At 40.4% G+C, this 50,632-nt stretch overlaps 5 protein-coding genes across 9 annotated transcripts; 4 read left to right on the top strand and 1 right to left on the bottom strand.

Annotated features, from left to right (window-relative positions):
- Positions 1-971: 971 nt before the first annotated feature.
- Positions 972-10,162, top strand: golm2 (golgi membrane protein 2). Of its 2 annotated transcripts, XM_049717918.2 has the most exons (10): positions 972-2,028; positions 4,316-4,370; positions 4,838-4,940; positions 5,276-5,366; positions 5,511-5,628; positions 6,167-6,250; positions 6,434-6,706; positions 6,825-6,956; positions 8,638-8,805; positions 9,509-10,162. In XM_049717918.2, the coding sequence occupies exons 1-10, from the start codon at positions 1,702-1,704 to the stop codon at positions 9,583-9,585; spliced, it is 1,428 nt and encodes a 475-aa protein (XP_049573875.1). In that variant the 5' UTR covers positions 972-1,701; the 3' UTR covers positions 9,586-10,162. The 2 variants fall into 2 exon arrangements, with proteins under 2 accessions (XP_049573875.1, XP_049573877.1); XM_049717920.2 differs by lacking the exon at positions 8,638-8,805 and having other exon boundaries at positions 974-2,028.
- A 952-nt stretch (positions 10,163-11,114) lies between these two features.
- On the top strand, positions 11,115-20,735 carry ctdspl2b (CTD (carboxy-terminal domain, RNA polymerase II, polypeptide A) small phosphatase like 2b). 4 transcript variants are annotated; one of them, XM_049717924.2, is made up of 13 exons: positions 11,115-11,295; positions 14,138-14,328; positions 15,063-15,186; positions 15,282-15,428; positions 15,548-15,787; positions 15,902-15,998; positions 16,275-16,386; positions 16,464-16,550; positions 16,920-16,982; positions 17,058-17,137; positions 17,254-17,380; positions 17,819-17,914; positions 18,040-20,735. In XM_049717924.2, exons 2-13 carry the CDS (start codon positions 14,164-14,166, stop codon positions 18,103-18,105), a joined length of 1,404 nt encoding a protein of 467 aa, XP_049573881.1. In that variant the 5' UTR covers positions 11,115-11,295; positions 14,138-14,163; the 3' UTR covers positions 18,106-20,735. The 4 variants fall into 4 exon arrangements, with proteins under 4 accessions (XP_049573881.1, XP_049573879.1, XP_049573878.1 ...); XM_049717922.2 differs by having other exon boundaries at positions 11,116-11,295; positions 14,141-14,328; positions 15,279-15,428; XM_049717921.2 differs by having other exon boundaries at positions 11,116-11,295; positions 15,279-15,428.
- A 1,518-nt stretch (positions 20,736-22,253) lies between these two features.
- Positions 22,254-37,166, top strand: strc1 (stereocilin 1). The gene is made up of 28 exons (XM_049717933.2): positions 22,254-22,695; positions 22,779-22,803; positions 23,069-24,377; positions 24,464-25,264; positions 25,639-25,704; positions 25,794-25,904; positions 26,015-26,169; positions 26,638-26,824; positions 27,352-27,467; positions 27,662-27,791; positions 27,893-28,075; positions 28,432-28,470; positions 28,571-28,741; positions 28,913-29,053; positions 29,335-29,393; positions 29,560-29,695; positions 29,790-29,878; positions 30,519-30,654; positions 30,731-30,927; positions 31,033-31,126; positions 31,382-31,553; positions 31,987-32,162; positions 32,275-32,430; positions 32,987-33,129; positions 33,198-33,346; positions 34,108-34,205; positions 34,340-34,490; positions 34,767-37,166. The coding sequence occupies exons 1-28, from the start codon at positions 22,254-22,256 to the stop codon at positions 34,868-34,870; spliced, it is 5,736 nt and encodes a 1,911-aa protein (XP_049573890.2). The 3' UTR covers positions 34,871-37,166.
- A 192-nt stretch (positions 37,167-37,358) lies between these two features.
- On the top strand, positions 37,359-41,073 carry eif3jb (eukaryotic translation initiation factor 3, subunit Jb). The gene is made up of 8 exons (XM_049717935.2): positions 37,359-37,517; positions 37,668-37,744; positions 38,938-38,989; positions 39,070-39,170; positions 39,255-39,348; positions 39,527-39,691; positions 39,793-39,866; positions 40,417-41,073. The coding sequence occupies exons 1-8, from the start codon at positions 37,505-37,507 to the stop codon at positions 40,543-40,545; spliced, it is 705 nt and encodes a 234-aa protein (XP_049573892.1). The 5' UTR covers positions 37,359-37,504; the 3' UTR covers positions 40,546-41,073.
- A 550-nt stretch (positions 41,074-41,623) lies between these two features.
- cilp (cartilage intermediate layer protein, nucleotide pyrophosphohydrolase) lies at positions 41,624-47,611 on the bottom strand. Its single transcript, XM_049717904.1, has 9 exons — positions 47,468-47,611; positions 46,757-46,926; positions 46,094-46,141; positions 45,736-46,005; positions 45,426-45,602; positions 44,776-45,081; positions 44,583-44,691; positions 44,335-44,483; positions 41,624-44,221 (listed from the first exon to the last, which is right to left on the bottom strand). The coding sequence occupies exons 2-9, from the start codon at positions 46,818-46,820 to the stop codon at positions 41,862-41,864; spliced, it is 3,483 nt and encodes a 1,160-aa protein (XP_049573861.1). The 5' UTR covers positions 46,821-46,926; positions 47,468-47,611; the 3' UTR covers positions 41,624-41,861.
- Positions 47,612-50,632: the final 3,021 nt, after the last annotated feature.

Genomic DNA, 50,632 nt, shown 5'->3' with positions numbered 1-50,632 from the left:
GTTTTCCTGGCAAAAGTCAGTGATGACAAGCATTGCATATAAGATGTCACCACTAATGCCCGTTTTCACTATTGGCACTTTACTGCACCCTACATGGCTTTTGCCAATCGAAGTGTCAAATTGACATCATGGTGAATTGTTTTATTGAGATCTGTAACCATGAATGTGTCCTGCGGAGCTGGATATGGGCCCAGAAGCAGACATGACACAAAAGTTGAAAAATAAAAGTCTTGATCAAGTATCAACAGAAAGCAGGGCTGGGCATTCAAGAAAGCTTGATATTCTTCTGCAAAGAAAGCTCAAAGCCCTGACAACTTGTCACAGAGTAACCCGAGCTTATATAAATACTATAAAACAGAATAAAGGTTGACATAACAACAGGACAAAGGATATAAGGGAAACGGCAACTGCACAGCAACCGATACATTATGGAATCAGGCTTATGACAGAATGAACTTATAATAATAGGACAAAGCATAAAGGATCAGCAACTTTTTTAACAACTGATACATTGAGAAACGAGGAGTCGCCAACCAGTCACAACAGAAAGATGTTAAATTGTACTGGGCTTGCTTTCAAAAATTTTGTCACTGGATCATGAGCTGAAACTGTTTTTCTCTCTTCATCATTCTGATGCCAATGGATCTGGATTTCAGCTGTCTAGAGACAGTACTTTGCTAAACAAAGGAGGCTTTTAATTCTTTTTTTTTTTTTTTTTTAGAATTCAGTTTTATTGTTTTTGGAAAAATACAGAGTATTGGTGGTTCGAACAAGCTTTACAGCTTTATTTACATCCACTAAAGTATGTGATAAAAGTATGTGATGCAATAAAAATGGTAGTGTAATATTAAATCATGCACATCTCTGTAATGTCTGGTTCAACGGAAATGACGCAGACTCCGTGCCACGTAACACACAAATCACAATTAGAGCTTTTATTTTGAAAGTATTTCCCGCGAGCGCGCGGTGTTCTGTTTATTCCATCTAACTCGACACTGGACCGTAATCAGACGTCGGAAGACAGCGCAGTGATCTATCTCTGCGCTTATTCTGAAGGTTTGCGTGGGTTTGACCGGTTGTATTAACTTGGGTCTAAATCAATTTCGCGCGAAACTTTGCAAGGAATAGCCGCCGATTTTGTTCGCTTTTCCACGCATTGTTTTGATGCTAATGAAGGAGCTGTCTCGAGAGTCGGACTGCAGTGTAATGGTTTCGGGGCTAACGTGGATTGGCAATCGAAAAAAATCAACACTCGTATTGAATTTTTGCATCAAAGCCCTGAAATATAACTGGGATGATTTCTTTTTTAATCTGGGTGATAAGATCTAAGCGTCCGCTAATGCTATATAGCTCCAGTTAGCTGTATCATTTGCGCGTCCTCGCGCTTCTGCCACGGAGCAGTGCAGAGATCCACTTCCACGTCTCGTCTACTGTTCAGTGTTACCCTGCCAGCTGGGTTAGGCCACGTCTTTCTTGGTCTGACATTGGGCGGACTTGAAGGAAGATGTCCAGTATGCGGAAGGAAGACGAAGAAGGAAGCATGAGAGATGTGAGAAGTCTTGGCCATTAATGATTTGCGTGCGAGGTTTGTGTTTCTGAGCGGTTGCCGCATACACACGGCATGTCACGTACGCCGGGGAAATACTCTCTTTGAGGCACACGGTCAAAAGCTGAAGTGACAGTTATAATTTTTATTCGGACATGATCGGCTTCGGCGCAAACCGACGAGGAGGCCGCCTCCCGTCCTTCATCCTCATCTTCCTCATGGCGATCATCGCCATACTAGCGTTCAACTACTGGACCGTATCCAGCAAGCACGGCCGCTTACTGGATGAGTTGGTGGAGGTGCAGTCGCGGGTGAAGCGCACGGACGCGGCGAGGAGCCGATTGGAGAAGCGCAACTCTGAGCTCATGGCGCAGGTGGACACGCACAGAAAGCAGCTGGACAAGAAGGATGGAGACTACAGCGTCATGGAGGGCAAGCTGCAGGCCCGAGACGCGCTCGCCAAAAAGTGTACCGACGAAAAGGTAGTGTCCCGGAGCCCCCATGTGCAATTCGGTTTTATTCAGCACTAAAGTACACGTAGTTGTACCAAAGTTTTTATTTAGCCATGCTATATTTCCCTTGACCACATTTTCTATCTGTACAGAAGGCCTGTTATGTCTAGTTTATTTCCCAAGAAAATCTTCTCACAGGCTGAGTAAAGAATCAATCCCATCAATATCATGTAATGTTGGCTTTTGCAGGATTATTTCCAACGTTTTCTCTGACATTTAAAACTCCATTCAGGCTGGACAGTGTATAAAATAGGAGTACAATAGCATGCATCAAAGGTACTCCTGTATGCGTGACCCTTTGGATTTATATAGCTTTTGCCCAAATGACTTTATTTTTTTTTTAACTCTGGATTACTTACAAACTGTTGGCATCTTAATGCCAAACGATTAGCCTTATTGAGTAAATTATTCCTCCAAATAACAAATTAAATCTTCTGAGGTATAGCGACACTAAACCCATCCAAAGATTTTCTACCAACACGCCTTACACTGCCAACAGGTGGATGAGCAAACAGAGACATGGACTTCCTTGTTGATGTTGTATCAGTACGTTTGTTAAAGGTTGGGGCACCTATCACTGAGCCTTAAGTTTAGTAAGTCTCATGACTTATTTGTCATATTTGGTCACATTTCACACTTATCGTATTTTCCGCACCATAAGGCGCATTTAAAAAGCCTTTAATTTTCTCCAAAAACGAAGGTGCGCCTTGTGTGTGGACCGAATTCCAAAATCTGTAAAGTTGTTTTGTGTGACTTCCGTAATATATGTGTATGTAATATGTAGGCCCAATGAACCAATCAGAGGACATTAAGTTTTACGTAGATCGGGGCGGTAAAACAATCAGATGACTTTACAAAACATCTAAAGTACGTACCTCCGCCGCCATTGCTAAATAAATACTATCGTTTGTGCAAAGCATTAGGACCCTCTAAAACGGCATCGACAAAGAGATGCTTACCAGGCAACGGAACTGACTGCCTTGCTCCTGTGATGTTTATTTCTTTATTTTTAACATAAGTCATGGCATGCATGTGCCCTATAATGCACTATGTTTGGATTAAGTACAGAAAATCTCCCGGAAATGGAGTCTGCGCCTTTTTAACCCAAAGCGCCTTATGGTGCGGAAAATACGGTACTCTGAAAAACTTTATTCGCACTTGCTCTGCTCAAACATTTAGTCATTTTGCTTTCATGTGGTGTGGGGTGCTTTGTTTAGAAAAAGACACTATGCATCATTTCCAAAAATTTTCCCATGTGTCTTAAAATATCTAAGAAGATCTCATTTTCAAAAAGGACCCCAAGTATTACAGTACAAACTTGCAGCCTTAAATTAGTTTGTTCTGCTTGAAAACTAATGATAGTAGAATAATTTTGGGGTGGGCGTCACGGTGGTTGACTGGTTAGCACGTCTGCCTCCCTGTGCAGAGGTTGAAGGTTCAATTTCGATTCCGGCCTTACTGCGTGGAGGTTGCATCTTGAGGAAAAGCGGTAATACCATTGTATAAATATGTACTGTTATATACTATCGTGTAATATTTTATGACACCATGCCCATGTAAGCATTTTCCACAATAGTAGAAGCCAGAATTGCTTGGGTAGTAACAGTCATTCTGTGCTGAATTTCTTGCACTGGTAAAAACAACAAGCATAATTAATGAATGGACAATTCAGTGCTGTAGTAGGCTATGAAATAAATGCATAAATAGCTCGCCATACCTTCCAATTGGCATTTTGCATAATAGAAATGAACTGAATGACAGCAATTATTCCACTGTAAAGTAAACGGCACACTCAATTGAGCACTGGCCTATGCACACAAAATGTAGACGTGTCACACACAACTATATTAGTTGGATTATTCCTTGCAACATTGACACCAACAATATTAATTAACTTGGTCACACATAGGCTAGACGTTCCTTCTGCCAGAAAGAACTACCTGTAGTCCCGAATCCTATACAGTCGTGGCATAGATGGATGAATATATATTTGTAATTAATAAATAATAATTTTTCTGACAAATAAAGCTAAATTTGTACCTACTGCATCCCATTTCTCAGAGTACACCAGTGTGCCACGGCACCTTGATTGTCTATGGTGATTCTTAAACGATAGAAAAAAACTCAGGACTTTTGAGCTGTCCTGTGTAAAGCACAACAAATGTAAGATTAAAATAAGTCAATAATGAAAGAATTTAATAAAACCAGTGTCGTACACAAGGCCCTTTCTTTACATTTTGTTATTTGTGTTCTCAAGGTTAAGATGCAGGGTGACCTCTCAGCCCAAATGACCGAAATCCAAAGGCTGAAAGGTAAGTCAGGCAAAATGGCACAATCAAACATGACCTGACTTGCTTATTCCAGGTACTATATACAGTTCTATGAATTAACCAGAGATGGGCAGGACTTAAGGTGTGGTTGCTATGTTGTCCATTGTTGTTTTGGAAGTGAACAAAGTGGTACTTACCCCCCTTATTTAAACAATCTCTTGTCTGGTATATGTGGTGGGAGTGACACCCTCACAAGCAAGTGAACATGCAATCAAACTCGCACGCCACACCACAGTTCACTTTGCATTCCCCGATGAACGTTAGCATTACAAATTGAGAAGTTAATCAGCACTTGACCTGGTTAGTGAAGATTACACAGACCAACAAAAAAAACCAAACTTTTTTTTAATAACTTCCTCGTCCCTCCATCGGTGACATTCAACAACTGGGATGGAATGCCCACTTCTAGAATTAACCACTGAAAACCATTATTTGTTTCTGTGTGACAGAGCAACTGAATGATTTGAAGCAAGAATTTATGAAACAGGAAGATCAGCTAAGAGAAGTTAAAAAGAATAGAACCACCTTGGAGAGAAAGCTGGAATATGAAAGGTATGGCAATGATTTCTGCTTTCTTTCTTCTGAACTTTCTTTCAGTTTTCTGCACGATTTAAGAAATTTAACATCGTCCGAGATTAACTCAGTAGTGAATGTACTAATATGAATGTCCTCAAACCATTTGCGTACATTTTAAGAGTGGAAAAAAAAAATCATGCTGCAGTGTTCAATCAGATTGGTCCACTGTCACTGATCATTTATTAAGTCATTTATTTTATTATTTCAGTTTAGGATGCAGCTTTCTCATTAAAAACCCACTCTAATCAGATTTAGATGTTATTTATCGTCATGCATAATCTTTGATTGACCCTTGCATGTGTACTGCATAGTTTACAGTGTGGACGTCAGATTGCACAGTTAAAAAGTGAGTATGAAGAATCAAAGAAGACTCTAGAAGAGGAAGCTGTAAAGCTGAGGCGGGTTCGTATTTTCTCACATGATCTATCTTTATTTCATAGTGAATTAAACAACGTGTCACCAGCTTTTACTATATATTGCAGAATGTGATTTTATTGTATTTTTGCTGTTTAGTGTTTCTATTGGTTTTTTCTGCTAACTTTTTAGAATGCAATTGACGGTCAAAAAGGCGTAGTGGCGGGAAGACATACTGAGGGAGCTCTGGGTCTGGCTGAAGAGCGCCACACAGTGGCGAATCGCCGGCGTGACACTCCAGATTTAAAAGGTACTGATGATAACGGTTACATTTAGCATAGCGTCAATGCATAGAGTCAATGCGAACTGTTGGTAAAATAGTAAGTAAGCTAACAAAAATCTCAGAAACTGGAAAAACAATAAAAACATAATGCATACTAAACTCAGATGCACCACAGTCAACAAGCTATCAAGACAAGAATATTTAGTTACTTGCTGTGTTTTGTGTGAGGAATGATGATGTGAAAATTGTGTTATTAGTGCTTTTAATGGGGGGAAAATGAATAATAATTAAAAAAAAACTGCTTCAGTGCCATCAATACCATTTCATTTGGGTGGGTGTATTCCATTGGGAGTCAATTGTAGGCAATAGTCAGTAGTCTGATGTTTAATTCCCAACATCAATATAGACTCCCAACCAGGTGGTGATCATGAACCGTAAAAAGAATAGCTCAGCACCAGTCTGCACTGTGTTGTGTTCATTATAACGGGATTGATTAGGTTGTCCCAAATATCCACTTATTTTTTTATATTCACATAAACTGACATTATTCCATATTCTTTGACAGATGTCATGGGTAAGCCAGGCAGTGATGCTGGCATGCCTGGTATTGAAGACAGTGAGGTGGGAAAACTTGATGAAGTACAATTTGGTAAGTAATTCACGAGTGTCCGAATAAATGCTTATCAAAATAAAACAAAAAAATAAATTTACAGGCGACTTGACTGACTAGATGGGAATACAAAGAGGCTGTCAGGATCATTGTGTCTCTTGTTTGGACAGTGCGGTACCATTTTCTTAGATGTTCTCGGGGTTCCTTGTCATTTGTTGACAGAATTGAAGAAGCCAGCCATCACTCTGAAGCGTCTCGAAGCTCCCGATACGGTTGTGGGTGTCGACGCTGGACCTGGTATTGGGGCAGCTGATGGCCCAGGGGTACCTGGCTTATCGCTCGACCAACCCCGACTCCAGCAGGACAGAGGGGAAGGCCAAGCAGCTGTGATTGCCGCCCCAGGTGTCATCAACCTAGCAGATAAACCAATCGTTTTTGAAGACAAGTCAGATATCAAAGCAGATGAGCTGGGTGAACAGCAAAGACAACTTCGAGGTGAAATCTGCACTCCGTTCCATTAATGATGATTACAATCATTTGAAGAGAGGGAAATAAAATCCATAATATGCACGTGTTGGGAAATCTGAGGAAAATCAATTTATTTTCTTGTCAGCCCCAGATGTCAAAGCAGCAGGTGAACGGTTGAAGGGGATTCCCTTGCCTGCCAACCCTGCCCAGGTACCCAAACCCATCCAACCACATCACAAAGACCAAGTTCCAGCAGGGGCACTCCACCATCACCAAAGTGAGTATGACCTAAGACACACTTTTATTAAATACTTGCTTTTGAATGGATGCGGTAGCAAGTGCAACACTATAATTGGATGGTGGCACAGCTATTATTGTTGGTTTTGCACTCTGCTACTGTCATGTCTGTCGGGTGTGCAAATAGAAAACTGCTCATTGCAGTCTATTTTGTACTCCACCAAGTACTAGTGCTCTACACTAGTACAGTACATGACTTGTGTGTACAAGACTATGTTGACATAGTATTTAGCTGGACAGTTTAGTGGTAATCGAATGAGTCTTCAGTCCTTTTTCTGTTGGTCACTAAATAACATGTTTAGTTATGACTTCAAGCAACTTCTAGTACCCTTTATCTTGGAACCTGTGGGTTATTTCCAAATCGGTTACATATTATGTCATGGGACATAAATCTAAGAAAGAAAACGTTTTCATGAGCTATCATTATGATGGATTCAAAGTCCCAAAGTGAAGATTCTCAGCGATGATGCTTCAGCCATACGGATCAGACTGGGGTGACAGGTTTTGAAGAAGGGGACACGTGGCACCACCCAGAAGATCCTTTCCTAGTTCCTGGCTTCTGCTCTGCAACCAGTTTCCTCCTCTTTCCTGTTTTATAAAGTATTTTCTTCTGCCTTCCTTACATGTCAGTATCCTGCTTAAAACCCTGTACTGTATTCACCTCCCATCATCATTTTTTCCCCCCACTGTTCTTAGTTCATGGCTTGGGTGTACTTGTTGGAAACATGTTACTGCTGACATGTTTATATCCCCAAAATCCTGAACAACATGCCGGATATGATCACATTTTATACTATCACATATAGGTAATATTTATCAACTATAATAGTGGTATTTTTTTCACCCCAACACTAAGGGGAAAGCCCCGTTTAGTCCTCTGGCCCTGCATTACTTTTCAGTCTCCAGAATGTATTGCAAGACGAAGTAGATACAGTTCTACTTGGTACATGTATACCAGTATATACTTAAATAAAAGCCAGAGTTCAGTCATCACCTTCTAGACCAGTGGTTCTTAACCTTGTTGGAGGTACCGAATCCCACCAGTTTTATATGCACATTCACCGAACCCCTCTTTAGCGAAAAAAAAAAGAAATCAAATTCAAGACATAGATGTTTTTCACTGGTGCACAAAATGAGCCGTGCATGATCATCACTAAAATCAACACAATGCATGAACTCACAACAAATTACATACTTGCAAATCAGTGTGCCTTTGCGAGAACAGTTCAGATGTGTTATCACGGATTTACACGATAAATCAGATGTGTTCGGACCTTCGCAGTGGACCCAGGTTAAGAACCACTGTTCTAGACTCTTATAATACACTTTCAGTAAATGTATCAGTCTGTTGTCAGAATTGCACGCAATTATTCCAGAGCAGCATGCTGTTCTAAAGACAAAAGTCAAGTCAACAAACAGTATTTGATTCCATAAAATGCAAACGTAGGGCTGCGTTAAGCAAAAGCAGATCTCATGTAAGACAAAAAAAAAGTCACTGTAATGCTCAGTAGCACTTCTTTCATCAGCCACTGTATATCCATTCACATCCCCTTTCCGCTTCACCACCTGAACCCTTCTGCACTATTTCAACCACTCCTATCCCTTTGTTTGCCTTCATTTCTCTCCCTTCCTGATGAGGCCCCCTTCTCTGCCTCCTGCAGGCCGGTTCTTTGACGAGATCGAGTCCCCAGTAGATCCGCAACATGGCTCTAAGCTAGCGGACTACAATGGGGACGATGGCAATGTGGGTGAGTATGAAGCCGACAAGCAGGCTGAGCTGGCCTACAATGAGGAAGAGGATGGTGATGGTGGGGAGGAAGACGTTCAAGGTGAGCCAGGCAGGGGGACTGGACTGCTTGTCCAGATGTGTATTCACCATTCCTCACTCCACTCCTCTTCTGCTGCCAACCCTCCCTCCTCCCCCGTAGCATTTTTTTCCAAGCAGTTTGTGCTTAGAGTAGCTCACATTGCCATGAGTTTGGTCCTTGAATCCATCATCATATTTCTGGGCTCGAAGAAGATGCGCAATGCGGAATAAGTACAAAAAAAATGTACAATAATGATCGTAAGACAACTGAGGAAACCAGACCAAGGAAGGAACTTTGGTCAATGTGATTCACTCACCATCTACTGCCTGTGCTTCATTTTTAGCAATCACACCTGTCTGAGCTGAGCCACATCTACTAGCTAAAAGTAGTTCACTCGTTTGGTGCGCGCATGTCTGTTCTCCTTGAATTTGAAACATTGAAATTCACAGCCATTATCATTTTTTTGTTTCACATTTAGTTTTAATTTGTCTTTCCTTCATAGTTTATCTGTTTTGTTCGGACACAACTAAATGTGAACTATTGCCAGTGTTTATGATTGATTTACATGATTTGTGTATTGTTCATATGCAACATAACTGATTTGACAATGATTGATTCCCCCCCCCCCAATATGAAATCCTATTTAATTACAGCATCAGAGTATTTTGGTGTGCAGTTATGCCTCCTTCAAACATTTCTAATTTCTTTTGCCCTTTTGTTCCAGATGATGACGATCGGGATATGCAAGGAGATCGGGCTGTGGATTATGGAAAGCGACATCAAGCCATCGACATTCTCTGAATGTGAATTTTGTACAGTAAAATTTCATCCAAATATCAGGACTTTCTTATTTGGACATGAGAATGATTCCGAATATACAGCTTGCATCATTAGTGCCATGGCCCACCCCTACAAACAGATTAGTACTACTGGTGAATTTGAATAATGTTACTTAACAGGATAAGACAAAAGAATATACAGTATAATCAGTTGGTGTGAATTGGTAATGGAGTTAGGCTAGGACACTAGTCTATCTAGGCTAGTGGTCTATACCTGGACGACTATTTTGCTGTAGGACCGAATTCCTCCGTTCATAGCTGAGTAATCTAAAATAGCATAGTTTACACCAACAGTGGATTTTTTTTTTTTTTTTTTGCCGTGCTGAGATGTTTCAAAGAGTCTAACATTTGGACTCTACCACAATTTCTGGACACTTACAAGAATGATTATTCAGTTTACAGTGGTGGGATAGCATTTGAAATGCCAAGGACTTTGCTTACAGTCTATTAAATCATTTTTTTGTGAACACACAAGTGGCCCTCTAAATGATTACTGTTCATGCTTGTTAGACTCTCCATGATGGTGATGATGATGATGATGATGAAAAAAACCATGTTACTGAGGATTAACTCTTTAGATGACAAGCGCTTTTTTTCAATAAAATTTTCAGTTTTCATATCACTGTTTTGAAAAATTGTAGCTTGAAAATGGTTCAGCATAGAAGCATACTGTAAATGTTGCTTAGTTAATTTTGCAACTGTGGCAATACTTGAAGCAATACTTTGAGCTATGCTGTTTGTGTAACTAATTTTGTGGTGTCCAAACTACAGCCTGGGGACCTTTTTTGTAGCTGTTCTAAAAGCAGGGGGATCTATAACTTTTCTAGCTGTCAATAGACAAACATTTATAACTAAATAGTATCATAATTTCTCTTCATAACAATGCGGAGAATGAGGAAAATTCATATTCAGAAACAAAAATGTTTTCCTCCACATTCTGCTTTGTGTCAACTTGTGATTGTCCGTAAGTCTGGTTGTCTTAATACAGATTGCACATATTTTGGTTCATAATGTGGAAAGGGGATCTACTGAAATGGATTACAGCGCCACAGGCCACCCCAAAAACATAATGATGGGAAATAAAATCCTCAGCTATTTACCTTATCACCTTTAACAGAAATGATGTAACAGTTTTTCTAGAAATAACTACATCAAACACATTGTATAATTTACTTTACATTTTTATAAGTTGAAAAATCAAAGAGGCCCTTTCATCTTTCTATTTTTTTTGTATGCAGCACTCTGAGGAAAATGTTTGGACAAGGCTCTGACATCATGTGCACCTCTATTATTTTTTTCTTTTGCATCTATTTGCAATTTAACTGATCCCATTTGTACTTTGCAGGAACACTATTTTATATCATTTGGAGCAATATTTTCGTCAAATCGTGCTTAAGTCGGCAACCTTGATGATGCAAGCGCTCCAGGCACCACTGCAGACTGACTGGCTTGTGTTTGAGAGGTAAGGGGGCGTGTCTGTGTTCATACGGGTATTTACCTCGCAGAGCCTGAGCAGAGGCGGGAAATGGCGCCTGGTAACAACGGTGTGTCATTTCAGAAACGGCCATTGAGTAGATAAGAAATCCAGCCACACTACCCGAAAACAAGTCAGTCGCTATGATGGCATTCGGGTCGTGAGCGCTTATTTCGAAAAATCAAGCAACGCCACAAAGTAAGTAGCCATCTGCCTTTTTGCCGCATGTTTTATGTAATGTTGGCTGACGACAGGCAAAATATTTGCCTTTCCTGCCTGTGCACATCTGCTAGCCTGAAGCAGTTTTTCCCCCCCAAGGAAGCTAAGGTGGCTCTATGCTAATTGTGCTAAGCTAAGCAACAGCTTCGGGAAGCTAACTTCGGCCTTCCATGGATACAACTCATTTTGAGCTACCGTGACTAAATCCCAACGTCACTGGCTTCACCCACGAGAGCATAAAATAACATTTACATAACGTGAAGGCGCATAGTTGTCGCGACCCGCAGATGTGTCTTGTAACTTGCTGTAGGGAAAGCGAGCAGATGCATTCCACGACTGAACTTGGCTGTTTGTTAGCCAGCTAGAAGGCATATTTACCATTTATGTTTGTAGCTCACTAAAACAACACAAGTATACCTGCCTGGATTGCCGAATAAAACAACCATCCGGTCTTTTTTTGTGTGTGTGTGTGAATGAGATGCTATGATAATTTACCCGATGTTACCGGGAGCAACGACTTCCATGTTTGACAGCCTCAACCACAATTGTCACACTAATCAAACGACATGGCAATTGACAAAAGGATATAAACCGCTAGTTGTCACTGACAAGTGCCAAGTTAGTCTTATTTCGTAGAACTCGCAATGACGCATTGTCTTAGTCGTGCTTTTAGCTGGTTAACATTAGCTTGTTTTGCTTCAGGGCTTCGTTTGAAGTTATTCCCTCGTCCTGTTCGTAAACGCTTCCAAGTTGGTCTCAACTTGACCGCAGAGTTAGTTACATGTTGCGCCGAAGAATGTAAACCCACCCGCGTTCAGCTTTTGAATGTTATATGTTCCTTAATAGACCGACTGTGGTGATTTGCTGGACAATCGGAATAAGAGTGGAAAGGGATTATGGGTGGGGATTTGGTGGTTTGTCGATGCATACATTTTAGAGACACGTCGGATTCCTAGAGGCACGCGACCGCCGTAGCTAACGTCTATTGGAAGCGTGCATTTTTCTATTTCCCGCTCACTTGCTTCCCCCTAGCAACAGTGCGAATGTGCAGGACCCTTGCGAGATGCATGATCCGAAATTGATAGCTGCAGTTTTATTGGTGTTTATGTAGGGACCTCGAACAAATCGGAAGTTAATTTAGCAAAAGCAGCAAATACAACAGGGTTTTTGCACATAAAGACCAAGTACAGTATTGAAGAGTGGCTATGGTTGGTCAAAGTGTCAGTTCATGTCTAATTTATGCAGTTTATGCATTTAAAAGATAGATAGATAGATAGATAGATGGCTGGCATTTGCTATTTATATAACTTATTATTATTATGACTATTATTATTATTACAGTATTTGATAGGTTTTGTTATGAATTGCTAAGTTTACTTATTCTGGATATGTCCAGACACATTTCCAGTCTGCTGCTGTTACGCAAGCACAAGAGGTTGGGCTTCCCTTACAATTTGTCTTCCCAGTCTTAAGGTTTCCATGTGCACAGGCCTAAAAAAAAAAAAAAAAAAAGAGGTTACTATTGTAGTCTGCCGTGTCTTAGTCAGGTATGGCTGAAATCACAAATTCAATGTACAGTATGTGTACTGTTTAAATTAAAACAACTTTCCAATCCATATGAAATCATCAATGTATATGGTGTAAGATCTATTGTGGTCTGTTTTTAGTGTACCACTGAAAGTCAAGCCAGCTGCGGCTGCCGTGATGTAAGTGAAATGGGATGTTGAATACATCCAGATGTTTGCAGCAAGGCAAACCAGTCCCACAAAAGTATACACAGATACGCCCTCTCGTTGTGGTTATTTTAAATGTCGAAGAAGCATTTGTCTAACTTAAGCAGTTTTTTTTTTTTTTTTTTTATGTACGTACATAATAGAATGTCAGAAACATTGAAAGCAGTTTGGTAGCTTTCTGTTTCGCGGCATATTAAAACAAAGTACACTTAGAGGAGAAGTCAACCCAAGATGTCAAAATTTCCAGTTTAATCTAAAATTGGCATATTTACTTAAGTGTTTTGGGTTTTTTTAAACTTTAGTCTACCAAATATTTATTCTAAAAAATACATTTAAGGCTATAATACAGGTTCTTATTCCACTTGCTGTATACTATGACCACCAAGCATCCTTTATTGGTGCCATTTCAAGAGTCCTCTTTTCAAATACCACACTGAGTATTCAATTTCATTTGCAAAATGAAGCGACCGCTACATAAACAGTGATCATTAACGTCATAATCTGTGACAACTACCAGACTTAATGTTTCCCCATACGTCCCCCACCCCCCTTCAGTATTGTGTTGGTGGTGCCTGATTTTAGTAGGTGCAATCTCAGTCCAATGTAGTATTTTAATAAAATATAATACCATTTTATATTACAACATGCATTTACCATGTATGGGGCATTTTTTTACACACATCTGGGCATCTTTTCGCCCTGTATTTTCATCTGGCTGATGCAGATGAGTATTGTGTACAACAGTTCTAATAGTAAGGGTGTAAGGAGATGGTCACAGTGAATCGTGAGTGGCGTTGTGACTTAAATTTATTGAGACTTTATTGGGATTCTGGCTCTATTTATTTGTATATTGGTAAAGGAGACATGAGTGATCATATTGGTAAAGGACATCAAAGAGATAAAGGTAAGATAAGATAGTGAGGATGGACAAATTGTGTGTGGACAGTATTACATGCATCATGAAATATACTATCCTCGACAGCTAAAACAGTAAAACGTAATTCCGTTTTATCATTCAATTGTGTTCATTCCTTCTGTAAATTGTTCTCATTTCTTGTTCGACTCAGAAAGTGGTTTTCTTTCTGAAGCAGCTTTACATGTGACTCTGACAACGATGAGGCTGAGAATGCGTAAGGCGTCTCAGCAGCCGATCCCCAGTCTGGCTCCTCGCCCGTCTCGGAGCAAGCGAAAGCATTCAGAGGTGGAAGAGGATACGCCTACCAGTGGTGGCAGGGGCTTGTTCTCAACTATCAAAAAGTTCATCAGAGGAAATGTTAAGGTAATAAGGACGATTTTAGACAAGTGTCAGCTTAATCGACGACTAATCTGTGATCTCATTGATCGACAACAGTCAAGTGGTTGTTTACAGCCCATTTAAATTGTCTACATCCCCGTCTGTAGTCCTGCGTGAAAATATACTAGATATTTGGGGGGTTGAATCATAATAAGACCTTTGCTTCTGCTTTTACTTTGACTGACCCTGTTAGTGAATCACTTCCAAAACTTTCAAGAAGGTTGGTGATTATATCAATCCATCTAGTGTGATATTGCTTAATTGTTGTTTTTAAATAAACAACCTAATTTTATAATAAATAGTAATCAGGGGGAATTTTTTTTCAATATATATATACGTATATATATTTTTAAACATTTTTTAATATACTTTAATGGAAAAAAATCATTCATTATTTGAATAGTCTAAATATATTTAATGGTCACAGACCAACTTATGTAATAAGATGACACCACAATGATTTTTTTTCCCCACAATTATTATTGTCTCTGATTTAAAATTCTTGAGCTCTGCCTGAGGATGGTCCCATACTGGTTCACTGTGTACAATAAGTTTACCAATTTCTTTCTAACACGCAAAAGCTAATAATTGTGATAAAAAATACCACATAGAAGAATAATTTGATTTAGAATATTTGTTTTCTATAATAATGCATTTTCTCTTGACTCTTTTCTTTTAATACAAACAAAAAAGAAATCTGACTTTGTTGGTGTGTTAAGGTGCAGCAGGAGAGCCCAGCCAAGAAGGCCCGCCTCCACTGTGATGGGGACAACAACCTGATCACCTCAACTCCAGACACAAACACTTCCCTTAGGATTGACAGAAAAGGTTCTGTCAACGGATGTGAGTGGCACAGAGAAAAGTTGTACTATTTATTTTTTTTACTGAAATTAATAGTCATGTGTTTAATGTTGTTTGAATCAATTGCTTTGCAGCAGTGACCAATCATGACAGGAGTAAGGAGAAGCCCAATGGCAGTCTGGAGGAGACAACTGCTGCTGAAGTGCCCACAAGCCCTCCCAGGACAACTCTTCTTGGGACCATCTTCTCTCCTGTTTTTAACTTCTTCTCAGCAGCTAAAAATGGTAGTCTTTGTTTTTTTTTTTTAAATAGCATTTCCTATGATAATACCATTGTGCCATCCGAAGTGTAGCATTATTTCTTGTTGTCCGGTTATTAAAATGCTTACCCACCCTCCCTGCAGTCCCAACGGGATCTGACTCTCCAGACCAGGCATTGGAAGCTGAGGAAATAGTCAAGCAGCTGGAAATGGAACAAAGTGTAGAAACGCCCACCAGAACAGCGGCATCAACACCGGAACAATGCACCACCACTAACATCTACTCAAGTGTATCCCAGCTGCCAATTCTGCGACCTCCTCACATCCCTGCTGGATACCACACAGCAGAGCAGGGAGAGACTGATGACCTTCCACCCCTCACTGGTAGGTCACATAGCAATGTAAAATGTGTTTAGAGAGAGATGCAGAGTTATTCAGTGTTTTGTTTTTGTATGTTGATCGCTCATTTAATATAAACAACTTTTGCTGTGGTCCCAGCTCCAGGCTCCAGTCCAGATCTGACATACATGAACCCTCCTGCTACTGCAGTACCACCAGAAGCATCCTATGATGAAGACTGGGAAGTCTTTGACCCGTGAGTGCAAGTTATAGTCATCAACATTTAAGGACCTCCAAACACTTCTCATGCGAATCATCTGGACAAAACGGGTGTTTCGCTGTGGCGACCCCTTCGGGGAAAAGCCGAAAGGAGCCACGCCATTATTTATCTCTGCTATTGCGTATTCCAATACCTCATAGGCAATCTAGTTCTGTGGTTTATATTTTGTTATTGGTTGGAATTGCCTTAACTGTACTGTGGTCGAAGTACTTTGTATGGTCAACTGAACCACGTTTTTGTGTCTTTTTATAGCTATTTCTTCATCAAGCATGTCCCTCCATTAACAGAAGAGCAGCTCACTCGGAAACCAGCCCTTCCATTAAAGACCCGTAGCACACCGGAATTCTCTCTGGTCCTTGATCTGGTCAGTTCCAGGATGCAAGATTTAATGACTCTATGGATTTATGTAGGCTATTTAATCATTCATTCAATGTCTTCAAGGATGAAACGCTGGTCCATTGCAGTTTAAATGAGCTGGAGGATGCCGCCCTCACCTTCCCTGTAGTCTTTCAAGATGTCATTTACCAGGTAACTGATGCCCTATTTAGGCCTGTAGGAGAGGTGGCTGAATCCACATTTAGAAACAGCTTTAGATAGCCTGCTTACATGTCACTCGTGTTGAGATATCCCCACCTTCTTTAAAAAAAAAAGCCTTAAACATCTCCTGATGCTGGCCTTCTATGCTAAAATTGCTACAGTAAAATCAGTTACATTCTTAGTAAAACAGATCAAGGTTTTTTTTTGTCCCCCTCGGAAAAAAAACAAATCCGGAGGTCTTAGGAAGATGCTGATATGTCAGTCTCCACGGTACTCTCAAAACCAAAGCAAGAATATGATCATGTTGACCAATAAGATTTAAGGTATATGTTGCACATGTGACTGTTTTCTCCTTTACAGGTGTATGTGCGCTTGAGACCTTTTTTTAGAGAATTTTTGGAACGCATGTCACAAATCTATGAGGTAACTATAGCGCGACTATTACTTATTTCATCTTACCTCATTGGATTTGAAACAATGGTATTTTTTTTTTTTTAGATCATCCTTTTTACGGCATCTAAAAAGGTTTACGCGGACAAACTGCTCAACATCTTAGACCCCAAGAAGCAATTAGTGAGGTATGGTCTTTCTTCGTTATAATGATTGTAAGTCGGCATGTGGTTGTGTTTTCTGAATTATTCTCTGACCTTGTCAATTTATCCTTCTTTCCTGTCATTCCTGACGGGAACTGTAGACACAGGTTATTTCGGGAGCATTGTGTCTGTGTCCAGGGAAACTACATCAAGGATCTCAACATTCTTGGCAGAGATCTATCAAAGACCATCATCATTGATAATTCACCACAAGCCTTTGCATATCAGGTGACCAGAAAGATATTATGTGATATGAATCCTAGTTTTAAAAAAAGCTGATCTGAGAATGTCCCTTGGTGTCGTGACAGTAGCTCCTTTTAGTCAACAGTTGGCTGTTTGGTCATTTAAGGCAATTATTAACTTGGTCTTAATACATCATTCCCCAATTAATGGTTTGACCATCAAATAGGATGACATTGTCAAAAAAAGCAGGTCAAATTGCCTTTTGTTTTGCACAGATTTGAACTATAGACCATATACGTATGTGTTCTTTAAACATTGGTGATTTTTATGCCATCATGCAGAAATCAGACACATTGTGACGGCTTTTAACTAGTTTATCCATTTTTCGCAAAATGTGAAACTATTCTACTTCCCATTTATTTTTTCACAGCATTAAACATGACACAAACACAGTGACGTTTTTAATTTGTAACTCCCATACAGTTGTCCAATGGAATTCCTATTGAGAGCTGGTTCATGGACAAGAATGACAACGAGCTGCTGAAGTTGGTGCCCTTCCTTGAGAAGCTGGTTGAGATGGTAGGATGTCTTTTTTTTTTTTTTTTTTTTTTTTTTTTTTTTTTATTGACTCTACCAGCGAGCTTGAACTTAAGTTTTTATGCAAATCTGTTCTGCCTTGACCCGTGTTGCTACTTCTTCAACAGGACGAGGATGTGCGGCCACATGTACGGGAGAGATTTCGTCTTCATGACATGTTGCCACCTGATTGAACTGCACTGTCTCATCTCAGATGGGGCTTAACAAGAAAGGACTGAAATCCATGTGTGTAAAAAGCCGCTTAAAACAAAATTATCGTCGCTTCATTTTATTTTTTATTTTTTTTAAAACCTACTGTTGCTTCAAAAAACACTATCTGTTCAGAAGAAAAATTGTTTTTAAAAGAACTGGATGAAATTTTCTTAACGTACACATGCAACAAGACATTTAGAAGTCTGAGTCGGTCCACTTTTTGACGGACTCTTCAGCTGTGGAGTGGGCTATCATCTCCACACTTTTTCAAGGTTTTGGTGCTTTCTCTGTGGCTCTGAAATACCGCCTGTTAAGAGAAACTCAAACCTGAGGCGTTGAACCCAAACCATCCATCCCCTGGTGCTGAAGCTATCAACACTCCAGTCTACACAGGAAAGACTGGCCTGTAAATCAATCTGCATTTGTGTTTACTCTTTGCCACACTCACACCAAGTCTGTTATCTAGTGGTTGGCAAATTTAGTAGCCTGTTCAATCTGATGCATTCCGCTGTAGGTGTTTTGGTAAACCAATGTCTTTAGTTTGTAATTAGTGCTTCACCTTTGAAGTGTTTTGAAAGGAGGCACGAAAATGTTAACGATAAATGTAAAAAAGTTTTTTTTTTTTTTTTAAAGAATGTCAGCACATTTTTCTTCTCTGAGGCTTAAAGGTTTTATCTTCTTCATCGTAGACACAGCAGAGCGCTTTTAGGAAATTTGGTAGAACCCATTGCGTTGCATAAGGCTTGAGGGCATTCATGTTGGAAGTGATGTGTCAAGTTAATGTTGCAGTATTTGATTTGTCAATCAGTGTTGTCCTTTACTTGTAATCTAGTATTCTGTCTTAATCACAGACTGTGTCTTTCAGTTGTGAAGTGAAATTTGATGGCTATCAATAGCATACTGACAATGTAGCGCGGCCAGCGTCTCTCGACATCTGGTCAAAACCTCGAACCAGCCAATATGGCACCAGCAACATATTTTCTCTCGGACAGTCTCGGTGAGCACCTTTTATGTATGCTTGTACACGGAAATGATTTTTGCTGAACGTTTTTTTATTATTATTTTTGCTCATGAGACAGGACAAATGTGCATCATCGCGGTGATTTGCTTAATCCAACTTCTTGTCAATGTATCGTGATAACTGGGCAATGTTTTGTTTAAGGTTTGTATCAAAGTGCTTTTATATTTTTACTGGCACAAATTGACAGCTTTGGTCTGAGTTGCTATATCGTGCCATACGATTCATTTCTCAGCTTGTAGCATTTTTCAGTGTTCATGCTCTTAATGGTTAGACAAAAAAAAAAAAAAAAAGACAATCAGACCACAGAGTCCTGCAGAGCACCAGGCATTCCTGCACATTTGTGCACTTGCATTCATTTGTGTCCAGTGTGTTAGATGAGCCAGATGAATCTTGCTCTTCTCTGGCCAAGCAAATCCCGCTGTTGCAGGCAGGCAGATATCAGAGGCAGTTGCCATCTGTTCAGCACCTGGCCCTTATTGCCTTTTGCGTCGTATGTTTTTTGCGCTCCAGGAATTCGATTGAGCTTGTGTTTCTTGTACAACTTAGGCGAGCTAGGCAACTGCCTCGGGTGGCAAAATCTAGGGGGTGGCAAAATCATCGAAAAATTCCGCCCCAGCATTTTTTTTCCCCGCCCATTCCAGCGCTCTCACTCCCCCGCCCAAAGGCGGAAAAATTTAGGGGGCGGCAAAAAGATAACTTGGAAATTGCTGGGGGCGGGGGCACTTTTTTAGGGAATTGCTTAGGCCGACAAATAACCTGACAAATGGTGCAGGGCAAAATGAGGTATACTTGTACTGATGAGTGGACATCTAGACACTGAATGTAAATTGTGCAAGGGCGGAAGTTGCAGGTGTCTTTACAAATCCCCAAGTTTTAGAACAACTAGATGGAATCATTGGAGAGTGAAGTGAAGGTTTGAACAATGCGAAAAAGAACACGCACTTTGAGCTGCCGCCCCAGTGCCCCCATCTCCCACCAACGTTTTGTATGCAAGCCTCACTGAGAGATTGTGTGACGGTTGTGAGTTTGAATGGTTCTCACGGCTGTTTCTGAAGGAACTCGGAGAGGCATTTAATGCGCGGCATCCAGCTCCTTTTAATGTGCATTACAAGTTTATTGTACACTTGGTGTGGTATAATACATCCAGCCTGGTGTTTTTTATCCTTAAAGTAAGGAAACATATTTTGTATCTTGGATTTTAAAAAGGCATGTTTATTATATCAGCTTTTAAACTGTATTGATTAACTTCAGATGGAGTGTTTTATTTTCTCTTGAAAATATTTGTTTAGTTTAGCCCAATGTCACTAAACTGTTAAGCTTAGCATGTAGAGGATACAGTTTGGTTTGTGGCAGAAGTCCTGAGTTAAATTTTAGTCAAGGCACTTTCCTGCTAAAAGTAAAGTCTTTCTGAAAAGTAATAATCCCCCCCACCCTTCAATCTCATGTTATGCTACTTTACTTGTAAGAATTATTTGTGCAGAAGATGTATTTAAATGTTTAAGACATCTTTGTTAGCCGCTAGGCTATGTACTATTGTAAAGTGTATATACAGTTACATTGAATTTCTGAAACAAAGTTTTAAAGTTAAAAGCCTCATTGTTCTTGTTTTTTTTTCCTGGAGACCATGTGAGAAAGTTCTGGAGGGCGGTCTACATATTGGGCTTTTTAGTTTTTCAGGATGAACCAAAAATGCACTTTAGCTTTTAATTGTGAACTTAAAGGTATAATGTCTAGAATTTAGTGTCATCTAGCGGTGAACTAATAAAATAACCAAATTTTACAGCGGGTGCATTTTGAAGCCTGCGTAATTGGCCGTTTCCAAGGCAAGCCTACCACAATATCTTCAGCATAATTAAGTGCAAGCGAAATGTCATCACAAAACTTTGAGTATTCCTTCAAGAAAGTGCATGCTACTCATTGATCCTGCAAATTGCGGTTTGTCCCCTTTCTTCTCTGCCGAGGACCTGAACTATCATCCTGTCATTTCGGTCAAATGCCCTTAAATATGAGTACGAGTTCTATGACAATGCACACGCGAGGAAGAACGTGCCTCATCAACCACCACAACTCGTCCTCCTCCTCATGGATAGACTCCCTTGAGGCACATGTCACATCAGTCCCTGCAGCCAGTCTGGTGTTTCCTGACTCGGGTTTCCCACGACACAACTTGAATCGTTAATATTTCATAATGTCTTACTGCCCAAATCCGGCCTGTGTTTCACAGCCCTTATTTCGCACCCGCCCCTTTTCAACCAGTTTCCATTTTCCGAGAGCAGGTGTAGATTTGTAGGACAGTCGGGATCATATAGAGGAGAGTAACTTCCGAATCATGGAAGTCACACATCTTAACCATGACGGAATAGTTACTGTATAAACATTCATTATTCTGCAGCGGGAATTGAGTACGTTCTTTTCAGTGTCTTTTGTGGAGTCGAGGGTCGCTGGTTAATCCCAAACAATGTGGGCTACTTTCCCGGTGTACATCCTATTAGGTAAGTACAAACATTATTGCCGTGTACGATTGATGGGAAAAAATGGCTTCACAATTCAGTGTCAGTCGTATGGGTTCAAGTCTCGCATATTAATATGTGTGGTTCTGAAACTGCATATGACTTAAACTTTATTGCATTTGTAGGTTACTAAATGGGTAATTTTTACTACTTGATTAGAACTGAACTGCATCATGAAAACTATTTCAATTATTGTGACTCACATGTATAAGGTAACTAAAATATTGGGAACAGTACACAGTGTGATTCCGTGCTAGGTGCCTCACACATTTCCATTCTATATAACTTTGACTTCAATTTTTGTGGAGTCATCTGAAATAAAAGCAAAAATCAGTCATCAATTTAGTTGACACGAGTGTTTCCTTATCTTTTCGCAGGGATCATAAGTGATGCCAATCGAGTGAGTCCACAACCCCAACTAGTACAACGAAAAATGAGCCAGACCACTAGTTCAGAAACAGACATCCAAAGACTTATCAATCAGATTCGTTACTTTTCTGGAAAAAACTCAAATACAGAGACTTCCTCCACGGATTTCAATCCACATGTTTTGATGGATGTCTATTCTATCTTCCAACCACTGCTAAGAGAAGGGCTCATGGATGACCTTCCAAAAACTTTAGTTTGCATTTTATCCGAAAGACAAGATTGTGGAGTGAAAGCAGAGCTCACAAAGTCAGTTTCTTTGGAGTTGGGTAAACCGTTGCTGATACTCTTATCATCTCTGAGATCGCAGACATGTTCTTCCCCGAATGATGCAGAAGATGCAGATCATAGTATGGTGAGCGGCTATCTCAGGACGGGAGAATCAGCTGCTACAACATGGAGCAGCTTCCAGCAGACATTTTTAAGCATTTTTAAAAGTTTGCCACTGTCTGCGAATTTGATGAGTGCATTAAGTGGTGTTTTGGATGCTGCTGTTACTTACACCTCTAATATCATGGCGATGTTAATCCAAGTACCGATGGACTATGTGAAAATAGCATTGCAGTTGGGAGTAAGAATTCCATCTGTAAATGAAAGAGAAAGCTGCGAACAAGGTAACATGTCAGTCTGAATTCAGCAATGTTTTCTCTGATGAAATGTATCGCTAATCCCTTTTCATTGTTTTCCATGACTTCAGGAGATCTCAAACAACTCATAATGTGGTAAGTGATGAGTGCATTTCCCTAAAATCTACATACAGCTGACACAAACACACACAATCAAAATATAGATGTAAAATGGAGAGAACATTTGACAAAACACTTTTTAGTTTGTGTGCATTGAAATTTTCTTCAGTATTTTAAGATTTTTTTTTTTCTTTTTTCATATATTAGTAGTCCAAGAGTCAAACACGTATTTCCCAGAATAGAGCTCATACCAATGGTATGCAGTTTTATCGAATGAATTTGTTGAATCTGTCTCTTTTAGGGGAATGACCCACAACGTGAGCTGGTACTTCACCAACTCATTTATTGATATCCTTCTGGAGAACCTCCTGATTCCAGAACAGACCGTGTGCACATATCCTGGTCCAGAATGTCAGAATTCTTCCTCTTTCGAACGCAGTCTCCCAGAGGCAGCCATTGATAATAGTCATGACATACTGCTTCGATGTGATCGGCAAACGTTTTCTGAGCTCAACAATACACTTTGTGGTGAAATTCTCTATGGATCTAGAGAACAAACGCCTACATTGGTGCTCTCCTTGTGCCAGGCGCTCAGTTCGCTCAACGCCCGGCAGATCGAACTGCTATGGAGCAATACGTGCTATGTCATTCAAGCACTGGTGTCCCCGTTCCTCGGCAGGTCATCAGAGTGCAGCCCACTCGCCTCGCTCACACCTCCCCGACAAGCCAGAAATGCCCCCAACCTCCAGCAGCTTGTGTGTAACTATACCAGCTGGTTAGAAAACCAGGTGGTGGATGGCGTCCTTGTATCTCTGTGCAGCGACAACAAACAGGAGGAGTTTGTGAAGCATGTGTGCAATGATGCCTTACTCTTGAGGAAGTTGCTCTCAGACCAGATGAACAGTTGGTTGTATGGCTACTGTGCAAATTCCACAGCAGACCACGGCTACCTGGTGGATCAGTTTTGTGTCTACCAGCAGTGGATTGATCAACCTACGGTTTCGGTACAGCCAAATTTGCTGGAGTTCTGTATTAGCCTAGACAGTCCAAGACTTACAAAACTCATATGTGAGCATACTGGCTTCTTCATGTTGTTATTCTCCAATCCAGAAAACGCAAGGTTCATGCCAATCTGCACAACTGTGTCACTTCCACCACCATTTCCCGGCCCAGATCCGCTATCATGTCAATACTCCGAGTGGGAAGATGTCATGCAAATTACAACAGATGTCTTGGCACAGTGCATACGCAATGAGCCCACGGATTTTGCAGAGAAGGTTTGCGCCAATAGAACCTTCCTAAATCGCCTTTTAAGTAATCAGGACAATGCCTGGCTTGAGGATCATTGCAGCACCGCTTTGATTTTTCCACCCACGATGGCTCCTCAATCTATTCGTATTTCGGACTGGTGCGACTACCAATCGTGGAAGGATCGACAAGTGGATGATTCAGTGGTCGGACTGTGTTGGCAGTATGACCAGCTTGCTTTTCAGAAGAAAGTCTGCTGTGAAGTGACTTTGTTTGAAAAGCTCTTACAGGACCCCAACAATAAATGGCTGAATACTGTGTGCGCAGACAAGGAAACAGAGGATATAGAGTGTGTACCACAGGTGGGTATTTTATTTGTCTCAATCCGTTCATTCAGTATGACTACAATGAGCGTTGTCGTATTTGTTTTTTCTTTTGTATTCTTCAGGTGTGCAAGTATTCCGAATGGACTCACCCGGTCATTGTTGACATGACTGAGTTGGCTCTCTGCGCTGAAAGGGACCCAAGAAACTTTACCTCCAAAGTCTGCTCCGATGAGACAGTCCTTCAGAACCTGATGACAAACCAAGACAACACTTGGTTGATTAAGTATTGTGCCAACCATTCAAATCAAGGTGAAGATGGGGAGGAAGACAGTGATGGGACAGGATTCGACCCTGCGGAGGAGTGCCAGTATACCACCTGGAGCGTAGCCCTCCCAGATGCTGTGCTTTTGACCCTCTGCTGGGAGCATGATCAGTTCCACTTTGTCTCTTCTATCTGCTCTAATCATGCCCTTCTCTTCCTGCTGGAACATGAGCCCTCGAGCATGTGGGTGAGCGCCATGTGCACCACATACAGCAACCACACGACCATAAGTAACAAAACCTCCGAGGAACTTTGTCTGGCCAAAGAATTATTGAAGCATTTCAATTGGACCTGTCCTGTTAATGTCACCGCAGTCTGCCAGCCAGGGGCAAGCCAGGACACGGTCATGCGATTGATTATACGCTGCTTGGCCGACAGTCTGAGATCCAGGATGGGGCATCTACTGACTCCATCTGTAGCTGCGGTGTTGGAACAAGCTGTTAGCACTTCTGTTGTGGTCTTGCTAGCAATAGAAGAGATTCAGAACACTTCTCGCCATGTCATCGAGAACATCCGAATTAGCGTCTTGGACTCTGTCGTTCATTTTCTTGAAGGGGAGAACAACTTTGAAAAAAAGAGGGTCTTGCTGCAGTGTTTTGGGGTAAGACGGATACACTTTCATATTTGAGGTATATTATAAGATTATCCATTCCCTTAACAGGTTAATTTCAAGGATGTAACAACTCACTCAAGCCCCGATTTGATTCGAGTTGCTTTTCCCAATTTCATTTTGATTTTCTTTCTTTCTCTTTCTTTCTTTCTTTCTTTCTTCTTTCTTTCTTTCTTTCTTTCTTTCTTTACAAAATGAATGTCATTTTACAACTTAATTTTTGTCTTTGTCACAAACAATAACTTTTTGTAACAAAAACACAGCATTCACACAGTAAGCCAATGTGAATTGAAGCACATTGACCTTTTAGGTTTACAGTATATGTGAGATCACCCCAAAAAAATTCTTGCTGTGATTATTTACAGACAATACTGACTAACTTGATGCAGACGGCCCGGGATGGAACCAGTCATGAATATCTCATTATTAAGGTACCTACTAGCTACATCTTGAATGATTTGTTCCTTTTTTTTTTTTTATTTCTTTTTTTTTATATATTTCTTCCTTTTTGTGTTTGTAGGAATACTTCAACATACCATTGGCCAGCTTAAAGTCAGTGCTTAGTGATTTGCACTTCACAACCATCAGGCTGATCCTCCAATACTATACAAGAAATAAGCATACACTGAAGGTGATTATATTGTTCCCCTTCTTCCTTGTTTTTTTCAGTGCAAATGATGTCCCAGTGCAAAGTGTCCCACTTCTGTCGACTTACAACTGGCGTTACTTGTGTTACCCCAGCTGACAGATAACTACCTGTCCACCCTGGCATCTGTGCTATTCAAAAGCCATCTGGCAAAGGATGGAAATCTGTTTTCGGAGCTGGCTCCCCTTTTGAAAGCAGCCAGTCCTACTGACATCTACAGTTTGCCTTCTCTGCAAAACAACCCTAATGTGTAAGAGATGCAATGTTTACTTATTGTATTTAGTAAACATAGTCACGTTCGTCACCAATCATCAGTAAGCGGTGCACAGGCACGTTCAGATGAGATCCTATACATGGGGCATATGTAGGCTATAATGTATTTGCGTTTTGCAATGATGATAATCCTCAAATCTCTTTTGGTAATGTCAGTTAATATCTTTTTTTATTGTGGTTGTAGTTGCCCCATGTAGCTAAATAAACAAAATATCAATATTAAAATATTACATGAATCTGTACTATTCTACATTACTGTAAATCACAACATTGTTATTTATACTTGTCTAACAATGTCAGTCAAAGATAAAAAAATATATATATCAGTTTACACCTATTTGTTGATGCTCAGAATTTCAGATTTTTACCTGAATGCACCCCAAAAAATAATTTAACTACTTCTGTCTCATAGTTGTACACATTGATATGTATTTTCTTTTCACAGGAGGGAAACAATAAACAACAACTTGGGCCACATGTCTGCGGATCAGCAGCGAGCTTTTGGATTGTGGTACAGTAAAATTTTGCCGCCCTCCAACATCACCGCAGCTCATCAGTCACTCATCAGGGACACTGGAAATGTGATAACTTACCTGCCCTTCCAAAACTTCCAACACCTCTCACCTGCTCAGGTAACAGTCCTCTGATCTGCGACACCACACTGGGAAACCTGATGCTGTCACTTGGATTTGTCTCAGGCTAGACTTACCTGTCACAGACTACACAACCCTTGTGTTTCCCTTGATTGAGCTTGCAGTTTATTTCTAAATGTATCATCACATTAGAATACTGTATACTTCAAAATATAAGTTGCATTTGTATGTTCTTGTTCGCCCTCTGCTTGTGTGGGTTATAGCCTAGTACTCCAGCTTCTTCTCCAATCCCCTAAAAATGTTGGGTGTAAGAAAAATGTAAGACTCTAAATTGTCCGTAGTTCCTTTGTTTACATTCCAGAAATTATCCTCAAGTTTATCATAAATAATGCTTCAAGCCTATGACAAAATGCATACCCTTGTGGTGGGACATGGGTATGTACGTAACCATTAAAACAAAACAAAAGATGTCATTAATTTTCTTGTGAATTTATCTTGGTGAAGGATTGTCCTCTGTTAAGCACAACTGTGGTTTCTAATTTTTATTTCATTATGTTTGTCCGTAGTTATTAGATGGACTGGATGTATTGCAAAGAAACAGCCTGACTTCCTTGAAGCAGGAATTTGTGTCACAGAGCATCATTGGCACCTACAAAGACTTGACTGCTCACGACTTCATCAGGTCAGACAATCCTGCAGAGTCCACTGCAACATTTTGCGTATCAACCCATGACTTCTACACCTTGCTTTTGTGTTGGGTTTTATATTAAATGTTTCGTGTGGTGTACTGTAAACTCACCAAACACTTAAAGAGGTACTTTATTTGCATCTAATTATCCAGCACAATTGGGCTGTTGACTGTGTCTGTGATTTTAGGCTGGGCAGTCTCTCATGCCTCGCAGAGCCAAGTGACCTCCTGGCATACCAAGGCAGTCAGGCTTTCAGAGTAATCTGGGATGTCATCATGAACTGCACACATGACGGACGCACCCTACCGAGTCACTTCGTAAGGAACAGCCGCATGGATTTGGGCCGTCTTCATTATTTTGTTTCATTAACATGATTTCATTCTTGAAATGAAATGACCTTCAGATGTCCTCCTTGCAGACCTCCAGTCTGTTACTGAACAGCTCTGAGTTAAAGAGCCCAGCCTCACTCAGTTCAAAAAGACTGGCAGACATTGCACACTTTCTGCCCTCCCTGGGAGCGACTTTCCTGCAGGGCCTCTCCCCGTCGCAGCTACTTGAAGCACTTCCTGCCCTCAAAGCAGTGTCTTTCACTCCTGCACAGGTGAAGAGGTGCACACAACGTCGAGATTTTACAGGATGAGGCACATGTCAGTTCTTGGACCTCAAGAGGCTTGGTTCTCTTGTCTCAGCCTCACAGATGCTGTTTTGGCCTGATATGCAGAATATGTAATTATTCTACACCCACAACCTTTGCGCACTTAAACACTACTGATAAGATAAACCAATTGGTTTTCTTGTTTTCCTGTGTGTAATAGAAATATATATGTATTTTTTTTTAAATGTTGCCGTTGTAAGTTTGGGAAACAAACTCGAGTCACTTCAGTATTTTGTTGTAGCATTTTTTGAGACCTCTAGAGGTTCACTTTTTATTGATGTTTCATTTTGTATGTATTGCAGGCTTCCATAATTGTTGACAAGCTGTCAACTATTGACACAGTAAGTTTTTTTTTTTTTGTCTTCTTAAAATGAAACTTCTTAGCAAAATTTGCGCTGCAGTGCTTTTGTCCTGACCTCCATGCTCTCTTACCCTGTCAAGCTGAGCGCTCCAGGCCGCCTCCAGGATCTCGGCTCTATGGCCGTGGGAGTAAAGACGGAGACGTTATTGATGCTGACATCTGACAGGCTGCTGTCATCACTACCTGATATGGCGCAACACTCGGCAGGCCTCACTCCACCACAAGCAAATGCCATTGCCACCAAACTATGGGTACAACTCATCAAAAATGCGACATATCCGTGAGCTTCTGGTTCCAAAGTCTTTACGACGGGCTACTGCTGCAATTTTCTTTTCTTTTCTTTTGCTATGCCAGACCTTGCCAACTTTGCAGCACAGGTTACCAGGATCCATCATTTTATGCTTTACCTTTATTCTAACCAGGGCTTTCCAGAGGTGATCGACTGGTTGGACGATGTCGAGCCACTGCTTTGTTGCACTCCACTTCTTAGTGTACTGCCCAGAGCTCGCCCACTAATGAACAACATCTCCAGTGCATCCACTAAACCATGGAACACACAGCAGGTTTCACAAAGCTCAACTCCTTTCAGCATTGCTTGACCTAGTAAATGTGGCCATATTAATAACGCCCCTAGTAGATTTGTCAAAATCGGCTATTGTGTGTCCAATAGTTACTAAATTAATAAATTGCAAAGTAATGTCACTGTTGCTGTAAATCGACTTGCTCTGAAACAACAAAGTCCAATTTTCATTGTTTTTCATCACAGTGAGTGATGATGGAAAGTCATTGCAAGTTGCCAGAATTACCTAACACACCATAAAAAGTTTTCATATTTTTTCCCTAGGCTAAAGCGATACTGAAATCGGAGCTGAATTCAAAGTCAAATCTTCACAGTGATTTTTTGTAAGTATATTTTAAAAAATAGAATTACATTTGAACACCATCTAATACTGTCTGTGTATAACACTGTATTGTATAATAGTTCATTGCTGTGTTATGTTGACCAGTGTGTTGGGATTTTTCAGACTCACAGATCATATTTGTGTGTTTGTGACATTTACATGATCAGGAGTCTTGGGATGCTTGGACAGGGCGTGAGCTGCCAAGCCTTGAAGGGGCACATCAGGGCAGATACATCTCCTGCAGCGGTGAGGGAAATCTTGGCCCTCCTCAGACAGCAACCCGGTCCTCTGCACACCTCACTGGTAAAATGTTGCAAAAAAAGATATTTGGCTCACCTGTTTTCCGATCTCATGCAAGAGAGAACACACTTTAATATCTGTTTTCTACCTTATGCAGAAAAGGTGTGTGATTGAGGAGCTCTATCAATTTGAGTTCTTTTCCGAGCTGCTTGAAGATTTAGGAGTGGAGATTGCCCTGGCCATGCCGTAAGTGAGAACTCAAAATTGTTGTTGACTTAATGTTAAAGTGGGTTTCAGTTTAATATTAGGTCTACCTGCATAATGGTGTAATAATCTAAACAAACACAAATAAATAAACACAAATAAATATAACACAATTAAGGTTGTTGTGGTTGCAGTGGTGTAGAACTGCAGTGCACCATACATATGACCGTTTTTATATTTTGATTGCTTCAACAAGCAACATGTTACTATATACACTCAAAACCATGAGCAATATTTTTACTCGAAAAGAAGGTACCCACGTGTATTGAATTGGATTTTCATGTGTAAATATACCTAAAATATCTTTTAAATCAAAATTGCAGAGCTATTTAAATTTACATTCCAAAAATATTACTGCTAGATTGAAGAGTCTTGATGTCCATAGGTGTGAATATACTATGATTAGCTTTGTCTATGTGCCCTGTGATTGGCTGTCGACCAGTCCAGCGTGTAGCCAGCCTCTTTGCCAAAGTCAGATGGGATACGCTCCATTTAGTCGTGACCCTGGCGAAAACGGAATGGATAGATTCACTGATGTATCATGACAAGGGGGGAAAAAAAAAAAAACATCATTCAAGTCATTCAACAACTAAAGATATTAAGTTGTGTTGTTTCTCTGCAGGGTTAGCACCATTAAAAAGTTTTCTTCAAATATGATGGACACTTTGCGGAAAATGATTATTGAAGACCCTGTTCCATTTTTCACAATGTCAAAAACAGCACAGTTGCTTCTTGTGGATAGGATGCTGCAGAAGCTGGTTAGTACATTCCCAGGTAGATTCTTTCAAATTACAAAGTCAGGTCACTTATGTGTTTATTTCATTGTGTTTACAGGGCATGTACACAGGAATGTACACAGAGGAGGAGTTTCGCTCTCTAGACATTATGGCCACGTTTGTTTCTGATGAGATTTTTGTCCAGCTGGATCGCACATTCTTTGTGGACAATCTAAATTTTCTCCAGACCTTGTGCTACAGAAGCAGCAAGATGGACATCATGGCACGCATGCTGCTGGAAGATGCTGTTTTTGGGTATAAACAAGATTGAATTACAAGTCAATCAAGGAGTTTTTAATGTTATTTACAGGACGATGGGCTGTTTACAGAGCAGTGTGATATGTCTATTTTTCCCCACAGCCCTGCGATGGAGACCTGGAATCAGACTACACTCAGTCAGATAGACCGGTTTCTATTTTTCCTTCCTCAAGACCAACTGCAGAAGATTTCTTTGGTGAGTTTAATGCTGTAAATAATTGACAGTTAAAGAAAATTATAAAAAATAGTAGAGCTCTTTGGTCTTCAATGAAATTGCATGAGACACAATTCTTGTATCAGGTCAAAAATACACAGTGAGGTGTTTAGATTGTTACTTGATAGTACCCATCAAACAAAGAGAGCCTGTAATTTTAGACCAGGAGGTGTCAGGATCAGGTGGTATTCTTTAAACCATCCGTGCGTCACCATGTTGATCTTTGTCTTGCAACAGGGTTTGATGACTGTTGGCCGTATTGAGAAGCTGTTCATGAGCCAGCGTCAGTGGGAACGTGGGGTCGTGGGTCGTCACTGTTTAGATGAGAGTGAGAAGTGGCGGTTTGCTGAAAAGCAGCAATTTGTTCTTCAGTTCTTTCTAGGTTTCCTAAAGATAAATCCACTGTCACGTAAGCATCAGTTTGGTTCTCTAACCTGTCGTATTTTAAAACAATGTACTTACTGTAATTGAATGCACCTAGTTAAAGGGGCAATATGTCGATTTTAGTGTCATCCAATGGTGAACTAATAGATTGCAACCACTTACATTCAAACCGCATTAATTTTTAAGCACAAGCACCACAGTGCCCCAAAGAGTCTATATTATACAAACTTACAAGCAATTTCTTCAGCAAAAAAGCTGTGACTTATGTGAGCCGTGACTTATGTGATATAATTGGCGATTAATAGACATGCAATAAAATATGAAAAATGTACATTTCTTTTTCATGTGTTTTTTTTTCAAATGAATGAACATTGAAAAATAAAATCATTCTACACATTGTTCTATAGATTATGCATTACATCCATCCATCACATCTGGCATTTTTATTTTCTGTACAGCGGCTCCTATGGTTCCCACCTGTGAGATATTGCGGACAACGGCTCCTTTTGCTTGGACCACTAGCAGCCTGACAAGCATGTCGCCGTCAGCCTTCACAAATTGTCTGGAGCTGATTGGCCATGATGCCCTCCTTGCATCTTATCAACGCAGCCAACTCTTTGAAAAAGTCAAACAAGTAAGAATCCCATGTCGTTTCGTTTTTGTTTTATCTCGTACACGGCAAAGGGCAGTAAAACTGTTGTTTGGCATTCTGTCTGTTTTTGCTGTCCAAATGAAATGGAATGAAGATGTTTGGCCCAGTTTCTAACTTCTCCCAGTCCATCATCAGTCAGATGGGCCGACTGACCCTGGAAATGTCACCAGAGGAGATCCGTATGCTCCGACTGACTGAAAAGAGCAGCATCGCTGCTTTGGGTGGCATCAGTGAGTGGAGCAAGAAACAGGTAATTGCTTGAATGCATTTACTTCAGTAGATGGATGGATAATTGGTGTCACTGTCATAACGGCCTTCCAAGGGAAGCCGCAACTGCAAAGTGGCGCTTGATAAAAATTCATCCAGCTAGACTGAGTCTGGATGGACTTATTCACCCCCCCCCCCAACACTTAGAGACAAGGCACAATAATAAATAGTATTCTACAGTGTTTATAAAGTAAGAAAATACATGTATTTCAAATGGAGTAGTAGGAAGTAACAAAATATAAATAATTTTATTCAAGAATGATTTGTTGCAATTGTGTGGTCCTGTGTTGGCCTAAAAATCACCAGTTTCAGGTGTTCAAAGATTCTCAGTCTAAACTGAATAACGCGTACAAGTCGTGTATTTTTCAGTTGTCATTCCAAGCCAATTTAGCATCCTTTACAGCAATAGGAAAACGATTCGGTTTGCCACAATGTCTCTTCACCTTTATCATCGCAACTGTGTTGGTTGGCTTTACGCAAATCCCTTACATTTGTATTTTAAATGGTTAGAAGAGTGATGACGCTTTCTTCCTTCCTAGCTGATTGCATTGTTCACAACAACATTGAACTCCACCAAGCTGAACCCCAGCCAACTTGACTCCAGCACACTGGTGGCAATTGGTTACATGGTGTGTGGAGCTAAAGTAACAGAAATTAGCTCTTTCAATGCTGTTGAGTTTAGGTAAGCAAATAAACATTATATTATTTTCAAGATCACTTATTGACTGTGTCTCCCCCTGGTGGTTTCAGCAAGGCGGTGCTCTGGCTGGGTCAGCTCAAACTGTCCTGCTCAGAAGAACAGCTGTCAGCACTGGTGGGCCTGCTGACCCACAGTCTGGCTTTTGGACCCATCAGTTCATGGGATATGGAGGTCTTCATCGAGATTGGAGTTTTGGCGGGTATAGAGCATTCACCTCCTGTGTCTCAAACAATTTTCCTCTTAATTCCAAATGTTAACCTCATATTTTTTTCATTACTCTATAGCAAACTGTGTGTTTGCTCTACTTTAGTAACTTACTAAAACGGATTATCATTATATTTCTGGTTTGTAATTATGTTTATAAATAACGACCATTGTCATCATTAGGGTCATAGGTTGTCAGTTTTTCTTAAAATGCATTTGATCAAAAATAATACATTATCATCATTTAAAAAAAAATACATCAAAACCACAGATGGACCCAATTGCTGTGTTATAAAGAAATTTGTCACTTTAGAGACATCATTCTTCATTTCCTATTTTCTACGAGGACGGGTGAGTGAGCATCTGATACTGCTCCACAATCCATGTATCATCTGTCCCGTTTGTCCCCACGGGAGCCGTGGGTGTGCGGGCAGCAGGCAGGGGACACACAACTGGTTGCCAGCCAATCGCAAGGCACCGAGACGAACAACCATTATGAATTTCTCCATTTTGGATCTGACATCAGGACTGTTTGTGAGTCCACTGGGACAAACAGTATCAAACAGTATACCTAGAAGAAAGAACAGAAAAAGACTAATTTTTTTTCTGAGGGAGAGAAGAGGGAGTCTATTGTTTCATTTGGTGTGTATGAAATCAAGACACAACACAGTATCCTCTGCTCTTGAAAATGTATAAATGCTCTAAAATAGCTGACAGTGAATAAGTTAAATCTTTGTCTCCACTTACTTTTCACAGCTGGTCTCGAAGATATAGCCATGTCGGCCTTGGTGAAAGAGCAGATAGAAGGAATCACACCGATGGCTATCTCAATGATACCACCTGATAAGTTTGCTGTAAATTGACTTATTTTTTAATTAAAATGTATCCTTTGACCTCAAGGTCTTTATCTGTTCTGTCTTCACCAAGTTTTTTTTTTCTTTTTCCCCCCATCTTCTGTTTTGTTGTCCTCACGGTGTACCACGTGCAGGTTGTGTTCCATCAGCGGCAGATCAGTATGTTCTCTCATGAGCAAGCTGCGGCAGTAACAGAGGAGCAAATCATGGCTCTGTCAGATGTTCAGAGGACTGCTCTCTTTATGGTGCTGACGCCTTGGGAGGACAGGCATGTGGACTTTAGAGGTGAAGACACTCTCACATCTGTATTAGTTCTACTTTTTCGTACGTTTCTGTGTGTCATCATGCTCCATTACCCATAATAATTCAGAGTTTCATGAGTTTCAGTGCATGAATTCAATGTTTCTGTTTGCTTTAAAAGATGTGCAATACTGGAATATCGCTGGACAATTAATGGAACACATTGATCAAGTTTAGGCACTCTATTAAAGTAGATGTTCAGTAATATGCAAAGATATTTAACAGGTGAATATTTGCAATGATTTGAATGTACTCCTTTAGGAAGGTCACAGGGACTGACGCTGAGTCCCAGCTCTCTGTACCTGATCCTGGGCCTGCTGATGGCACTGATGGTCCAGCCTGAGTCGACATTCTCCGCTTCGTGACATTGCTATTCCCTGCTGGATAAGGAGGCACCCACACAACCAAAGTCAAGTCAAATGTATTTATATAAACCTTAACCATAGAAACGTCTCAAAGGGCTTCACATACCCACGAGCGACAAAAATTAACGACATGGCCTGATGTTAACACCCAGGAGGGCAAGGAAATTTTTTTAAAAAGAAAGAAAAAAAAACAGTAACAAGCCTTTTATTTTGATATTCTAAAATATATCCATAAATTATTTCTTTAGCCCCCCTTTAAGCCCAGTAGAGACTGAATGTTGTTAGAAATGTCTTCCAATATCTCCCATGGCGGTAAGATTTTCTAATACTGATCCATCAGGTCTTTGTGTAGAATGCAAATTATTCAAAACCTTGTATCTTTAAATTTCTAAAAGTATAACTGCTAGATGCACAAGTATGTTTAGTCCATCAACGTGAATAGGTTTGTTACAGGTATTCAAGTGTTCAAGAACAAATCATTAGAACTGTAGTAATTTACCAAATGATAGCGTAATGTGTTTTATATCTGACATTGAATTGCATTCTTTAGAAAGACCAATTTTGTTCATTTGTGTCTTACTACATATCAGTAAGGTTTGAGTAGCACTAATAATTCATTTTAAATCATTCCAGGTGTATGCCATGCAGTCGTTTGTAAATGTATTTATTCGTAAATCATTATCAATCTACAAAACATTCTGATTTTCTTTCAAATAATAAGACTGTCATGTTTTGCACTGTGTCTACTCAGGGAAACGACACTCTTAAAAGCAACTAATAAAGGCATTCAAGAACTTGTAGATTTTATGAAGAATTACAGACAAAAAAAGCAACGAATAAAGACATTCAAGAACTTGTAGATTTTATGTAGCATTACAGACAAAAATTTTATTTTGGGGAACTATATGCAATACCATGTTTATGTTACGTGAAAGTTTAAAACAATATCTATACACTCCTACAATGTGCTGAAACTGAATTAAATACAAAAATTCAATTGAACTCAATACATTGTTTTATTTTTGGTGGCAGGTTAGTGTCCAAATTCATTACAACCTTGTTGCCCCTGTTTGCAATTGAAAGGAAGTGTGACTGGGGCAAACACCATTTGTTTCATAACAGACTTATAGTAAGTAAAATAAGATGGGATAAATGAATATACTACATTATAAACTAGTTGCACGTTTGCCAGTTCTACTAGATGTGCCCGAGTAATATCGGTTCGAACAGAGCAGGTTTATTAAACTCTTTTAGCATAGATGGATTGATTATTCAGGGGCACTTAAGCATAGAAAACAAAGGCGAGTTCTAAACTAAACTTCACATTTATTTATTTTTATCTCTATCATCTCTTTTATCCACTGTGTCTTACTCCCACCAGTCCCTTAAAGATATGTCTCTTGTGAATATATATGGCTTGTGCATCACCACTAATTATTGAGAAATTGTCAGCATGTTCAGTAACCTAAATCAACATCAGAACCTTCATCCAATACCAGAAAACCTCAGGCTCACCTTTAACCTCCCACATGAAAAAAAAAAAAAAAAAGTCCAAGACATACAAACACGTACTAGCGTTTTAATTAAGAATAATAACCTATTAGCTATATATCATGTAATTTGACTAAATTTGTTCTTTTAGAAGTGTGTTTAGGACTGTCAGGCCCTAACAATAATCAGAAAAGCTGGTACAGGGGCGGCGCTACACTGGGTTTAGTGTAGTCCAGGTGTGTCAAGCTCATTTTTGTCACGGGCCGCATTGTAGTCACAGTTTCCTTCGGAGGGCCATTATGATGACAAATACATGTATGAACGCCTCATATTATGTATAGTATAAGCTACAAAACAAACCGACAAAAATATTCGTTTTCAAATTAGACTAGTGGAAACTTTGCAAATATTTTAAAAAGATTATTTTTTTAAAAGTGAAGACAATTAGCAATTTTAGTAATGATTTAGATACACAACTTGTCTTTGCGGGCCACCGACAATGATGTGGCGGGCCGTATCTGGCCGCCAGCCCTTGAGTTTAACACCTGTGGTGTAGCCTGTCGACCCAGCGAAGCCCCTTTTTTATTTGAAAAATATATTTGTACATTAATTTCTCAGCCATTCCCTATCTATTGGTCAAAATTGGGAGAGAAAAATCACCTGGGTTGGTGACATCTGCTTTCGGTATAAAGAAAAGGTTATTCTGTTCGCCAATAATATTCCTGTTGTCCTCAAGTATTAATGTTGGATGTTGTAAATTATGAGGGCAATAACCACTTTAAAGGTTTAGTAGTGTTGAACAAAAACCGTCTTCTCTTTGACAGATTAAACAAACACTTGTGAAAAAAGTACGACCAACGTGTGACGTTATTCTGACGTCCTCTAGTCTGTCTCGTCTGTTTTGGGGTAACACGAAACTGTGATCTATTTTCATTATCGTTTGGACAGGACAGAAAACAAGCGACGGTGATGAATAGGATTGGAATTTTGGCTCTCGCTTGGAAAGTGGCGACTGGCGACATTACCAAGTGAGCTCATTTCGGTGACGTTTTAGAAAGTGGGAGCGGAGTGAACGTAACCAGCGGGCTGCAGCAGTGAGCAGCCGGCCTGCCTGCCTGTCAAACATTTAGCATCACAGCCAACATGGCGGACTGGGGTAAGGAACTAACTCGGAGCGGATAGCAACCTCCCCATTTTTCACTCGTCATTCACTTTGATACACGAGCCCATCGATCGCTTCTTTGTTACCCAACTCCCGAATCGTATGTGGCTGGCGCTTACACATTTTCTACTGTCATTTTTTCAGACGCTGAAACCTTCGAGCCGAATCAAAAGGCGCCACTGGACAAATGGGAAGGCGAAGACGAAGAGGACGATGTCAAAGTGGGTGAACTTGACAGCGGTCGCCCCAAAGCGTTGTGTTGAGCTTCAAACACTTTGTGTAACGTGCCATCGGACTATCGCTCCGGCCATTCTGGCTCCTTTCACCGCAGGTTCAGTGTGACAGTCAATCGCTACCCACGCAGTTAAGCTAAAGTTAGCCGACTGCTACCACATGTGGGACTTGCTGTTTTAAGCCAAGTGCAGCTAACTATGCGCTTATGTGCTTGGCTACTCGTCGCAATTAGAAATATTGTCAACCTCTCTAGGTGTTCTGAATGGCAAAATGCAGATCTTTATAGTTAGTCAAAGTTATCCTGGTCTTTCGGCCTGATCAAACATAATTCAAAGTAGCTAATCTCTTGTTGGGCCATCCGGTTGGCTAGCAGACCTGCTATCATACTGGCTAGCCTCGCTTCAGTTTATCTCTTGAAATCATACGTTGTAACTTCAACGCTATCCGGGCGTAAACGAATGCGTTGTCTTAAGGAGGGACATATCTATGTCTAAAGTTGGTTGTCATGAACTATAATGTTGGGCATGTGCTTTTTGTATAGACTGCTGAAAGAAAGGATCGTGCGGTGCTAGTTCGGTAACGCGAGCAGCAGCAGTTAAGATACATGAAATCATCAGTTCTGATGACTCATCCAACATCTTACGTTAGCTCCAGAACTTTCCCGTTTATTTTTAGGAAGTGGCGCTTGAGTTGCTGCGACTGTGCAGGTGGCTTTTACCTGAATGTTGCCATGGTGTCAGGGAAATTGCTCGTTGTGGGGCTCCTCAATTGTTCATCTTTCTGTGCCATATGTGTGCCTGAAGAAAGAAACTGATGATTTCACGTCCAACTCCCATTACTAGAATCATTCCCCTAGTGGAGTAAAATTAGTAAGGCCGAAACAACAAGCATTTTCTAATATGTTTGAAAGAGTGAAAATTTACTTTGAGACCTTGTTCATTTTGTAATGTTTTGGTACTGGTCAAATAAACTCTCACCAATCATGGCAATCATACTTTTTAGTTCAAATAATTAGATTGTCAAAGTTTTCCTAATGTAGTTGTGCGTGATTTTGGAATTAAAGACTTAAACAATCTCGCTGGTAGTTGATACTGACTCCAACTGCTTTTAATATGCTCGATGCCATAGTTTGAAGCCTGCTAATTCTTAGGATGGTAATTGACTTTCTTTCTCTTTGCAGGACAACTGGGATGATGAAGAAGAGGAGGAGAAAAAAGAACTGAACACGACTGGTATACATATATATATATAAATTCCTCAGCAGTTCTGACACCCGCCATTTTACATCACTCTTTTGAATATTTGTTTTCAGAGGTAAAAGTTTCCGAAAAGAAAAAATTGAGTGAGAAGATCAAAGAAAGGGAAAACCGTTTAAAGAAAAAACAGCAGGAGTTAAAAGAAAAAGAATTGGAAGTGAGTTCTTTCCCTCTCTGTTTGCTTTTGTGTATGACTGTTAGACACAACACTGAAGTTATCTTGTGCCCTCTGTTTTTCTAGCAAGAACTTACCCCCGAAGAACAACTGGCACAGAAGTTAAAAGTGCAGAAGCTTCAGGAAGATGCAGACTTGGAGTTAGCAAAGGATGCTTTCGGTAAGCCTGAAGTATTTACCGTTCCGAGCTCCCATTTTTATGTTATCTCTGACACGATTTTTGATACTTTGCTCTGACATTACCTGCCAGAAGATACATTCAACAACAAAATTACAAATATGGCCTAAATATAAATCATTTTTTTCAACTGTATCTGTGGGTCTGCTTCTGTTTTCAGGAGTTGGCGGCTCTTCCGTTGCTGGAATTGATGCAATGTGTCCATCTTCCAAAGAGGAATTCACAGAGTTTGAAAAACTGCTGAAAGAAAAGATATCCCAGTTTGAGAAATCCGTGCATTATTCGAATTTCTTGGATTCGTTGTTTCGGGAGCTCTGTATTTCATGTAAGCCCTTGTTTCAAGTGGAAATATGTTGAAAATCTTGTCCATCAACATATTTTCCAACCTATTTAACTTGGAACACATTTTTTTTTGTTTTTTTGCAGTGGAAGTGGAGGATTTGAAAAAAGTTAATAATTCCCTTTCAGTTCTACTTAGTGAAAAACAGAAACAAGAAAAGGTAAGAAAAAATTGCGACTGCTCTTTAATTTTTTTTTTTTAATACAGATCTGTGACTGCTAGGGGGCACTGTTAAACCATTTGCGCCCCCTCAAGCGAGCTCCACAACACGAGTCACTTTACTATGTTCCAATTTCTTAAACAAGTAACAATTAAATTTACTGGCCTGAATAACTATTTTATGTTTTCAATAAATCATTGTGGTGTAGGTCTCAACAGTCGAACCGCAACCTCTGTTCATTCACTTATATTTGTTAAACATGGACACGCTTCCGTTGGGAATGATCTCACTGTCAAATTTTCATGCCTATAGGACTGCTAAATTTGCACAAGCTAAAACTAAGATTTCGTCTTCTTGCATGATGGCAGTTCCAAATGTTTTCATGTTTGGTTAAAGTAAAAAATTTCAAGACTTCCATGATTGCCTGTTTTGGAGGTTCCATGTTACATTATGAGAAAGGCCCGTGATATGTGCCACTGATAGATACGTCTGAGGTACTCAAATCTTCCAACGAGAGACAATATTTGACTTCAACTTGTTTTTGTTGCAGCAAAACAAAGGGAAAAAAAAGAAGAAAGGCGTCGTACCTGGTGGTGGTTTGAAAGCACAGATGCGAGATGACCTGGACTATGGCGGCTTTGACGGCGGCTATGCTCAAGACTACGAGGACTTCATGTGACACAGGCTCCGATTCAATAGTCCTGTTCCCCTTCCAATCCCGGGTTTTGCAGCTCTACCTTATGCTGTCCAGTGCCATCCTGGAAGATCAGAACTGTGTGTTGCCCCCTTCATCTTGCTTCAGTGACTTCAGGGACTGTACTGGAAGCATTCGGTCTCACCTTTTCTTTATGTTCTCACATATGGAAATGCCTTTTCTTTCTCTTCATACAGCCTGGACTCACACAAACACACACAATTAATTTAGTTTTATCTGTTGGGTGACCCTGCTTCAAGGGAGAGGATACTATGTAACTGCTGTTGTCTGTTTTCAGAGCTCATTTTCAATGGAATGTTGCTACTGTCCAATAGCAGACTCAGTATTACAGTTATACATGTAGTGACATAGAAACAGGAGGTTCTATGCAAATTCTAAAACCGGAATGTCATGTAATGTATATATTTTAGATCTCACTTGAGGATGGTTCTCTTCCAGATGAGTATATAGTATCTATAACTGGCTGCCAAATACAAATTATTCAACCCATTATTCATGCTTTGAACTAAAGAGGTTATTCTGGGGGCCTGAAACTGACATACAAGTGGAGAATGTAAATTTACAGAAAGCACACTATCTTTGCTGAAAGAATGAAGGGAAGGTTAATGAAATATACTGGTAAATTTGGGCTTAAAAACCTGATAGCCATTGTCTTGCCACGTCTCTGGATATCCTCAAACAATTGCAGGTAAGAGTATTTATTACTTGTTGGTACAGTGCAAATGAAATTTGCTCTCCCAAGTTGATCTATACTAGTCCTTGAAAACGTTGGTTCAGCCAAAATGGCATAACATGTAATTACGACTTCTGCAGGCTTGTATCAAGTGTGATGAGGAACATGGTGTGGGGTTTAGGGGTCCTCCCCCACAGTATCTTGTCATGATCTGGGCTATTTCTCCTTTTTCTAGCTCTTGACCAGTTTCAATGTTACATGGGTAATTGGCTACTGTGTTGACAGACTGCTGCAGTGTTTTTTAATCATCTAATTTAATAAATCGCTGGTCAAAACAAATGTCTTGCTGGAATCACCAAAATAACCAAACCTTTTGCAATATGATTTAATAGTAATAAATATTATATTTACAGTTTCAAGTAAATACAGTAACCACATATAATAATGACATTGAATAAACTTGAATGGCATTAAGAAAGTCACTTAAGCATTTGTAGCTACATACTTAGCTAATTTATAAAACATTACTGTCGAATATTTGCACTAAATCAAGATTGTTGGACACTTGCATTTGTGACTCCTGAGTGGTAATGACCCTCTGTGACGTTCAGCTTCTGGTCTTTGTGCCTCTTCGTTTGGGATCTCTGGTGCTTCGTCTTTGACTGTTTCGCAAAGCATTGGCTCTCTGCCGACGGCGGTTTTGTCTCCCTTCATTTCTCCCAGAACTAGCGACTGTCTGACCTTGCGAGTTCTGTAGGACCTGGAAGACACTTTGATGGGTCACCTCCCGATCTCCACAAGTGAACGTCAACGCGATGCCCTCATTGCTCTTCATTACACGAGAAGTGCCATCAGAGGTACCGTCAAAACAGCGTCCGAGAGCAATTTCTTTAGCTGTGCGTGGATCCTGATCTGTTACTGTATAAATTCCGTAGTTATGACCGAGAGGGTCGAGAGGTGCAAGCATGATGAACTCATTTGTGTCATTGTTAACAGCTAGTGGTAGATGGTTCACCAGGTACTCCTGCAGGAGTGGATTGACATGATCTTTTTTACAGCTACCCTGCGGAATCACCTTCACCAATGTGCGATCGACGCGTTCCTGATCGTACAACATTCCACTGCATTTGAATTCGAGGCAAACGGCTGACACCGCCGTTTGGTCCATGTCACGGATACTTCGGATATCTCGGAGACCGTACAGCTGGCCCACTGTCTTTGGGTGAGTACCCCCCATATTGTGGGACCGTACGTTGATCTCATGTGGACTGTTGATTTTAACTTTGATGTAGCACGCACGGTATTCCATTGGCTTAGGCCACCAACTGAGGTAGTCCTCTGTCCAGCTCATTGGGTCATCCTCATTGAATGGCACCGTATTGTAGTCGTAACGATCTCCTTCGACTCGTGAGAAGCGGAAATGTGCAGCGCTGAATGGTGCCTCCTCACATTCTTTCAATTTCTCAAATGCATACACAGGTCCGTTGGCCTCTTCAGCTGTGTTCGGACTTGGTTTTGCTAAGTTAATGCTGAATGCCGTCTTCTTGAGTCTCGGGTTGTCATGATCAGTGCGCCTGTAGTTCAGCCTGTTTAGGTAAGGCTGAGGCACTCCGATGAGATTTGGATTGAGTTTGGGACTAGAATGGACAGCTTCGAGTTCTTCACCTCCGAGGTTGGCCATGACATAAGCAAAGTAGGCATCTGCCTTTTGCTCATCGCAGAAAGCAGGAAGGCATGCACCGTTAGGGCCTGTAATGACGCTGTCAAAACGTCCCCAAGCACGAGGGTTAGTGGAGTAGCCAGCCGTGGGCTCCATGTTTATGAGACTCACTACAACTCCCTCAACCTGTTCACTGGGCATGAAACGCTCGCTGCGGAAAGCCCTCACTTTCACATAACACCTCCGGTTCTCTGGGACGTCCAGGTTAAAAAGTCGCCGCTCTCTGATCTCCATGTTGCCGATCAGAAAAGTTCTCTCTTCCCTTTTTCCTCTTGATTTTTTTTCAACCTCCAAACTTCCCTCCTCCTCCCACAGGCCCGTATCAGGGTTGAGCGACCACAGCTTCATGTTTCCAAGGTGTTCAAGCATCGTAACCTGGGAAGAATCCAGGAACACCTTCACCTCACCTGCATTCAACGGCTCGTTGGTTTCCCCACCTCTGAAGTCAACTGAAAACATCCCATAGGTTCTCAGTGGCAATGTATCTCCTTCACTCCCTACAAAGTTGAGATCACTTTGCGCTGCAGCCGCTGTCGAAACATCTCTGGGGTCAAGAAATGTGATGCTGGCATTCACGTCACCCACAAAGACTTCACCATTCTCCTTATAGAAGGAGTTGGGAGGAATCTGAATGTGAGCCATTGGTTCCTGTCCCTCTTTTCCCCCAAGTTCAAGTGTGTTGGTTTCTAATGAGCTAATAGTCACAGGAACCTTCTTACGTGTCAGCTTAATTTCATGGTAAACAGCACCTCCTTTGGTATTGAATGGGAGTACCTTTGTGGTGTTAATGAATTTATTCATGTTGTCCACAAAAGTCAGGACTAATCTCTCCGTGTCAGCAGGAACGTGGATGGTGAATGTACCTTTGTAGCCTGTACGGCTGATTCTTATGCCATTCATAAAGATGTGGCCAAATCTCATTGGCTCGCCGTTGTCGGCGGCTACAGCTCTCCCGTGCACAATAGCCTTGGTGTCAACACATTTCTGACAGCCGCATTGAGTAACAACCATGGTGGGTAGTTGGTAGCCCTGGCACGTTAGGTGCCTTTCCTCCATCTTTTCCACACCGCAGCAGTACGCCACTTTGTCTTTACATCTGATTCCATTGTCCAACTGCCCGACACAGTTGCTGGTGGGGCATTTGCCTACATCATGGTAGAATGAGTTTGTGCTGTTTTGGTAGCAGTCATGTGGAAGACGTATGAGATGAGATTCAGGCTTGGGATTGCATGATTGGCTATTTTTGCCTGAGGGAGAAAGGAAATTCCAATTTAATTAGATTTGTTTTATTTTTTATAACCTCAACAAATTGCGGCCTTTCATTATAAATGATTTATTCTAAAAGTAAACTGTAACATACCAATGACTTTGAGCAGGGCTGGTTTGGTCTTGATGGTCCCCGATTCACCACTTGCCCGGCAGTAGTACTCTCCAGCTTGTTCGGGGTGCAAGTTTTTAAGAACCAAAGTGCTCTCAGAGTTCCCTGCTAAATGGCTATTGTTGTGGAACCTTTGTAGATGAAACAGACAGATTAGAAAATATAAACAACCTGAAAAGACAGTGATAGTTATGGTACACGTACATTTGAATTAAAATATCAAGTCCTACCATTGGTACTTGTCTGGCTGTGGTGTTCCAGCCACATTACAGCAGAAGGCAGCAGTTTGTCCTTCTCTCCTGGCCTTGCTCTCAGGGTTGCTCAACACGTGAAGCTTTTCTGACATGTGTCAAAAAATAACATCCCTATCAACTTTCACCCACTTCACTTTTGAGTTACTTAAATTATTATTTTTTACTGTACCGGTTCTTTTGAGCTGTACGCTGAGGACTGTGGTACGCTCAGAGCTTTTTGGAACAATAACGCTCAGGGTGGCGTGGCCTTGCAGTCTGATTGTCAATGTGGTGTTGCCATCTGGGCAGACCCCGGGAATCCGGAAATGTCCATTGTGGTCTGTGAGGGTGAGGAGTTTTTTCAAGCCAAGTATTGCAGCCCCCTTAGCAATAAGACCTCCAGAACCACGAACGGAGCCCAACAAGATGTGCTCTTCACACATGCATGCATCACACTCTGCATTCACTTTTCCCATTACACAATGTAGGGAGCAATCTGAAAGAAATGAAGTATTGCCACAGTCAGTTAGTCAGTTATAATTTTCTATTTGCCATCATACTCAAATTCTGACAATCCAGGCTGTATTACAAAACTATTATTGAAAACGGCAATGCTTTCACGATGGTACATAATGTACATCTGCAAGATGCAGAGTGTTATAGTGACTGGTCAAGAGATAACCAAAGTGAATTGTAGGATTAATCTTGTGGGAACCGTAAAAAAGAATGTTGTTGAACACTTTACAGACCAATGTTGAAGATTACCCAACAGGCAGAATTATTCACTTTCTGGGTATAGTTAAATAAACAACTTATTTTAACCGAACAGTGCCATCTTACCTTCCAGACACTGTGGTCCATTGCATTCTTTGCTTTCTACCTTTGGGCCATTGCAAAGCATTGAGTGAGAACTACAGCTTCTGGAGCGAATTTGGACTCCCACTTGACCACAGAGGGCAGAACATAGATCCCAATCTGACCACGGACTCCAAATATCCTGAAGGTTTATGCTGTTGCCTGATAAGAAATAGAGGTTTAGCTGTACTACACTACAAAGTAACTATTACACCAAGTACTCAACAATCACACATTCATCCAGTCAAAGTGAAAGATTGGTTTAATATCAAGATCTGTAGCATTGAGAACAAACCTTTAGGACAAAGGAATCGGACTGCATAGTTGGAACAGTTCCGTCCTGAACCTTGCTCCTCATTGAGGCACCAGAAGCCCACAGTTGGGTCTGCATGCACCTTCTCTCCAGTTTCACGAGCTGGGACCCAATCGGTAGTTCTGGCCTCCAGCGCCCTGGGAGTCTCACATACACGGGCCCGATAGTAATAGCGAATGGCATCCAGTTGCTCGTAGTCCCCACGGCCTCCAGGATGGTCCACGTTGAACCATGTGGTCCATTCGTAGTTGTCTATAGATTGTTGAACAAGCACGGAAATCACATTGATGGGAATGATAGAGTTCACCATAAAGACACTTGTAGGGTGTAAAAACCTTACCGTGAGAGTGGGTCATAGATGTGCTAGAATCTTTCCTTCCCCATAGCGCTGCAAGACACCGTCAATGTGATGTGGTTTATTATGCTAATCTGTATCCCGACCACAGTTTTGTACTATTTTTGTTACCGTATTTTCCACACTATAAGGCGCACCTAAAGACCTCCAATTTTCTCAAAAGCCGACAGTGCGCCTTATAATCAGGTGCGCCTTATATATGGACCAATATTGAGCCACTACAGCAAGCGTGTCCAAAGTCCGGCCCGCGGGCCAAATGTATATATCTTATATATGGACAAAGTTTTAAAATGGGCCATTCATTGAAGTTGCGCCTTATAATTCGGTGCGCCTTATAGTGCGGAAAATACGGTAATATTAGTCATCTAATAAGAAATTGTATAAAATGTCAAAAATGTTCATGTCAAAGAGGAAAAGTAAGCAGATTCCCAATGTTGACACAGATTAGCATTAGCTAACGATGTTATCAATGGTATCTTTTGATAACCTGCATATCGTCAAATGTTTGGCAAAGTTGTCGGCGTGAACGAAAGTATTTATTTTGCAAACACAAGTCTAATCTGGCAGTTTGGTGATGAAGTGCTGCTCCCACAAGTGAACGTGATGCCTTCACTTTGTAATTTCAAGTGAGTTATGTGAATGACTCACCTTTTGCTGAAAAAACTGTGGCTTGGCTGATTCCCACCATGAAAAAGAGTAGTCTCAGTAGCATTGTCACCCTCTGCCTTTGTATATGACCATCAAACTTTCAACCTCTGGTAGTGAATGTTTTATACCAGGAACCCCTAAAATGACAGAGCCCAGCAGCAGAATGTCACCTGCGGTGGTGGGAAAAAAAACGACATTAGAAGCAGTTCCATTCATCGTACAAACGTTCCGACATTTAGAACATGTCTCGAGCATGGATTCAGATCTGTACGGGGAGGGCAGGGACAAAAAAAAAAAAAATTAAGAAAAAAAACAAGACGTTGCTGAAGCCCCCACTCAAATTTCACATCTGTGTTAGCCATCACCATTTGTCAGGGGGACCCACAAACATTTCCGCATCCACTTATGAAGCACTTAACATACAAAAGTTTGTGTTTAAGCATCATAAATACATAAACTCTGTCCATTTCATCACATCTGTACTCATTTCAGACATTTAATGAATTAGTTGCAGATCTGCCACCAACAAAAAGCATATATTGATTTTTAAATACAATTTAATGCAGGTGAGACAAATTTACAATATTATCAAATGATGAGATCGTTAGATGATTTCCCCATTCGTGCAAGGAATATGTACTATAAAAAGTCGTAGTAAAGTATTACATAAGCCTCTCGGAGTAAGTTAGTCGGGACGTGAAAATGTCTTACCTGTTTGTGGGCTGGTATTTCCTTTTCTTGTTCTTCTATCCTCTCTCTATTGCAAGTCTCTCCTCCTCTTCAGTGTGTTTCAGCACACTCCTCCACTGTCTCTTTTATACCGCTCTGCATGTAGCACCACTCCTTCCTCTCTTGGCAATATGCCACAATATCCTTGCATTACATCTTCACAATAGCTTTAGAAATCAACTTTATCATGTAACAATTTCTGGTTGGAGTAAAATTGATACTTGCATTTGTCATCTTGGTCAAATTTGTCCAAATAAGGCAGTCATTTATGCAACTGGTGTGCTCACATTATTTAGTCAAAAATAAACACCAGGCATACAATGTTGTTAATATTATTTCACAACATTCATTTGTTGGCCTCATTGTATAAGAGAGCAAAGAGCACGAGTTTTTGAGTTCTCAGCTTGTTCAAGTTTAGCTTTGAGGTTTACAAAACTGTAATTTTGCTTCTCACGTTAGAAAAAGTGCTAAGAGAAGAGCACCATCTGGAAAACTGAGTTTTCGTAAAACTATCCAATGTTTAGTCTTGTGCATGTACGTACTTCACTTTGTCTGAAAAGTTGAAATCACCAGTTTACGGGCGATAAATTGGTGATGATACAGCAGAATACTTGTTGCACTGAAAGTTTTGTGCATGCAAATGAGGCCTAAATTTTATCTGCAAAAGAGTGCTAAATTGCAGCACATTTCATTTTCCACACTAATGCTTGCAATCCTTTGACTTTAATTTTCATTTTCAACTTACAGTGCTCTTCTAAATGTTCTGTGGTGACCACATTTTTTTAAACTGAGATTCAAGCTTTCGTAATGTTTTGTGTGTACGTAAACCCATCACCTTCAAGATAAGCCACTTTGTAATACTCCTTGCCTAATAAAGTGGCCTTATGGATGCAAAAGAATACCTGCGTAAGTACAGTTCAGTTGTATTTATGACTTTTAAATACACTTGCATTTACAACAAACTTTCTTTTTAAACTTTTATTGTACAACAATATGAATAGTATAAATGGTGATTTAATTCCAGTTTTTTTTTTATTCTATATTTAAGCAAAATGTTAGTCCTCATAATGCTGCAGTGGTTTCAGCATCAGTTTTAGGAATAAAACCAGCCTTTTTTTTTTTTTTTTTAATCAAAAGTTTCAGCCTCCACCTTTCTGAGACCTCCTTTTGTTTTTTCCCTCCATTTTCCTGAACAGACCTAGAGGAAGCAGTGTTAGCTTTCTCCCTCTCGCCATGCATGGCGGCCCCCTAATGACAGTAGCAGAGATTGCTATGCATACTTTAACTGCTAGAGTCATTAAAATGACCAACAGCAACTTTGAGTGCTCTCTAGCTAACCGTGTTCGCCTCCTTCTGACTGCTCTGAAGAATTTTAGAAGGCTCAGACACTGTGTAACCACATGGACAGTGTAATTGTTCCTACTGTATTTTCCTGTGAGAATATTCTGTAGTCCATATAAAGCACCTTTTCCCCTCTTGTTTCGAATTCCTACAACCATTGGAGCAAAAAGTCTTTCCATCCTATCAAATGTCATGCCTGACCAGACCGCCTTTATTTTAATATCTATATAGACCTGAATGAAAAAAAAGCCCCTATGAACTCATGTATGTTTTCTCATTGTTGCTGAATAAAACTTATGACAACAAAAGCAGTGTTAGACCACAGGCTTGCAGATATGTTTGTTGTAATGCATGTTTATGCCAGACCATGTGCCATTACTCACAGTCAGGTGCCAATAACATAAAATTGAATGTGTCAGTCTGAATGCGGGACAAGTTAAAAGATGTGTTGGTGCATGATGTGTGGTGGAGAAGTGATGTAATCATTCAAGTAGGTAAACCACAGGGTGGAGGGCAGACTGCACATTGTCAGACTGCAGTAGGTATCTAATAATCAAATGTTTCAGCTTGTTTACCAGGCAATTGTTGTCTGCAAAGTTGCTGCTGCAGTGCTATGATACACAAAATTAGAGAGTAGATGCTTTCAGTAAAAGTAGTTGGAGAACCATAAATACTCCATTGGGCATATGACTGTGGCTCAAAAAATCTCAAAAAAGCTACATTCACTGTTTTGATATAATAAGCCTAATTCCAATGAATTTGGGATCATGTGTAAAATTCAAATAGACACAAAGAAAAATAAATATTTTTCCAGAAAAAGACAAGATACACAATATTCAAACTGATGTACAAATAATATAGAATTTGATGCCTGAAACATGTCCCAAAAAAAAAAAAAGCTGTGACAGGGGCAACAAAAGACCGGTAAGGTTAAGGAATGTCCAAGAAACACTTGTTTGGAACATTCCACAGTTAACTGGAAACATGTGAGTGCCATGATTAGGTAGAAAATGAACATCCCTAAAAGGCTCTCAGGCTTGCAAGCAAGAATAGGGCAAAGTTCCCCATTTTGTGAATAATTGCATGGGCAAATGGTCCAACAATTCAAGAACAACATTTCTCAACGTACAATTGCAAACAAGGCTTCAGACAATCTGGAGAAATCTAAACAGGAAAGCCAAAAACCAACACTAAATGCCTGTGACCTTCGATCCTTAGGGCGGCACTGCTTTAAAAATCGGCATCATAGTGTAAAATATGTTGCCACATGGACTCAGGGACACTTTGTCAGTTATCACCGTTCATCGCTATATCTGCAAATGCAAATTTAAAGTCTACCCTGCAAAGTGACAGTCATCTATCAACAACACCAAGAAATGTTGCCATCTTCTCTGGGATGGACTGAGAAAGTTGAAAAGTGTGCTGTGGTCAGACGAGTTTCAAATTGTTTTTAGAAATCCTTGGTGTAGTGAGGGTTTTCCCGAGCGGACGAGCAAAAGGACCATCTGGGCTGTTATCAAGGTTCCAAAACCTAAATCTGTGATGGGACGGTGGTGTGTTTGTGTCCATAGCATGGCTTGCACAACTGTGAATGCATCCTTAATGCTGGTTGTAGATCAAGCAAGAATGAGAAAAAAATCCATCTACAAATCTTCAACAGTAATTTAACACAGTGGTAAACATCCTCCTTCCCAAGCTTTTTGGAACCTATTGCGAAATGATTGCAAAATGAAAAGAGTATTTAAGACTTTGGGCCTTGTTTTTGTGCTGAGCACAAAAAAAAGTGCAAAACTTTGTGCATGGGTG

Source organism: Syngnathus scovelli, chromosome 4 (assembly GCF_024217435.2).
Source record: "Syngnathus scovelli strain Florida chromosome 4, RoL_Ssco_1.2, whole genome shotgun sequence".
Lineage (NCBI taxonomy): Eukaryota > Metazoa > Chordata > Actinopteri > Syngnathiformes > Syngnathidae > Syngnathus > Syngnathus scovelli.
The sequence above is the reverse complement of the archived record's forward strand: the minus strand, read 5'-3'. Positions and strand labels throughout refer to the sequence as shown.

Bases quoted from the DNA above. Each gene is read 5' to 3' on its own strand.
- eif3jb (XM_049717935.2), top strand. The intron at 38,990-39,069 runs GTATACATATAT...ATTTGTTTTCAG, and splicing joins AAAAGAACTGAACACGACTG to AGGTAAAAGTTTCCGAAAAG. The intron at 39,349-39,526 runs GTAAGCCTGAAG...TTCTGTTTTCAG, and splicing joins GTTAGCAAAGGATGCTTTCG to GAGTTGGCGGCTCTTCCGTT.
- strc1 (XM_049717933.2), top strand. From the start codon at position 22,254: ATGGATGACCTTCCAAAAACTTTAGTTTGCATTTTATCCGAAAGACAA. The intron at 26,170-26,637 runs GTAAGAGATGCA...TTCTTTTCACAG, and splicing joins CTGCAAAACAACCCTAATGT to GAGGGAAACAATAAACAACA. The intron at 28,076-28,431 runs GTGAAGAGGTGC...TATGTATTGCAG, and splicing joins TGTCTTTCACTCCTGCACAG to GCTTCCATAATTGTTGACAA.
- cilp (XM_049717904.1), bottom strand. From the start codon at position 46,820: ATGCTACTGAGACTACTCTTTTTCATGGTGGGAATCAGCCAAGCCACA. The intron at 46,006-46,093 runs GTAAGGTTTTTA...AACAATCTATAG, and splicing joins ATCTATGACCCACTCTCACG to ACAACTACGAATGGACCACA. The intron at 44,692-44,775 runs GTACAGTAAAAA...GACACATGTCAG, and splicing joins CGTACAGCTCAAAAGAACCG to AAAAGCTTCACGTGTTGAGC.
- golm2 (XM_049717918.2), top strand. From the start codon at position 1,702: ATGATCGGCTTCGGCGCAAACCGACGAGGAGGCCGCCTCCCGTCCTTC. The intron at 5,367-5,510 runs GTTCGTATTTTC...CTAACTTTTTAG, and splicing joins AAGCTGTAAAGCTGAGGCGG to AATGCAATTGACGGTCAAAA. The intron at 6,251-6,433 runs GTAAGTAATTCA...ATTTGTTGACAG, and splicing joins ACTTGATGAAGTACAATTTG to AATTGAAGAAGCCAGCCATC.
- ctdspl2b (XM_049717922.2), top strand. From the start codon at position 14,164: ATGAGGCTGAGAATGCGTAAGGCGTCTCAGCAGCCGATCCCCAGTCTG. The intron at 15,788-15,901 runs GTAGGTCACATA...CTGTGGTCCCAG, and splicing joins TGACCTTCCACCCCTCACTG to CTCCAGGCTCCAGTCCAGAT. The intron at 17,381-17,818 runs GTGACCAGAAAG...ACTCCCATACAG, and splicing joins CACAAGCCTTTGCATATCAG to TTGTCCAATGGAATTCCTAT.